We start from the raw sequence: 72,089 nt of genomic DNA on the forward strand, positions 1-72,089 counted from the left end.
TTTTTCGTTAAGCTTTATTGGGTTTCCATTCCCTGTTCTGCCTGGTGTTTCAATACAAGGATCTTTGCCTATCTTAGCCTTCCAAATTTTAAGTAAATGGGCTCCTTGGGAGTAGGTGATGGTACCATCATCGGCTTCCTGTTCGTTGGGTTGCATTGAGTCTCCTGTAGCTGCGCTGCCTAATGTTTCAATATTAGGATCTTTACCTATCCCAGTATTCCGAATCTTTAAGTCGATGATGGGTCCGTTGTCGGCCCCCTGTTTGTTGGGCGGTGTTGAGTCACCTGCCACTGCACGGCCTGGTGTCGCAGAATGAAAATTTCTGCATATCCTGGTTTTCTCAATCTTGAAAAAGACAGCTTTGCTCCCGTAGTGCGCCATGCCTTTAGTCTTAGCCAAACTTGTCACGGAGACTTTATCAACGCCAACCACAAAGAGAGTTCCGTCCTCCTTCTCCTTCCTGTGGAGGACCTCCCACTTCTCTGCGGCCAAACCTTGGTTTTGCTTGCCCAAGAATCCCAACATGCGTTCCGTCGCAAATTTACTGCCCCATCCCTTGATGAAGACCGTAGCCTTTGTGAGCTGGGGGATATCCACATTTCTCACAAGGTCGAGCTTTGCACCCTCCCAGGGAGCGTGAATACCTCTGAGGAGCTGTTTGACGGTATCAAACACCTCTAAACTCTCAGCTCATCATTTGTATGGGTGGACCCTCTACAGAGTTCCACACATGTTCCAAAATCCGATCGTTAACCAGATCCTCCACTTGGGACCGATGATCTGGTGGAATCCTACCGGATGCACAGCCGATATTGATGGCTGCATAAGTCAGCTCATCTCTGTTGTACTTTCTTGCCACTCTGGCGTAAGAGGGCGGCTCCTTACCATTCTTAGCTACCATCTTCCCCTTCCGTGATGGCAGTGGCCTCCTTTTGGAAGTCACAGTCCTCCATGAAGACTCAGGGGCCGTGCGCGCTTCCTTCGTTCCTGTTCCAATTTTGTCCACCTCCGCAGGACACAGTCTGGAGTCTCCATTGCGGGATGGATGGCTGGGGCCAAAACCCTCTTGGGCAGAAGTAGTCCAACCTAGGCAATATGGGTATCGAATGAAAGGTATTGTCGAGTATATAACGAATTTGCAAAAACAAATTATAAAAATTGGATCCGAGATAGGCCTTAGGAGTCTTGGGAGTTTTTAACCAAGGGACCAAGGCAATATGGGTATCAAATGAAAGGTACGAAGAAGTAGATTACGATAGATATGCAAAAAAACAAAATAAAGAAAAGTTAAATTTTTCGTCATCTACTTCTCCGTGCCTTTCATTTGATACCCATATTGATCTATGTTGACTAGGTGCAAAATTCTCAAGTCCCCGTAGGTCCTTCCCGGGTTTAATTTTTAGGCATGTTTTTTGCATATTCGTAATCTACTACCATATTGTTTATGTTGGACCGTTTCCCCTTAAGGGGAGTTTTCGGCCCCTAGGGGCCCAGGGGCCTTTGCCCCAAAATCGGACTTCGGATTCGTGTTCCTGGGGTCAACACACATCTACACACCAAATTTCAGCGAAATGGAAGGTGCGCCTTATAAAGTGCAGTTTTGTCAATAAATATACTTAGATGGCTTTTTTATACCGTCCACCATAAGATGGGGGGTATACTTATTTCGTCATTCTGTTTGTATCTACTCGAAATATTCGTCTGAGACCCCATAAAGTATATATATTCTTGATCGTCGCGACATTCTATGTCGATCTAGCCATGTCCGTCCGTCTGTCTGTCGAAAGCACGGTAACTTCCGAAGGAGTAAAGCTAGCAGCTTGAAATTTTGCACAAATACTTCTTATTAGTGTAGGTCGGTTGGTATTGTAAATGGGCCATATCGGTCCATGTTTTGATATAGCTGCCATATAAACCGATCTTGGGTCTTGACTTCTTGAGCCTCTAGAGTGCGCAATTCTTATCCGATTGGGATGAAATTTTGCACGACGTGTTTTGTTATGATATCCAACAACTGTGCCAAGTATGGTTCAAATCGGTTCATAACCTGATATAGCTGCCATATAAACCGATCTTGGGTCTTGACTTCTTTAGCCTCTAGAGTGCGCAATTATTATCCGATTTGTCCGAAACTTTGTGCTACGGATCCTCTCATGATCATCAACATACGTGTTTATTATGGTCTGAATCGGTTTATAGCCTGATACAGCTCCCATATAAATCGATCTCTCCATTTTACTCCTTGAGCCCCCAAAGGGCGCAATTCTTATTCGAATTGGCTGACATTTTGCACAGGTCTCCAACATATAATTTAATTGTGGTCCAAACCGGACCATATCTTGATATCGCTTTAATAGCAGAGCAAATCTTTTCTTATATCCTTTTTTTGCCTAAGAAGAGATGCCGGGAAAAGAACTCGACAAATGCGATCCATGGTGGAGGGTATATAAGATTCGGCCCGGCCGAACTTAGCACGCTTTTACTTGTTTGATTCTAATTGTTTTGTAAAACTCGGAACACGTAATTAGCAATTCGCAAAACGTTCACAAAGTATTGTAGTAACACAAGGCTTGGGATGGTGTTGGAAAAAGCTAATTTCACTCAAATAATAGCATAAATGAACTCCAAAGACACGTAGCAAAATATATTGGGTTGCTCAAAAAGTAATTGCGGATTTTTCATATAGTCGGCGTTGACATATTTTTTCAACGGCTTGTGACTCTGTAATTGCATTCTTTCTTCTGTCAGTTATCAGCTGTTACTTTTAGCTTGCTTTAGAAAAAAAGTGCGCGAAATTTTGTTTACATTTGTTTGTTTGGCGTCAATTTTAATATGGAGCCCACAAAGGAGCATTTTCGTCATATTTTACTTTATTATTTGCGTAAAGGAAAAAACGCGGAGCAGGTTGCTAAAAAGTTACGAGATGTGTATGGTGATAAAGCCTTAAAAGGAAGACAGTGTCAAAATTGGTTTCGCAAATTCCGTTCTGGAGATTTTTCACTTAAAGATGAGCCACGTTCAGGTCGGCCAAATGATGTTGATGATGACCAAATCAAAGCATTAATCGAATTGGATCGTCATGTAACTGAGCGTGAGATAGGAGAGAAGTTAAATATACCAAAATCAACCGTTCATTATCACATAAAAAGTCTTGGACTGGTGAAAAAGCTTGATATTTGGGTACCACATGTATTGAAAGAAATTCATTTAACAAACCGAATCAACGCTTGTGATATGCACCTTAAACGCAATGAATTCGATCCGTTTTTAAAACGAATCATAACTGGAGATGAAAAATGGATTGTTTACAACAACGTTAGTCGAAAACGATCATGGTCCAAGCATGGTGAACCAGCTCAAACCACTTCAAAGGCTGATATCCACCAAAAGAAGGTTATGCTGTCTGCTTGGTGGTATTGGAAGGGTGTGGTATATTTTGAGCTGCTTCCAAGGAACCAAACGATTAATTCGGATGTTTACTGTCAACAATTGGACAAATTGAATACAGCCATCAAGAAGAAGCGACCAGAATTGGTCAATCGTAAAGGTGTCATATTCCATCAGGACAACGTTAGACCGTACACATCTTTGGTCACACGCCAAAAACTGAGTGAGCTTGGCTGGGAGCTTTTGATGCATCCACCATATAGCCCTGACCTTGCACCATCATACTATCATTTATTTCGATCTTTGCAGAACTCCTTAAATGGTAAAACTTTCGGCAATGATGAGGCTATAAAATCGCACTTGGTTCAGTTTTTTGCAGATAAAGGCCAGAAGTTCTATGAGCGTGGAATACTAAATTTGCCAAAAGATGGCAAAAGGTTATCGAACAAAATGGCAATTATATATTTGATTAAAGTTCATTCTAAGTTTTATTAAAAATGCATTTACTTTCTTTTAAAAAATCCGCAATTACCTTTTGGGCAACCCAATATTATGTAGCTCTACACAAGCTTTGATTTAGAATTCGCAAACATATGTCTGATCGAATTAGAATTCGATAAAACCATGCATTTTACGTTAGTGTGAATTCGAAATATTCTATTGAATTCGTTGGGCGGAACAGGCCTCATACTGTGTTGGGTCTCATATCAATATTTCGATGAGTTGTTACAAACGGACTGACGAAGTTAGTATGCCTCCATCCTATGGTGGAGGGTGAAAAAAAAGAATGCAAAACGTACACCTTTGGAAACTGTAAATATTTCTAAAAGTTTATTAAATAATAGAAAAAACGTTGCATCATCGATAGTAACTGCTGATTCAAGAGTTTCTTTATAAATTAGGCAGTAATTAGAACATTTTCGGTATAAAACATTAATAAGTCGATCAACAATTTGGGCAGTGATAGTAGGTTATAGTGTTTACAAAGGGCAAAATGAAACGTTGACTTAAAGATTAATCTGTTCATAGTTAAGCTTAATGGTAGAGTCATGGGCAGGAGGGAAGTCTGGTGATTTGAAGGGGATTAAAAAAGAAGAGGGACTAAGACACAGACTGTTTTGCTAGGATCTAAAGTAGAAGTAGAATGGTGGAAGCTGTGAGGATGTACGAACTATTGAAATAATGAAGTCTAGCATTTGCCATTAGCGGGAGCTTTGGGACGGCAAATCTTGCTGCGCCCATTTACACCGTAGACAATGTTGCAGGAGAAGGTGAAGTAGCCGCAGGTTGAGGACTTTGTGTAGTAGGTGGACTGGAAATTTTTGTTGTCCTCTGGAGGGCTCTTGGAGTTGTCGAGACTACCCGTTACGGATTTGGTCACTGTCACATAGCTGTCAGGTTTGATGGGTGTCTTTGACTGGGTACTCTTTTCTTCAGATGTGGCGTTAACTTTGTTGTCCGTCTTGTGGGGTTCCAAGGCTTTGGTGTGGAATTTCTTCTCAACATTGACTGAGCCACGAAAGCCGCTGGGCACGGTTTCGGTTGTTGAGCGAGATGAATATGACTGCACTCGGCCATTTTGGTTTTGAACAACGTTGTACTTTCTTGAAGGATTTGGTACGGCAACTTGTTGTGATTGCGTGGGTGAGTTTTGGGTGTGAGTGGTGTAAGGTGGGGATGGATCAGCTTTCTTCATCTGCGGCTTTTCTACGGCTGGATGTTTCGACTTGGCATCCATGTTTATTGGAGCTTCACCATCGTAGTATTCTTCGTCATCGTAATCGTCGTAAGCCTCTTCGTCCTCGTCTCCCTCTGCCAAGTTGGCATCGTCATCGTCTAATTTATTTGAACTGGAAGCTTCTTCTTTAGGTGTCTTGGATGCTTTTAGTTGCAAGTCGGGCATGCTATCGGATTCAGATGTAAGGGCAGTTTGTGGATTGTACATTGTGTCAACGCGATCAGTTACTCTGTAAAGAAAATTGTACACTCCGTGTTAGATATGACCTTCCCTCAGCGAATAGAGAATCAATATTACGCTTCATTGGTTCCAAATTGGCTAATTGTGTTAAAGAGTTCTCGGTTTTGCTCGCGATAGCTAGCCACTTGTTCCTTGGTGCCAGAAGCGGACTGAGCCGCACCATGATATGAAACACCAAATCTAGAATGAGTATAGTGTGAGCATTGATTGGAGCAGCAATAAATGTGTCATTAGCCATCTTACTTGGATGTTCCTTGAATTTGTGACTGACTTTGGCCAGAATGGGAGCCAGATTGAGCAGATGCTTGACCACCTCCAGTCGATTGAACCACTTCACCATCTTGGCCAGGACGGAAACCAATTTGGGCCTGTGAAGATGTTTGTCCTGGACCACTTGATTGGGCATCAGCCAAACCTCCTTTGTCATTTGCTTGAACCTTTGGGAAATTACAATTGAATGGTCAGAGTGTTCCTAGTAGCGAACGATTTTACTTTGCATGACATTACCTCACTTTGACTTTGATGGATCAAACCTCCGCTTTGTGAAGAGGCCTTTGTTCCACCGGACTTTTCGTTGACCTGTACTTGAGCCTGAGACTGGGCAGCTCCACCTTGACCTTGAGCCTGGCTCATAGCTCCCTCCGCACCTCCAGTAACTTGTGAGCTTGCAGATCGGTCGCTATCCGAGGTCATAGCGCTTGCGCTAAATGAACCACTTGAGCTATAGGTACCTTGTACTTGAGTTTTAGCGGTACCGCCATTCTTCTTTCCCAGAGCACTTGCCGCAGCTTGTCCATTGCTAATGGATGATTCAGCCTCGGAGAAGGCATCATCAGTACCCCCAGAACCAGAAGCTAAAATTCATTAACGATAATTTAAATCAGGAGATTTATTAAACTTGTTTATCTCGTCTACTTACCCATAACGCCAGTACCACTCGATATATCGGTTCCAGGGCCGTAAGTTGCTCCCGGTTGGAGAATCTGTTGGGGTCCTTGACCATATGACGGTCCAAATCCTTGTCCCCCTCCAAGACCTGCACCTGAGGATCCAGGCTGATAACCAGCATCAGTACCTTGTTGACCGCCAACTCCAGGTTGGAAACCAGAATCCCCTCCTTGCAAACCGGGTTGGAACCCACCAGCTCCTTGTTGACCTCCCATACCAGGTTGGAATCCAGCGCCAGTTCCTTGTTGGCCGCCAGCGCCTGGTTGATAACCGGCTCCGCCAACACCTGGTTGGTAGCCAGTTCCGGTCCCTTGAGGAAATACCGATCCAGGTCCTTGCTGGCCTCCAGTCCCAGGTCCAGTCTGAACACCCAATCCTGTTTGGAAACCAGCTCCACCTCCTTGTAGACCTCCAGCGCCAGTTTGGTAACCAGATCCGGTACCATGTTGACCAGCCATTCCTGGTTGAAAACCAGCTCCTGCTCCTGGTTGGCCACCGGATGGGAATACACCTCCAGCACCTGGCTGACCACTGACACCAGGTTGATACCCTGCGGTACTACCAGGTTGACTACCTGTTCCTGGTTGATATCCAGCGCCACCACCTTGTTGACCAGGTTGGAAACCAGCTGCTGGTCTTTGTTGAGCACCGACTCCAGGTTGATAGCCAACTCCCGAACTTGGTTGACCACTTGCTCCGGGTTGGAATCCAGAGCTGGGTCCTTGTTGACTGCCGACTCCAGGTTGATATCGCGATCCTGATCCTGGTTGACCGCTTGCTCCGGGTGCATATCCAGATCCAGGTCTTTGTTGACCACCGGCACCAGGTTGGAATCCAGTTGAGGGTTCTTGTGGACCGCCGACTCCAGGTTGATATCCGCCAGCTCCAGGTTGGTAGCCACCACCAGATTGGTAGCCACCGAGTCCTTGTTGGCCACCGACACCAGGTTGGTATCCCGTCCCAACTCCAGGTTGACCAAGAGATCCAGGTTGGTAACCAGCTCCTGTTCCTTGTTGACCAGCACCAGGTTGGTATCCTGTCCCTGGGCCAGTTTGAACGCCTGCTCCTGGGTGATAGCCGGCCCCAGGTGCCTGTTGACCACTAACTCCGGGTTGGAATCCAGCTCCAGGTCTTTGTTGACTATCGATACCAGGCTGAAAGCCAGATCCAGGACCTTGATGACCTCCCATGCCAGGTTGATACCCAGCACCGGCCCCAGGTTGACCGCCAGTTCCAGGTTGAAAACCAGCACTGGGTACCTGTTGACCACCGACACCAGGTTGATATCCTGCTCCAGCACCAGGTTGGCCTCCTGCTCCAGGTTGGTAACCAGATTGAGCACCTGTTCCAGGTTGGTAACCAATTTGACCACCAGCTCCAGGTTGGAATCCACCTCCTGGTCTTTGTTGACCACCAATGCCAGGTTGGAAAGATCCTGTTCCGGTTTGCCCTCCCAATCCGGTTTGGAAAACACTACCAGCACCTTGTTGACCACCAGCTTCAGTTTGGAACGCTGATCCAGTGTGACCGCCAATACCTGGTTGGTAACCAGATCCAGTGCCTTGGGGACCGACCATTCCAGGTTGGAAACTAGCTCCTGGCCCTTGTTGACCACCAATACCAGGTTGAAAACTACCCCTTCCTGGTTGAAAACTTGCACCGGGACCTTGTTGACCGCCTGTACCTGGTTGGAAACCAGTACCTGTTCCTTGTTGACTGCCGATACCGGGTTGAAAACCTGCACCGGGTTGGAATCCTGAACCAGAACCTGGTTGACCGTCGACCCCTGGTTGATAACCTGCTCCGGGTTGGAATCCTCCGCCAGTACCTGTTTGACCACCAGGTTGGAATACTGCGCCTTGTTGACCTCCTGTTTCAGTGCCTTGTTGACCACCAACACTAGGTTGGTATCCTGTACCAATACCTTGTTGTCCGCCAGATGTGGGTTGATAACCAGCTCCTCCGACTCCAGGTTGGTAACTAGTTCCAGGTCCTTGTTGACCACCGGCTCCTGGTTGGTAACTAGTTCCAGGTCCTTGTTGACCACCGGCTCCTGGTTGGAAACCGGAGCCTGGTGCTTGTTGAGCTCCAGCCCCAGGTCCTGGTTGTCTACCCATTCCAGGTTGGAAACTTCCTGGTCCTTGTTGTCCTCCCATACCGGGTTGAAACCCAGCTCCTGGACCTAGTTGACCACCGGATCCAGGATGGAATCCGCCTGTTCCTTGTTGTCCTCCAACGCCAGGTTGAAAGCCGGCTCCTGGTCCTTGTTGACCACCATGTCCATATCCTGGTTGTGTTCCCATGTCTTGTCCGCTTGATCCTTGCTGCAATCCAAATCCTGTCTGACCTCCAACATTTCCAGATCCTGGACGTTGTTGTATGATATTCTGTGGCCCACCATCTAGATGAGGCATACCACTTCCCTGTTGACCATACGTTGGCATGAAGCCTCCGCCAGTTCCTGTTCCCGTTTGTTGTGGGGCAAATCCTTTAGCGCGAAAACAATGGATGTGACTTGTCCATAACGATAATCGAACCAATTTAAGTTATACACACCTGTTTGTTGGCCACCAAAGCTAGGCTGTCCACCAGCACCCGGTTGTCCACCAATACCAGGTTGTCTACCAACTCCAGGTTGTCCACTAACTCCAGGTTGTCCACCAACTCCAGTACCATATGTTGGTCCTTGAAATATGAAACATCCATTAGTACAATTAGCGATAGATAAGTGAGTAAAAATAAATACCTGTCTGCGATCCGTAAGAGGGCTGTCCATAACCTGGTTGTTGGCCAGCACCTTGTTGACCTGAGCCTGGACCAAATCCTGGTCTTCCCATTCCTTGTTGGCCTGCACCCGAACCGAAGCCAGGTTGACCTAAACCTGCTCCTTGTTGACTACCACCAGCTCCCGGTTGCACTGCACCTTGTTGACCTCCTGGTTGACCAAAACCTGGACGACTATATCCTGACTGTGATGTACCAGGTTGAGCTTGTCCGGCGCCCGATGGGACGAAACCTTGTTGTCTACCACCAGCTCCTTGTTGACCAATTCCTTGTTGTCCAGTACCTGCGGCACCAGCACCGGTACCACCGACGCCAGCACCGGTTCCACCGACACCAGCACCAATACCACCTGCACCAGGCCGACCACTTCCCGGTTGGCCGCCACCTTGTTGTGGAATACCAAAACCTGGTTGTCCTGCACCTGGCTGACGAACTCCAGTACCTGGCTGCCCTGGCCCAAAACCTGGCTGACCACCACCAAAACCTAGATGACCAGCTCCAGGTTGACCTACTCCTTGCTGTCCACCACCAAAGCCCGTTTGGCCAGTGCCAGTTAGACCAGCTCCGGTATGTCCTGCACCTGCTTGACCTCCTCCGGGCTGTCCAGTGCCTACTTGACCAGGACCTGGTTGACGAGATCCGGGTTGTCCTATTCCAAATCCTGGTTGCCCAGCCCCTGGTTGGCTAGCACCTGGCTGACCAACCCCAGGTTGTGCACTGCCAAATCCTGGTTCTCCCACTCCTGTCTGACCAGTGCCATGTTGCCGCGCTCCCGGTTGTCCTGCTCCGAATCCTGGTTGTCCTGCTCCGAATCCTGGTTGTCCTGCTCCGAATCCTGGTTGTCTTGCTCCGAATCCTGGTTGTCCAGCTCCCTGTAGACCAGAACCAGTTTGCATAGTGCCTGGTTGGCCTATTCCAAATCCTGGCTGTCTAGAACCAGTGGGACCAGTTCCAGAAGGTCCAGTTCCTGGTTGTCCGCCAGTGAAACTTGTTTGACCAGCTCCAGCACCTGGTCGCCCGGTACCAAAACCTTGTTGTCCTGCACCTGGTTGACCAGCTCCAAATCCAGTTTGCCCAGCACCAGGTTGGCTAGTGCCTGGGTGGCCAGTTCCAGAGCCTAGTGGTCCAGCACCTGGAAGACCAGCTCCTTGCTGACCAATGCCAGAACCTGGAGCAACGCCGACTTGCTGTCCAGCTCCTGGCTGACCTCCACCAGGCCCAAAGTGTGAACCTGTGTTACATTTTAATCAAAACACCTTGTTTGCAAAAATAAATCATTTATTCTGAAAATACCTGGTTGACCAATAGATCCTGTGCCACCCGCTCCTGGGTGACCCGCACCTAATTGACCTGCAGAGTATGGTCATCAAGTCAAAGAATCTAGAAGTATCTTAAAAGCTTTACCTTGTGTTCCAAATTGTCCAGGCCCTGGTCTACCAATTAAAGACGATGGTGTACCACCTGGATATATACCTGCACCTGCGCCAGCACCTGCTCCAGTTCCAGCTCCAACGCCTCCACCCAAAGTTAAGGGATCGGGAGAGCCACTTGGAAATTCTGAATTAGAATTATTCAAACTATGGAAAATGTATTCTCGAAACCACAAGGTTGTCTTACTTACCATACATGGAGCTACCGCCAGCGCCAGCGCCTGGGCCACATTCGCCACAATCACCCACCGAAAATTGACTTTGCGCTTGGCCCATGCCATGACTACCGGCTGGAATATGTAAAAATGCTTGCTAATATAGGTTCTCGCTATTGAGGATGATTTAATCGAAGAACTTACTGACTGTTGACCGGGAGCCACTTTCATTAGCTTCTGCTTCAGCTTTACCATCTTGCTCAGGATTGCCAAAATTTAAGTACTGTGACTGAGTTTGACCTCTCATACTGAATAATTTAATTACCATAAAAGCCCAAAGTGAAAAAAATTGCTAAAACTGAAATTTGTGAAACTTACTAGCCTCTGTTGCTTCTCTTCGCCCGCTGCGGGTCATCGATTAGTTCTACATTCTCATCATTTGGGTAACTCTGAAATTGAAGATGGTTAAAAAATACATCCAAATGAACAAATTGATTCGAAAGAAAAATTTCTTTGGAATGTATCGTAATGATTAATATTCTTATGCCCACTACCATTGAATGGGGTTGTATTCATTTTATCATTCCATTTGCAAGCCCTTCCCAAGCCTCCAAAACGGTTTAACGATGTTCGCGTGTCTACCTCCACAATTGCTATACTATATTGCTATATATATATTAGGAATAGTAAAAACGGACCCCCCAAATGTTGACGACCCACACTAATGCACCTGGAATGTCCGCACTCTTTATAGAGAAGGTGCAGTATACGCGCTGGCGGATGTATTAGAGTAAAAGTACAAGGCAGATAATGGCGTCACTACAACACCAAACGGTGACCTGGCACGGAATAGCTTTAAGCACCACGCATGCTGGAACACTGAGGTCCGATCTGTGTGGTGTTATTTGCTGTCACGAGAAGCTTAGCTACGAGCTATCGGTTGCGGATAGTCCACAGGTTGCGGATAGTGGAATGCTCCATATGGAGTAGCTGCGACGGCACTCGCGGACAATCATCGGTATTGAGCGGAGAGTCTCATTGATAGGCTGGGTGGCACTGGCTCTTGCACAAATACGGAGTGCCTATGATACTCGATATGACAAGGCGAGTTATTGGAGCCTTCAAATAACCAATGGCCACCTTTTTCACGCGGCGATCGGTCCTTTGGATCGGAACGAGCTTGCTCACACAGGAGCTTGACGAGGAAACGTCTATTCCGCAGAAAGAAAAAGGAAATGGAAAGACGTGAGTGTGAGCAAATTGAGATGTACAGGAGTCAGAATGAAGTCCGAAAATTCTACCAAAGAATTAAACATCAAACCGATGGCTCCGGTGCAGGCACATCCTCCTGCATAGCCAACATGCAGGAGGAGACAACATGCTGAGGATATGGAAAGAACATTTTACTCAAGTGTTAGTGTCCGACGTTGGCGGCGAAGAGAATACCGCAGAACCAATCCCTGATGATGGTATAGAATGTTTACCTCCTAGTCAGAATGAGGTCCAAGTAGCAGTGACCCGACTAAAGAACAACAAAGCAGCAGGAGCCGTCGGGTTACCCGCTGAACTATTTAAGACCGGAGGCGACACGCTGATAAGGCGTATGCATCAGCTTATCTGCGCAATCTGGCTAGAAGAACGCATACCCGTTGATTGGAACCTCAGCATACTATGTCCCGTACACAAGAAAGGAGACAAGACGGAATGTGCCAACTACAGAGGAATAAGTCTCCTCCCCATCGCATACAAGATACTCTCGAGCGTACTGTGTGAAAGATTAAAACCTAAAGTCAATGAGATAATTGGGCTCTAACAATGCGGCTTTACAACCTGGCAAATCCACCCTGGACCAGATATTAACACTGCACCAAATCCTGGAAAAGGTCAGAGAAGGACAAATCAACACCTACTATCTCTTTGTTGACTACAAAGCCGCTTTCGATACCCCTTTATATTCCAAGGTATTTAAAGCCATGATTGAGTTTGGTATCCCTGCAAAATTAATAAGACTCTGCAGGATGGCACTTGCTGATAAGTTTTCCTCGGTAAGAATAGGAAAGAATCTCTCCGAACCATCTAATACCAAACGAGGTTTCAGATAAGGAGACAACCCATCGTGTGATCTCTTTATTATCCTGCTGGAGAAGATTATACGAGATGCAGATGTGAATAGATATGGCAAACTATTCACAAGAGAACACATACTACTCGCCTATGCTGACGACATCGAGATCATAGGTCGTTCACCGGAAGTAGTAGCTGCTGCCTTTGAAAGCATCTAAAGAGAGTCAGTGAAAATGGGTCTGGCTGTAAATGGAGATAAGACGAAAGGTATGGTTTCAACACCCAAAAAGCCTTGTACCACCGAGCAGATGAAGAAAACGAAGAATGTTGGGAACAACAACTTTGAGATAGTCAGTAACTTTGTCTACCTCGGCACTGCCGTAACCGAAACGAATGACACCAGTTTTGAAATAAAGCGAAGAATAATACTGGCAAAGGATGCTACTTTACTACTCGTCTACTCACATCGTCTAAACGAAACAAAAAACTTTGTAATATATTAAAGTTGTTAGTTCAATTCTTCGATATTAAAATTAATTCTTGAAAGTTTATGAATAAAAAGATGCCTGTACCGTCAAAATAGATTATTCAACAAAGGTATGTATATATATTTGAAATAGTCAAAATAGTTTCAGCTAGCTACAAGAGGAATGGCGCAATATTCTTTGGTCTGATAACTACAATTTTTTTTTTAATAGCCCAAATAGGGAATTATATCCCCGGCACGCAATAGCTGTGAGCACCACACTGAGGTCCAATCTGTGTGATGGTCATTGCTGCCACGAGAAGCTACCAGGCGCGTCCGCAGGTTGCGGATAGTGGAATGCTCCATACGGAGTAGCTGGAACAGCAGTTGCGGAGAATCAGCGGTTTCGAGCGGAGAGTATCAGTGAGAGGTCGGGCGGCACCGGCTCTTGCGCAAATACTGAGTGCCTATGATGCTCGATATGACAAGGCGAGTTGTTGGCGCCTTTTATTAACTCGCGGCGATCGGTCGTTTAGACCGGAACGAGCTTGCTCACCTACAGGAGCTTGGCGAGGATCGCCACCTCCACATGAATATGTGGCTAAAACAACAACAAACTGCATGTAATGAGACCGGCTGAAGCCTTTGTACAGGTGCAAAAAAATTCTGTCCTAGAGTGGCCCCCAAAATCTCGGAATCTAAACTCGATTGAAAAGCTGTAGAATATCTTTAAGACTCAAATAAGAGGCCTACTTCCGTCCAACTCAGATGAATTTTGGTTACTCATTAAGCCTAGAAAGCGCAGATGAGTCTGGGCAGACCAATTTTGACTTAAATGGCTTTCCTACAATTCATTAAGCATTAAGTGTTCTAGGTATATTAGAAAAGAAAAATTATAAAATTTTGAATTTTGCTTTAAATAAAGTCTGTTATCATTGAGTTTAAACTTGATTCGGAAAGCACTCATTGATGTGTGAGAATTTGGCCCTTCTCGGTTCCTGGTGGTAATGTTCTCATTAGGGGAGGGATGGCACCCTCCATTTCGATTCAAATATGGATATCAAATTCGTTCTTTATTCCCAACGGAAATGAAATTCAGTTTAGGGGGTACTTTGGGACGTACCCCAAAACACTTGGCTCCGAAATTGGATATCATATTCGTTTTCTACTCTCAAATATCTTTCATTTGAGTCACAAATTGTCATAATGGGTCAAATAACCCATTTGACGTATCTTTAGGAGGAAAAGCGCCACCAAGACTTGAATGTCATTCGTAATCTACTCTCTAATACCTTTCACTTGAGTTCCAAATAACCATGGTTGGCTAATATGCCCATTTGGGGGTATTTGAGGGTGGGCGACCTCCCATTACTTGGACCTAATGTTTAATGCCATATTTGTAATCAATTCGTTTTCTGGTCTCCAATACATTTCATTTGATACCCTTATTGTGCCCATCGGACCACTTTCGGATATGGGTGGCGTTTTTGGGGTTAGGGGGAGGGTCCGCCTCCACTCGATATCTACAATTTATATAGCCTATGTTTCCTTCCAGAAAAGCGTACACACTTTATGAAAATTTTAAAAAATCGGTTCAGCCAAGTATCATATAGTCATAATGGGTCTAATGGTGTTTTTGAGGGTTTAGCGTGACGACCTATACTTCGATTCGATTTTGTATGCCAGATTTGAAATCTACTCCTGAATACCTTTCATTTGACCCCCATATTGAAATGAACGTCCAAATATGTCGGTTTTGGGGGAGTTTCGGGGTTGGGGCGGCCCGATGGGTACTTAGACTCAAATTCTAATACCATACTCGTATTCCAAACTCCAATACCTTTCATTTAATATATATATTGTCCCGATCGGTCCACTTTTGATTTTGGGTTGTGTTTTTGGCATAAGGGGGAGGGTCCGTCACCCTTCCGATACCGAAAAATTATATAGCCTGTGTTTCCTTCTCAACCAACCTACACAATAAGCGAAAATTTGGAGAACATCGGTTCTGCCGTTTTTCAGTCTATACGGAACAAACAAACAAACGCGTCCCATATATCCGTGATTGGCTAATGTGCCCATTTTGGGTGTTTTTGTGGGGGTGGGTGACCCCTATACTTCGACATGAATTTGTATGCCAGATTCGTTATCTACTCCTGCATACTTTTCATTTAAAACCCATATTGTCCTTTAAGTGGACCGACTTTAGATTTTGTGTGGTGTTTTTGTCCCATATAAAGCCTATTCTTACTTCCTGACCATATTCGTAATCTACTCCCGAATACCTTTCATTTGGGTCGCATATTGTCATGATCGTCAAATAAACCTACTTTAAGGGGTTTTGGGGCTGGGGCGACCCCCCAAGTACTTGGACCCAACTTTTATTATGAAATTCGTCCTCCACTCTTGAATACCTTTCATTTGAATCTCATATTGTCCCGATCGGTCCACTTTTATTTTTGGGTAGTACTTTTGAGGTAAGGGGGAGGGTCCGCTCCCCTCTCGATATCAAAAAATTATATAGCCTATGTTTCCTTCCAGACCAACCTACACAATCTATGAAAATTTCAAGGTAATCGGTTCTGCAAATTGAATTTTATATATGAGAAGATTTGAAAATGTAAAATTTATTCATAGAAGTAAATATTTTATTTTTATTTATTTATGTTTTTATTCCACCACCATAGAATGATGGAAATCCCTATAGCGGTTGAACAAGTGAAGACATCCGCTTGAAGTTTTGCACAGGGACTTCTTATAGATGTAGGTCGCTCGGGATTGTCTTATTGGCTCAGATTCGGGCCTTATCGGTTCATATTTGGATATATCCCCATAGAAACTGATCTCCCGACATGACTTCTTGAGCCTCTAGAAGCCGCCGTTGTTGTCCGATTTGACTGAAACTTTGAACGGAATGTTATTTTGCTACTTCTAATAACCATGTCAATCGCCCATTATCCTAATATAGCTCCCATATAAACTGATCTCCCGATTTGGCATCTTAAGTCTCTGGAAACTGCAATTTTTATCCGTTTTGGGTGAAAATTTACACGAAGTGTCTTGTTCTGAATTCCAACATCCACGATAAGTATTTTCTAAATCGGTCTATAAGGTGATATAGATTCCATATACCGATTAGACTTCCACGGCCCCTAGAAGCTTAAATTTTTGCCTCATTTGGCAGAATTTTGTTGTTGTCTTAACTATATCTCCATAGTTCCGTTTGCTTGTCTTTAATTATCGTTTTAAACAATTAAAATTAAAAAATTAGTTAATATTAAAACACTTTTTGAACCAAAAATAAGATTTAAAAAAATCCATTAACATTTTATGGCTCTTTTAAAGTTATGGTCTGGCCAGAACATGTCCGCTTAACAATGTAAAAAAATATTCGCCCATCCTAGGGTTAAGCTTCGTAGGTATTGTACTTATACCTGTTTCGGTTCCCCAGAACTTAGACGACTCTATGCTTAGGGTGGTTCAAACCATTTTTTACCTAACGCATTAAGTAACTAAGGAGCTGATAGAACACAATTACGATACATTCGCAACTCAAAACTTTCCTTCCTGTTTCTAATTTTGCAGGTTTCGCGTGTCTCTATTATTTTTCACACATTAAATGTATGGTCATTTCGATTGTGCAAAATAGGGTAGCACTTTTTAAAAAAAGTTAACCCCACCATCGGAGTGGGGTGGAAAAATTTTGCATTTCTTACACCGTGCCCATCTAATGGTGCACCAAAGATTGAGTTTATCCAGATAAAACTCCACCGCAGTGTGACAGCTACTCACGCTGTAATGGCGAAAATCAGCAAGGACAAGATTCATATTGCCTTAATTCTGGAGCCTTGGACGACCCGGAACAAAGTATCTGGACCGAACTATATCAACTACCAATTATCTGCGTTCTCTGTCATAAATATTTAGTTTATATATTCTCCCCAGAGTTGTCAACGTCGTATGCAACAGTGGTGAGACAGGGAGACGGTAGAGCATGCCCGGCATCACTTCATCTGCCTTTCGACTCTTCGACACCGCAACCGCCGTCGGAGCTGCAACGGTTAGTGAGGAAAGCAAAAAGACGGGAAATCAGGTACTAATAGGATGCGATGCACAAATACTTTTTATTAGTGTAGGTCGGTTGGTATTGTAAATGGGCCATATGGGTCCATGTTTTGATATAGCTGCCATATAAACCGATCTTAGGTCTTGACTTCTTGAGCCTCTAGAGTGCGCAATTCTCATCTGATTTGACTGAAATTTTTCACATAGTGTTTTAGTATCAATTCTAAAAACTGTGCTAAGTATGGTTCAAATCGGTCCATAACCTGGTATAGCTGTCATATAAACCGATCTTGGGTCTTGACTTCTTGAGCCCCTAGAGTACGCAATTCTTATCCGAATAGAATGAAATTTTGCACCACGTGTTTTGTTATGATATCCAACAACGGTGCCAAGTATGGTTCAAATCGGTCCATAAACTGATATAGCTGCCATATAAACCGATCTTGGGTCTTGACTTCTTGAGCCTCTAGAGAGCGCAATTCTTATCTGATTGGAATGAAATTTGCGTGTTTTGTTATGATATCCAACAACTGTGCCAAGTATGATTCAAATCGGTTCATAACCTGATATAGCTGCCATATAAACCGATCTGGGATAAATCGATCTCTCTATTTTACTTCTTGAGCCCCCAAAGGGCGCAATTCTTATTCGAATTGGCTGACATTTTACACAGGTCTCCAACATATAATTTAATTGTGGTCTAAACCGGATCATATCTTGATATCGCTCTAATAGCAGAGCAAATCTTTTCTTATATAATTTTTTTGCCTAAGAAGATATGCTGGGAAAAGAACTCGACAAATACGCTCCATGGTGGAGGGTATATAAGATTCGGCCCGGCCGAACTTAGCACGCTTTTACTTGTTGAATACTAACGACCTTATAACACGTAATATTAATAACGCCGTTACCTTTCTTAATAGGATTAGGGAGCAGGTTTTAGATGTGACAATATGTTCGGAAAATCTAATCGATGAGGTTCAGAAAACAACAAAAAAAGTCATTTGGTAATACTTTTCAAAGATTCAATCAAATTTTTATCGATTTTTTGGCAATAAAAAATTGTAATATTGATAAAAGTTGGTAAAAATGTTTGTCACTTTTTGTAAATGTTTGATCAAATGTTTCAATGAATTGTAGTAATATTTTATCAATATCAAGTTTTGATAAAAATTCTTTGTTAATGTGTAGCAATATTATAATATCTAATATAAATGTCTAGTTCTATTATAATTTTATATATGGACCGTGAGGCTTAAAATTACGAAACTGTTTGACTTTTTGAGAAACATTTTTATCAAAAATTTTTTGAAGTTTTTTTTTCGTTGGAGCATGGAGCAAAACCAGCGCCGAATCCAAAAATCTTTCGTAATAAGTTAAACCCAACTGGTTAAAAATTGGACGACTATTCAGAAGAAGACTTGAGCAAGATAATTTAGATTGTCCAAGCATAGAAGACATTGACGACAATGTCAATAGGATTGCGACTACAATAGTGGGATCCTTCGTAGATAGTTGTCCTCTTCGGGAAAGGGAATCAGCCCTAGAAAAGCCCTCCATGACCGAGGAGACTCGCAATACTGGGAAAGAGGCCCCCAGACTTTATCAGAGAGCACGTCGTAAAAAAACAGAAGTATATCGGGGTGTGTATTACACACGGCTCAAGGAATACAATAAGATTACCAGAGCGGATAAAAGTGCCTCCTGGAAGCTTTTCTGCGACCAGGTTAATCGCTTGAAATCCCATGTCATTAGTGAGAGCAGAGAAAACAGAGGACATGTTGAGGCTTTTGATGAAAAGTCATTTTCCACAGGATACGATGGGACTCATGGAGACACCGGCGTTACTACAGAAGGAGTCAGACTATCTGGCTCCCCATCTGGCCAATATTTTCACAGCGTGCATGGGACTTGCATATACTCCGAAAGCCTGGCAGGAGGCAAGGGTGGTATTTATACCCAAGCCCGGCAAGGAAATTATGTGACACCAAATGCCTACGGACCTATAGGCCTTTCGTCATTTCTACTCTAAACCATGGAAAGTATTGTGGACACCGTGATAAAGAGTAGGACATCCCGCAAACTGCTCAAATTCAAACAGCATGCCTATATCAAGGGAAGGTCGGTGGAGACTGCCCTGCACGAGGTTGTGCATAAAATAGAAGAATCCTTCGATGCCAAGATGTACACAATGGCGGTTTACATTGACGTGTCGAGGGGGCTTTTAACAATGTGTGGACCGACACATTGATCGAATTCTTAGGCAAGTACAGGGTGGACCAGGTCCTTAGAGACTTAATAAACCAGAAGGTCATACCATCGCCGTAAAATCGAGGCAAATATAGGAAACTTGGAAGGAAGGGAAGAAGTTTTCGATCGGATACTTATAACGACACTTGAGGCCGAGTGCGAGGCACTGCTGCCAGCGGCACAATCTTAGACTGACGGAACCATAGTATTGCCATCTCGATCAAAGCCAGAGGACAGAGTGGGCCTGGGGGTCTATATTGAGAACCCATGGATTGAGATCTGTTTTAGACTGTCTGCCCATAATATGGTCCTGCAAGCGGAGATCCGGGCGATCACGGAATGCGTGAAGTGGAGTGGTGCTAACGCGAGGACGTCGAGTGTGAACATCTTTACGGATAGTAAAATGTCCATAAGGGCAATAGCAACTAGGAAGGCAAGATCACGAACAGTCTTGCAGTGTAAGAAGGAGATTAACACATTCTGTGAGGATGGCACAATCCGCATCGTTTGGCTGCCGGGCCATAACGGAGTAAGTGGGAATGAAAGGGCAGACGATTTGGCAGTGAAGGCCAGAGAACTGCCGTCATTAAACTTGGTTAACCTGAAGCCTTTCGGGTCGACGCAGTACGATTTAAGGGCTGTGGCAACGATTATTACGGCATTTTTGATTGCAACTTCAAAAAAATTTATTTCAGTTTTGATCGCGAAAGTTAACGGACGTATGTACCAATGCATTTTCTACAAGTAATTAAAGTCGATAAGTATTAAACTGAAACTAAATAATTAATAAAATTTTGCATTTTGAAAATAGTGTTGACCTGGAATATTTAAATCAAATTTATTCTGTGAAAAGCGGCGAATCTATGGAACTTCTTAATATGGCGTTAACGGTTATAATCCTTGACGACTTATCTACAAATTCCAACATTTGTCTAAATCGAACGAGGACTGTATACCATTTTAAACATTGTATTATATTTGAATGTCAATATACAAATAAAGTGCAAGCTGAAAATAAGTAATTTTGTGCTTATTCTCTTTTTTTTATAACAATTAGTTTCAAATGAGTTAAAATTTTCTTACGTCATTGTTTGTCGTATGCTCGAAATAAGGAATTATTTCTTGTGCTACAGTTAAAATTGGCTAAAATAGAAAACCACATTTTGCATAATATTTGTACATTTTAATTTACTCATAGTGAAAATTTCAAACATTGCTCTTTGCCTATGTTTGTTGTTTTTGGTTTGCAGTTATGTTAGGGGTAACTACCAAACCAGTGGTTGCCCAACATATTCATAAGTTGACACCGGGGGTGATTTCATTTTATTATTAATAAAATCAACATTTGGTTTTTATACCCTCCACCATAAGATGGGGGGTATACTAATTTCGTCATTCTGTTTGTAACTACTCGAAATATTCGTCTGAGACCCCATAAAGTATATATATTCTTGATCGTCGCGACATTTTATGTCGATCTAGCCATGTCCGTCCGTCTGTCCGTCCGTCCGTCCGTCCGTCCGTCTGTCTGTCGAAAGCACGCTAACTTCCGAAGGAGTAAAGCTAGCCGCTTGAAATTTTGCACAAATACTTCTTATTAGTGTAGGTCGGTTGGTATTGTAAATGGGCCATATCGGTCCATGTTTTGATATAGCTGCCATATAAACCGATCTTGGGTCTTGACTTCTTGAGCCTCTCGAGAACGCAATTCTTATCCGATTGGAATGAAATTTTGCACGACGTGTTTTGTTATGATATCCAACAACTGTGCTATGTATAGTTCAAATCGGTCCATAACCTGATATAGCTGCCATATAAACCGATCTTGGGTCTTGACTTCTTGAGCCTCTAGAGTGCGCAATTCTTATCCGATTAGGATGAAATTTTGCACGATGTGTTTTGTTATGATATCCAATAACTGTGCCAAGTATGGTTTAAATCGGTTCATAACCTGATATAGCTGCCATATAAACCGATCTTGGGTCTTGACTTCTTGAGCCTCTAGAGTGCGCAATTCTTATCCGATTGAAAAGAAATTTTGCACGACGTGTTTTGTTGTTATATCCAATAACTGTGCCAAGTATGGTTCAAATCGGTCCATAACCTGATATAGCTGCCATATAATCCGATCTTGGGTCTTGACTCCTTGAGCCTCTAGAGGGCGCAATTCTTATCCGATTATAATGGAATTTCGCACGACGTGTTTTGTTACGATACCCAACAATTGTGCCAAATATGTTTTAAATCGGTCCATAACCTGATATAGCTGCCATATATACCGATCTTGGGTCTTGACTTCTTGAGCCTCTAGAGGTCGCAATTATTATCCGATATGCCTGAAATTTTGTACGATGGATCCTCTCATGACCATCAACAAACGTGTTTATTATGGTCTGAATCGGTCTATAGCCCGATACAGATCCCATATAAACCGATCTCTCTCTATTTTACTTCGTGAGCCCCAATGGGAGCAATTCTTATACGAATTGGCTGAAATTTTACACAGGTCTCCAACATATAATTTAATTGTGGTCCGAACCGGACCATATCTTGATATCGTTTTAATAGCAGAGCAACCTTTTTGCCTAAGAAGAGATGCCGGGAAAAGAACTCGACAAATGCGATCCATGGTGGAGGGTATATAAGATTCGGCCCGGCCGAACTTAGCACGCTTTTACTTGTTAATCATAATGTTGTTGATGAAGGGTGTGTCAGCCCAGAAACCCCATTCGACCACTTATTGGAAACATTTTGTTTTAAAACCCAACCGACCTACACTAATAAAAAGTACTGGTGCCGAATTTCAAGCGCCTTGCTTTACTCCTTCGAAGCATGCTTTCGACATACAAACGGACGGAAATGAGTAGATCGACTTAAAATGTGTCAAGAATATATAAGTATATGTAGGGTCTTAGACGAATATTTCGAAGGAACCATCTAGATCGCTTAAAAAAAGGACAACAACTTGCGAATATTCACATCGGCTAAATCAGACTAGTTTCAAAGGAATGAGACCCTAAAGCGTAACTCCTTCTGACTGTCAGTGCGCGACACACGCACATCAGATGTTCTATAGTCCCTTCTTCCACGGCGCAGATTGAGGAAACAAAAATCAAAAATTTAATGTGCGCCTGCGAAATTTTGAAAGAATCTATCCAATGTAATACATTCCAACGATTTTAAATATGCTACTCACCAAAATGTCAGATTTTTCGATTTCCGAAAACCCCATTTTTAGGTATTTTGGTCCGATTTCACGTGTTATATCTCGAAAACTAGTTAAGTGATTGTCATTTTTTATTTTTTGTATGGAAGGGTATACATAATAAGTGTAGAGTTATCAAAAAAAAAAAAAATTTAAAGGTTTCTTTGAGCTTCTCCAGGTAAATCACTATTTAAAAAGTAAAAATTTTCACTATTTTTCAACTTTGATAGATAAGGACAAAAATGTAAAAAAAACATTTTTCAAGTATTCGTATGGGATGCATTCCGGGAAAACCTTCTACTATGTTATTGTTATTTAAGGTATATGACATATATTTTTCATTCTGTAATGCTTTGGTCACAATTAAACGAGGAATATAAAGGTCAGTATAAAATGGGATTTCCATCTAAACGTATATGATCAGTAGGTATACCTAGTTTATATTTTACTTCCATTACAACCTATTGAATGAAGTAACGACTTAAATCTGTTATTCACCTGTAAACATATGCTGAAATTTGATCCCAATATCCTCCTACAGGTGGACAAAAAGCTACCTAACAAATTATCAGGTACGCACTTGTTAAAAAGTATTTAATTTACAGACCAATACAAAAATGTACCTTCACTAGTGATGAGCTAAAACTAAGTACCTACAAGGCGTAGCACCCTTTTCAAACTTTTATTTCATAGCCTGAACAGTTATCTTTCATATGCCGTTTAAATCGTTCAGTTATCTTAATTGGTGCAAAAGATATGATTTTTGTCACGAAAAACTCAAATTGCGCCAGTGTGCGACTTTCTCACAGCTTCTGCAAAGTCGTTACTGGCAACCTTTAATCTGTATCATGTTTTTCGAGCAGACAGTGACCTGTCATGACGGACGCAATGACTGAGACGTCTGTTTTAGCCAGGAGCAACAATGTTGTAGATTTCTTTAAGTTTACACAGATAAAATAAAAATAGTCTTGAATTTGAAAAAACAACAACTTTTGTTAAAAAAACAACCAGAAAATTTGTTAGTTTTCCTGCAACAATTTATTTTGAATCTCAAAGTAAAAGTTTGTTTTTGCAAGCTAACATTTAACAACAACAATAGTGTCCATGCAAAACAAGAGACCATTAAAACTAACCACACATATGCTTGCTTTACTGCACAGCTTCTGTGTGTGTGTGTGTGTGTGTGTGTGTGTGTGTGTGTGTGCGGCGTTGGTTGTTTTATTTTCTTAGTCTGGCTCGCGCTGTTTAAAGCAATTTTATTTATTTTGTGGCCCAAGATTTGAACTCATGATATCATGTTTGGCAGTCTTCCACGCATCCTCTACACTCAACCAAATTTGTTATTGAAAGCAGCAAAAATGTTTGCTAAAATAGCACTTTTTGCCTGCTGAAAATGGGAAAGCAGACATTACTGCTGTTTTAGCAAACATAGGGCTGCTGTATTACCAAACATTTCTTACTGCTATTTCAACTTACAAAATCTGCAGTTTTGAGTACACAAGTCTGCTGAAAAAAAATTGTGTGCTTCTAGCTTTGATTACTTTTGGCATGTTTTAGATTTTTTTTTATAAATTTTGTTGGAGGAGATGATTTTTATTTGTGGAATATTACTGTAAAAAAGACTCCTGATCTATCCATTGGTACATATTTCGAAATGTGGCTGTGGTATTTTTTATACCCTCCACCATAGGATGGGGTATACTAATTTCGTCATTCTGTTTGTAACACCTCGAATGCCATATAAACCGATCTTGGGCCTCTTCTTGAGCCTCTAGAGTGCGCAATTCTCTTCCGATTTGACTGAAATTTTGCACATAGTGTTTTGATATCACTTCCAACAACTGTGCGAAGAATGGTCCTAATCGGTCCATAACCTGATATAGCTGCCATATAAACCGATCTTGGGTCTTGACTTCTTGAGCCTCTAGAGAGCGCAATTCTCATCCGATTTGGCACAAATTTCAACATATGTGTGCAATACGGTATGAATCGATCAATAGCTTGATACAGCTCCCATATAAACCGATCTCCCGATTTCGCTTCTTGAGTCCCGAATCAGACTATAACTTGTTGTTATTACTCTACTAATGTGCACATCACTGACATTTTAAAGAAAAAAAAAGGTTATGGAAAGTATACATTCAGTTATGATTATAAACATCCAGTGAGACACATATTTACATATGTGTTCTATTTTTTCTTCACACATCCCCTTCATAATTAAGCAGCTATCATTTTCATCAAACAACAGACTTCTCAGCAGTAAGTCCGCTACTCTGAAATTGCAGTACTACTGCTGTAATACTGCTACAATAGCAGCAAAATTAACTACTAACATTCAGCAGACAGTGTTTGCTATTTTCAGCAAACTTTTTTCTATGAGTATATGCTCTATGAGTATATGCTTTCTATGATATATGCTTATATTGGGTTGCCCAAAAATTTTTTTATATAGTCGGCGTTGACAAATGTAATCGTGACTCTGTAATTGCATTCTTTCTTTTGTCAGTTATCAGCGGTTACTTTTAGCTTGTTTTAGAATAAAAGTGTAAAAAAAGTATATTTGATTAAAGTTCATTCTAAGTTTTATTAAAAATGCATTTACTTTCTTTTAAAAAATCCGCAATTACTTTTTGGGCAACCCAATAGTTTGCATCGTGTCCTTTTAAGTCCTAAACTTCTCCCAATTTATTGGAGATAACATAAGAAAAGGTGAAAGAACCAAAAATCAGAAATACGGAGAGATAATTTTGTGTTAACCTATTAACGACGAATGAATAGAAAAATGCCCAAGAATAGAGCTGCCTTAGAAAAATTCTAGCTGCAGTTATTTGAATTGGCGTAAAATGAACAAATGAAAATAGTTTGAAAAAAACATTTGCCTTTGTTTGAAATCATGTTTTGGGAGAAAAATGGTTCGTCGAAAGACGGCAATTTCTCATATCCAAAAAAATCAAATTTTCGACAAATACTTTGGACATACTTAACACAGTTGTTGAAAGTCAAAATAAAACACTTTGTGCAAAATTTTGGCCAAATCGGACAAGAATTGCGACCTCTAGAGGCTCGAGAAGTCTATTCGGGAGATCGGTTTATATGGCGGCTATATCAGGTTATGGACTGATATAGACTATACTTGGCACAAATGTTGAAAGTGCGCAGAACACTTCATGCAAAATTTCAGCCAAATCGGATAAGAATTGTGCCTTCTAGAAGCCCAAGGTCGGTTTATATGGCAGCTATATCAGGTTCTGAACCGATTTCGACCATACCTGGATGTACAAAACACCACGTGCAAAATTGCAGCCAAATCGGATAAGAATTGCGCCCTCTAGAAGCCCAAGGTCGGTTTATATGACAGCTATATAAACATGGGACGATTTGGCCCATTTACAATCCCAACCGACCCATGCTAATAAGAAGTATTTGTGCAAAATTTCAAGCGCCTAGCTTTACTTCTTCGAAGTTTAGCGTGGTTTCGACAGACGGACGGACATGGTTGCAAATGCCAAGTTTGCCCATGAATATTCCACTAAGGAACAGGGGCAAAATTCTCACATATCAATGAGTGCAGTCCGATTCAAGTTTAAGCTCAATGATAAGGGGCCTCCATTTTATAGCCGAGTCCGAACGGCGTGCCGCAGTGGGACACCTCTTTGGAGAGAAGTTTTACATGGCATAGTACTTCACAAATGTTGCCAGCATTAGGAGGGGAAAACCACCGCTGAAAATTTTTTCTGATGGTCTCGCCAGGATTCGAACCCAGGCGTTCAGCGTCACAGGCGGACATGCTAACCTCTGCGCTATGGTGGCCTCCATGGTTAGATCGACGGACATGGTTAGATCGACTTAAAATGCCATGACGATCAAGAATATATATATTTACTTTATGGGGTCTTAGACGCATATTTCGAGGCGGACCCTCCCCCTTCCCCAATTTTCAAAAACGCCAGATCTCGGAGATGGGTGGTGCGATTTAAGCGGAATTTTGTGTGCTCTCATATAGTACCCTAAAAATAAAAATTTGGTATCCAAATTTCGGATGGGGTACCTAGGGGGGCCGCCCCACCCTTAAACCTACCAAACATATATTTAGACCAATCACGACAATATGGGACTCAAATTTAAGGTATTTAGGATAAGAAAGCGTATCTGATAACCAATTGTCGGACCAACCCCCAAAACACTCCTAAATCGGATATATTTACCGACCATGGCAATATGGGACTCAAATGAAAGGTATTTGCGAGTAGAATACGAATCTGATATCCAAATGTGGGAACACGTTTCTGGGGGTCCACCGCTTCCCCAAACAGGACTTATTTACTGACCATGGGAATATGGGACTTAAATAAAAGGTATTTGAGTGTAGAATTTGGATCTGATATCCAAATATGGGACCAAGTGTTTGGGGGGTCGCTTCTCCCCAAAAACATCCCCCAAGGGGGAAAAATTTACGACCATAGCACGAATCTGATATCAATATTCGGGAAAAGTGTCTATGGGACCACCCCACCCCCACAACACCACTCAAATAGTAAGTATTTGCTGACTTTTGCAATATATGGCTCAAATAAGAGGGTTTTTAGAGTAGAACACGAATCCGATATATATTTTCAAGGCCATCTCACTGAGTGGCCGCCCATCCCCTAAAACACCCCCAAGCCGGTCATGTTTGCCGACTATGGAAATATGGGGCTCAAATTAAAGGTGTTTGGGAGAAGACCGCGTGTCTGATATCAAAATTAGGGACCAACTGTCTAGGGGACGTCTCTCCACCATAACAATCCCCAAATAGGACGTATTTGCTCATCAAGACAATTTGGGTCTTAAAGAGAGTGGAACTAAATATTAATAGCTTTTAGGGCCAATACCCCAAACCGGATATATTTGCTGATTTTGCAATAAGGAGTTTAAATGAGATTAGAAAACGAATTTGATATCCAATTTTGAGGCCAATGGCAATATGGGGTTCAAATAAATGATATATAGATATATGAGAATAGAGCACGTTGCTGATATTTTATCCGGGCTTAGTGTTTGGGGCCCAGCTCAATCCCCAAATCACCCCTTAATCGGGCATATTTACCGACCATGTCAATGTAGAGCTTAAATGAGAGGTATTGTGGGGTGGAGCAAGAATTGATACCCACTTTCGGGACCAATTTTCTGGGGGTCTACCCCTTTCCCAAAATACCCCACAAACAGCAATTTTTTAGTGACCATCGCAATATGGTGCTCAAATAAAGGTATTTGGAAGTAGAACACGAATTTGATGTCCAAATGTAGGTCTATGTATTTAAGGCATCACCCTTTTCCTACAACACCCCTCAAACGGTAAACATTTTCAGACCATGCCAATATGTGGCTCAAATGAATGGTATTTGAGATTAGAAACCGAATTTGATATCCAATTTCGGGGCCATGTGTTTGGGGGACGCCTCATCGTGTAAACTCCCCTAAACCAATGGCAATATGGGGTTTAAATAAATGCTATTTGAAAGAAGAGCACGATCCTGATATTTTTTCAAGGGCAAGTGTCTGGGGAACCACCTCACCCCCGAAAACACCCCTAAATCAGAGAAAACATGAGAATATCGGGCTGAAATAAAGTATTTTAAGAATCGAATACATCGTACACCCAAACTTAAATTCGTAGACCAGTAAAGATCATATGGGATTCAGGTAAAGGCACTTATATTGTTAAACTGTGAGTCAAGAGATTTTCTATTTTCGTAGCATGGTATTTCACTAAAAGCTCTTTAATTGTCGAAAATAAATATTCCAAGGAAACTTTTGTTTCATATAAAGTAAAATAAAGGGGCAGCGGAGCGGGCCAGGGTAAGCTAGTAATAAATATAAACAAATAATCACCAAATTGAAAACTTATGAATAAATCGCTAAATCCTTTTCCCCTTCTTCTTGTTTGTTTTTTTTTGTCTGTTCCGTATAGACTCAAAAAAGGCTGAACCTATTGTCATGAAATTTTTACAGATGGTAGAGATTGAGCCTCCGGTGAAAATAGGGTACTACATTTTTCGATAACCGAAGGTGTGCGGACCCTCCTCCATACCGTCATTTTCAAAAACGACAGATCTCGGAGATGAGTACACCAATTTAAGGGAAATTTTGTATGCCACCTAATGGTACCCCCAAAATACGAAATTGGTATAACATTTTGGGGTCAACTAACCTGGGGAGACGCCCCTGCTCAAAACCTACCCAAACGGACATGTCTACCGGCTGGAACAATATGGGTATCAAATAAAAGGTATTAAAGAATAGAGTATGAACTTAGCATAAAAATGTCACCCTTAGTGACGAGGGGTCCCTCACCCCCAAAAACACCACCCAACAGGACACTTTTTTTATTTCAGGGTACGCCCTCTAAATTCCCTTAAAACCGGTCATTGTTGCCTACTGTGGCAATAAATACTAGGTATTTGATAGTAGAAAACGAATTTGATATCCAATTTTGAGGCCAAATGTTTGGGGGTCGTCTCATACCATAAACTCCCCTTAACCAATGGCAAGTAGTGCGCAAATAAAATAAATTTGAGAGTAGAGCACGATACTGATATTTTATCAGGGCTAAGTGCGTGGCTAGCCGCTCCACCCCACCGCCCTAAACCACACATATATACTGACTATAGCAATACGTAGCTCCAATGTGGTTTTTGAAAATAGGATATGAATCTGATATCCACTTTTGGGGCAAAGAGTTTGGCTACTCCATTCGACCACCAAAACAAAAGCATGAGGTAGATCTAACATTCAAACTTTAATGAGTGGACCCTCCCCTTACCCTATTTTCAAAAACGCAAGATCTCAGAGATGGGTGGGGCGATTTAAGAGAAATTTTGTTTGTTTATAATGACTCAAAAACATAAATTGAGTATCCTCATTTAGTGCGGGATATCTAGGGGGCCGCTCCACCTACAAAGCCCGCCTAATGGAAATTTAAACCAATAATGACAATATCAGGCTCAAATGAAAGGTATTTGAGACCAAAGCACGAATCTGATACATGGGGATCTACCTCACCACCATAACAGACATATTGACCGACCATAGCAATATAAAGCTAAAATAAAAGGTATTTGGGAGTAGAGCACCAATATGATATCCACATTGGCGCGGAATATCTGAAAGATCGTACCAGCACCCCCAAACAGGACTTATTTCCCTTTTACTCAATTCTCGGAAACGCTAGATCTCGAAGGTGGGTGGTGTGTTTAAAGTGAAATTTTGTTTGTCATCTTATCTAATTTGGTATCCAAATTTCCAGTGAGGTGGCTAGGGGGGCCGCCCCATCCCCAAAACCCACCATGTATATATATATATATATATATATATATATATATATATATATATATATATATATATATATATATATATATATATATGTATATATATATATAATATATTATTTATATATATATATTTTTATTTTTTATTTATATATATATATACACCAATCCCTACAATATCATACTCAAATGAAAGGTATTAAAGAGTAGAAAACGTATCTGATTTCCAATTGTGAGGCCAAGCATTTGGGGGACCGCCCCTCTATCAAAACACCCTCCCAAGAGGAAAAATTTACTGACTATGGGGCACCCCACCTCGTAAAACATAAAATACTACGTACTTTCTGCCCATTGAAATATGGGGCTTAAATAAAAGGTATTGAAGAGTAGAACACGAACATAAAATATATTTTCAGGGCCAAGTAACTCATTGCCCGCCCCATTCCCCAAAGCACCCCCACCCCCAAACAGGACATATTGGCTGACTTTTGCAATAAGGGCCTCATATGAAATGTATTTGTGAATAGAAAACCTCCTTAAACCAATGATAATATCGGGTTCAAATAAAAGATATTTCAGAGAATAGCATTATGCCGATATTTTTTGAGGGCTAAGTGTTTGGGGAGCCACCCCACTCCCCAAAACATTCCAATATCACACATATTTATCGATCATGCCAATATGGGGCTCAAATGAAAGGTATTGCGTAGAAAAGCACGATATTGATACCCAGTTTCATGACCAAGTTTTTGGGGGTCCACCCCTTCCCCAAAACACACCCAAGCTAGTGTATTATATATAAATTTAAACTTTGTAAAGATGTATTAAAACATAAAGACGAACTGAATTGAAAATTTCGAGCAGCTAGTTTTTTTTCAAAAACGGACAGCCATAACAGTGCTGTTAAGTCTAAGAAAGTTTCCAATTCAATTAAATAATGATTGGAAGAACTAACTGCCTAGACCATCAACAATAGTATTTTTTTATCACTTGATTCGTTTGCCAAGTCAATGAAAACTATTGTTTTCAATAAATTGGAAAACGAATCGAGTGACAAAAAAAGTTTGTGGTTTAGGCTGTTATTGTTTAATTTAAAAAGATAATATTTTCAATCATATTAATATAAAAATTTTTTTAAGATTTTATTAAAAAATGATTGAATCAATTAATTAATTAGTTGTAATTAAAAATTTCCTAAATTTCAATCACGAACGTACTTAAACCGGATTCAACAAAAATAAATATTCAATCAATTTTTAAATTGAAAACATTTTTATTTTCAATAAATTTTTTAATCGATTTTTTCTTTTGTGTAGTTAAAAAAATTTTGACGTCATTAAAGATCATGTTTTGGGGGAAAATTGGGTTGTCGGTAAATTTGGGAGTGAGATTTCTGGAAGCCGTTTTATCTTCCCGGCGTCGGAGTCGAGTAAGAATTGCTCGACTCAACACCCATGACCATAACATTAGAAAAACCAAATGAGTGAAAATTCAAAATTAAATATACATATAGTTTTTTGTATTATGAATAATTTTTTTGTTTTTGTAAGTAAAAAAACATCATATTTAAAAAAAAAATAATAAAGGCTTGACCTTGCTAGTGTTATTAAAGTACCATTTGCATTGCCGTTAAGTTTTGCCTTCCATTTCTGTTCCGTGAAATAAAATCTCAATTTATGAGTATTAACTACTTTTATCACGATAAACTTTAATGCATTTTTGTAGGTCAAGGTCGACAAAATTACTCGAATCTCAGGCGTCCCAAAAGTAGCCAGAGCGGAGGTCGTGTGTTCGATTCCCACCAGGGGCCTTGGCCTGTCGCTACTGTAGTATCATAATGGGGTTAAAATTGTCTAAGTGAGGACGATGACGATAATATCGATATTTAATTTTTGGCTAATTATCAATTGATATCTTTCCGATGGATACTATCGCAAAAGTTAAATGCAAAAGTTAAGTTGCAAAAATAAGCAATCCGACACTGAATGCATCCTTGCGCCTATAGAGGACGCAATCTTCGTATGTTCAGGCTAACATTTTTACAAGAATTTCACTCATGACTTCCAACTGACTTTAATAGCCTTGGTTTTATTTGGTCTGTGCATTGATATTTGCTTCTATATAAATCGATATCCTGATTTTTACTTCTCATTTCCGTTTGAAATATAGGTGATGGGAATTTAACGATAGTATTGATACTATCGATATTTATCATTAAAACTATCGAAAATATCGATTGTTGCGATTATCGAGAGTTTGCCAGCTATAACTCTTACGTAACCTATCCTAACCTGTTTGTAGTAAGAACTATCTAGGAATTTAATTACTGACAAATCTATTTCCTCCAAGCGAGGGAGTTAAATCTGGCGAAAAAGCAATTCGAACTTTAATTTATGGATCATTGCCATCGCAATGGTTGATTTGTGAACTAGAATATGCGAATCTTTCTCATCATCAAATTATCCGTCAACATGCTATGTGCTTCACTTTTTGAAATGCCTGCGGCCTCAGGTAGCTCACACACTTTCAACCGACGGTCATCGAATACCATTTTATGGATTTTTAACCATTTCAGGTATGAACACCTCAACAGGTCGACCACTACATCGACATCGTCATGGCCAGGGTTACCGTTTAGCATTTTCAAAAAGGTCTCACATAAAGTCGTATTTAGTTTAAAAAGTTACACAATGATTATTGAACATTTTAAGGCCGGTACTCTTTGTGATTCACAATGGAAAACTCTAGTTTTTAGCGATTTATTTTTTGAAAGACTACAAAAATCTCACAACACTTTTATTAAAATCTTATGCTAAGTAATGGGGGAATGTTCAGAGAATGAAACCAACAATTTTCTTAGCTTCTGTCTAAGAAAAACAATCGTGATTACTATAAAAATAAATTCGATTAGATTTTATATATGGTCGATGGAAAATAATTCTATACACTGTCGGACAAAATAAAGTGCGGTTGTGTACGTTTCTTCATTAATCCTCAATATTTTTTATCTACGTGTATTATTTACTTTTTTTATATTTTACCGTTATTTGTTGGAGTGCCTCAATTATTTCCATAAACATTTGAAATTTTTAAACTCGTTCGCTCAGGTTTCCGATGTAAAAGTATTATAGTGCAAAAAAAGTCTTCGCGACATAATAAAGTGCGATTTTTTTTGGAAATCATGAAATCTATAATATATTGCTGATTTTTTTAAAAACATTTGTGGTTAGTACCTTACTTTTTCTTCCAATATTACTTAAATATTTATATAGTATTACTTTTCGAAATGATCATTACTTTTTCGAAATGAAGTCCTTAACCGAAACTCAAAAAGATATGTTGGTACAAGATCGCGAGAACGGTATGAAATTGGAAGCTATGAGTTCCAAGCATAAAATGTCAGAATATGGGGTCAGAAAAATTGTTGAAGTCAAATAAAAGTTTGCAAAAATTATGTGGCAGAAAACGTAGGACGATGAAGCTTGAGGATGATCATATTGCAATTCAAGCGAACAGAAATTCTTTTACGACAGCCAGAGATATAAAAGAGAAGTAAGAATTAAATATTTCGACTCAATCTGTCCAAGGAAGACTTAAAAAAAGGGGTTTAAAAAGTGTCTTCGCTAAGAAAAAACTTCTCCTACGAGCAGCCAATAGAAAAAAACGATTGGCTTTTGCAAAAAGTATATAAATATGCCTGAATAATTTTGGAATAAAGTTTTTTGGACAGACGAGTCAAAATATAAAATAAAAAATTGCAAAATTCGGAAAAGAGTGTGGTGTGAATCAACAAAAAGGTTAAAATCGAAAAACATTATACATACTGTAAAACATGGTGGAGGAAGCCTCATGGGGATGGTGACGTTTTTCCTCTTCAGGAGATGGATAGTTGACTCTAAAATGACTGGAGAACACTATGAAAATATTTTGGAAGAAAATCTTTATGGCAGTGTGGAGGAAATGGGCTTGAGGAAGTTCATCTTTCAACAAGACAAAGATCCCAAGCACAGGAGTAAGGTCGCTAAAAATATTTTGAAAAAAATAACGTTAAAAATTGGGATGGTCTGCTCAAAGCCCTGACCTAAACCCCATAGACCATGGACCCGATGGAATCGAGATCAAATCTTCAAACATTTTTGGAAAAAATACAAAGTGAATGGAGGGCAATTCAAACAAATACATTGAAGAACTTGGTCATAAATAACAAAGGAGGGGAACTTCGTACTAAATTTTAAAGTTATTTAATTTTTATACCCACCGAAGGATGGGGGTATATTAATTTTTTCACTTCGTTTGCAACACATCGAAATATCCATTTCCGACCCTATAAAGTATATATTAGGTTGCCCAAGAAGTAATTGCGGATTTTTCATATAGTCGGCGTTGACAAATTTTTTCACAGCTTGTGACTCTATAATTGCATTTTTTCTTCTGTCAGTTATCAGCTGTTACTTTTAGCTTGCTTTAGAAAAAAAAAATACATTTACTTTCTTTTAAAAAATCCGCAATTACTTTTTGGGTAACCCAATATATTCTTGATCAGCGTAAAAATCTAAGACGATCTAGCCATGTCCGTCCCTCTGCCCGTCTGTCTGTTGAAATCACGCTACAGTCTTTAAAAATAGAGATATTGAGCAGACATTTTGCACAGGTTCTTTTTTTTGTCCATAAGCAGGTTAAGTTCGAAGATGTGCTATATCGGACTATATCTTGATATAGCTCCCATAGAAATTTGGGACAGTGAGTTCTGTTAGGCCATTCTACATCCTTCTTTAATTTGGCCCAGATCGGCCCAGATTTGGACATAGCTGCTATATGGACCGATCTCTCGATTTAAGGTTATGGGGCCATAAAAGGCGCATTTACTGTCTGATTTCGCCCAAATTTGGGCCAGTAAGTTGTGTTAGGCTCATTTTTAGTATTAGGATCTTTGCTTATCCTAGTCTTTCCAATATTGAGAGATGACGATTGTTTCGTTGTCACGAGCTGTTTGACGGTATCAATACATTCCGCCGACCCAAAACGCAGCGTAAAGATGCTCCCTCTATACTCGCAGCTTATCATTTGTATGGGTGGACCCTCTACAGAGTTCCATACGTATTCGAAAACCCGATCGTAAACCAGATCCTTCACTTGGGACCGATAATCTGGTGGAATCCTACCTGATGCACAGCCGATATTGATGGCTGCATAAGTCAGCTCATCTCTGTTGTGCTTTCTCACCACTCTGGCGTACGAGGGCGGCTCCTTACCATTCTCAGCGACCATCTTCCCCTTCCGCGATGGCTGTGGACTCCTTTTGGAAGTCACAGTCCTCCATGAAGACTCAGGGGCGGTGCGCGCTTCCTTCGTTCCTGTTCCAACTTTGTCCACCTCCGCAGGGCACAGTCTAGAGTCTTCATTGCGGGATGGATGGCTGGCTTGGTTTCGCCAGAGTACTTGAAAGCGGGGAGCTATTTTTCTTCTTCAGCATTTTAGCAGTGTTATGCTCTTCGGGAGATCTAATTTTTTTCCAGCTTCCGAAGAAGTGCTTGGAATGTCAGTTCTATCCCACTTTCGCCCGATTGCGCTGCCGGTACATACTCCTTTGTCTCCTTCGTGCATATATTTAGACCAATCACGACAATATGGGACTCAAATTTAAGGTATTTAGCATAAGAAAACGTATCTGATATCCAAGATATCCAACCCCCAAAACACCCCTAAATCGGACATATTTACCGACCATGGCGATATGGGACTCAAATGAAAGGTATTTACGAGTAGAATACGAATCTTATATCCAAATGTAGGACCACGTTTCTGTGGGTCCACCCCTTCCCCAAAACACCCCCCAAACAGGACTTTTATAGTGACCATGGGAATATGGGTCTTTAATAAAAGGTATTTTTGTGTAGAATTCGAATGTGAAATCCAAATAGGGGACCAAGTGTTTGGGGGCCGCCTCTCCCCAAATAAATCCCCCAAGGGGGAAAAATTTATGACCATTGCAAAAAGCCCGGATCTGATATCAATATTCACCATAACAAACCCTAAATAGGACGTATTTGCCCACCAAGATAATTTGGGTCTTAAAGTGAGTGGAACTTATTATTTATAGTTTTTAGGGCCAACACCCCAAATATATATTTTCACACTTTTGCAATAAGGAGTTTAAATTAGATTAGAAAACGAATTTGATATCCAATTTTGAGACCAATGGCAATATAGGGTTCAAATAAATGATATATGGATATATAAGAATAAAGCATGTTGCTGATATATTTTGCGGGCTTTATGTTTGAGGACCACCCCAATCCCCAAATCAACCCTTAATCGGGCATATTTACCGACCATGTCAATGTGGAGCTTAAATGAAAGGTATTGGAGGGTAGAGCAAGAATTGATATCCACTTTCGGGACCAATTCTCTGGGGATCTACCCTTTTCCAAAATACCCCACAAACAGCAATTTTTTACTGACCATCGCAATATGGGGCTCAAATAAAGGTATTTGGGAGGAGAATCCGAATTTGATATCCAAGTGTAGGACCATGTATTTAGGGCATCACCCTTTCCCAAAACACCCGCCAAAGGGTAAACATTTTTCAACCACGCCAATATGTGCCTCAAATGAAAGGTATTTGAGATTAGAAAACAAATTTGATAACCAGTTTCGGGGCCATGTGTTTGGGGGACGCCTCATCGTGTAAACTCCCCTAAATCAATGGCAATATGGGGTTTAAATAAATGCTATTTGAGAGAAGAGCGCGATGCTGATATTTTTCAGGGCCAAGTGTCCGGGGGACTACCTCACCCCCGAAAATCCCTAAATTAGAGAAAACATGAGAATATCGGGCTGAAATAAAGTATTTTAAGAATCAAATACATCGTACACCCAAACTTAAATTCGTAGACCAGTAAAGATCATATGGGATTCAGGTAAAGGCACTTATATTGTTAAACTGTGAGTCAAGAGATATACTATTTTCGTAGCATGGTATTTCACTAATAGCTCTTTAATTGTCTAAACTAAATATTCCAAGGAAACTTTTGTTCCATATAAAGTAAAAGAAGGCGCAGCGGAGCGGGCCGGGTCAGCTAGTGAATTATAACAAATATTGCTTTGCACTCAAAAATTAAAAAAAAAAAACAGTATTTTCGTGACGCACGCTACAACGCATGGATCTGAGTTGCCATGTCTAATATTTATGTTTCTACAATAGTAAACTTATTTATTTTTTTACTAAAACTGGATAAAAATATTTAATTATTTTGGTCCATCTATCTGAACTTTACTGAAATATGCTAAGACTTACAAAATTTAAATTTTTTTGACTATTATTATGGGAACTAAGGTAGGGTAGAGGCCATCGTAGCGCAGAGGTTAGCATGTCCGTCTTCGACGCTGAACACCTGGGATTGAAACCAGGCGAAACCATCAGAAAAGTTTTCAGCGGTGGTTTTCCCTTCCAAATGCTGGCAACATTTCTGAGGTACTATGCCATGTGAAAACTTCTCTCCAAAAAGGTGACACTGCGGCACGCCGTTCGGACTTGGCTATAAAAAAGGAGGTTCCTTATCATTGAGCTTAAAATTGAATCGGACTGCGTTTCAAGTGCCTCGAACTTCAGCGCGGATTCTAAAATCTCTGACACCAAGTTTCGAGGTGTCTCTCACCACTTGATCTTTCCAACGGGCTTTTGGTCTTCCCGGTTTGCGTGTACCACTGGAGCTTCTTCATCCATTCGGACAACATTACCTAGCTAACGCAGCCGTTGTATTTTGATGCGTGTAACTACGCTATCTTCGTCATTCAGCTCGTGTTTCATACGTCGCCTACATTCTCCATAATCGCAAACTGGTCCATATATTTTACGAATAATCTTTCTCTCAAATACTCCAAGCACTGGCTCACCTGCTTTCACAAGTACCCATGTTTCAGAATCATATAACAGCACGGGTAGTATCAGTGTCTTGTATTGTGTAATATTCGTCTGTCGAGAGGTGGCCTTGTTACTAAATTGCTTACTTAGACCAATGTAGCATCTGTTTGCCAGTATTATTCTTCACTTAATCTCAAAACTGGTGTTCCCAACTTTCTCAATTTTCTTTATCTGCTCGGTTGTGCAAGGCTTTTTGGGAGTTGAAACCATCCATTTCGTCTTATCTCCATTTCCTGCCAGACCCATTTTCACTGACTCTCTTTTGATTCTTTTAAAGTCTGCAGTTACTATTTCCGGTGGCTAACCTATGATATCGTTGTCGTCGGCATAGGCGAGTAGCATGTGTTCTCTTGCGATTAGTGTGCCACATCTATTCACATCTGCATCTCGTATAGTCTTCTTCAACAGGATATTAAAGAGATCACACGATAGGCTGTCTCCCTGTCTGAAACCTCGTTTGATATTAAATGGTTCCGAGAGATTCATTGCTATTCTTACTGAGGAACTTCTATCAGCAAGTGTCATCCTGCAGAGTCTTATTAATCTTGCAGTGGTACAAAACTCAGACATGGCTTGAAGTACCTTTGAACGTAAAGAGTATCGATGGCGGCTTTGTAGTCAACAAAGAGATGGTAGATATTGATTTGTCCTTCTCGCATGTTATCTGTGTTAGTTGCCAGATTTCTTTCATTGTCTCTGTAGGAGGATGTGCCTGCACCAAAGCCACCGTTTTGATGTTTATTTCTTTGGTAGAATTTTCGGACTTAATTCTGATTCCTGTACATCTCAATTCGCTCACACTCACGTCTTTCCATTTCCTTTTTGTTTCTGCGGAATAGACGCTTCTTCACTCTCCTCTTCTCCCGATACCTCTCCTTCATCTGGCGCGTTGCTACTGATAGTAGGGTTGCTCTATATGCCACATTCTTGGCTTCACTGGCATCTCGATACTCTTGGTCGTACCATGGGTTTCTTGGAGGAGGCTTCCGGTACCCAAGCGCGGTATTATCCATGGAGTGGGCAATAGTTTACCACTGTGCCATTATATCATCGGAACAAGGAGTGCTTTCATCAAGCAGTTGGGTCAGTCAAGTAGAGTATGCTGCTGCCATTTGTTGTGTTTGTAGCTTTTCAATGTCCAGCTTCCGTGCAGTGTCAGATCGTACTTTCCTCGCCATGTTCAAACGCGTGCGAACCTTTGCTGCAACAAGGTAATGATCCGAATCTATATTCGCTCCACGGATCGATCGTACATCTAACACGCTGGATGAATGCCTTCCATCTATCACAGCGTGATCAATGGCTATGTGAATATTTTTATGTTGAAATCTGGTGCTACTAATTACCACGTTTTTTGCCGCGGCGAAATCAATCAACCTCAACCCAATACTAGACGTTATCTTGTGGAGCCTAAACTTTCCGACTGTTGGACCAGAAATGTCTTCCTTCCCTATCTTCGCATTAAAATCTCCCAGAACGACTTTAATATCATGGGCGGGGCAGCGGTCATATTCTCTCTCTAGGCGCTCGTAGTCGGGGCATGGGCACATATAAGGCTGATGTTGAAGAATTTGACTTTTATGCGGGCTGTGGCTGGCCTCTCATCCTCCGGAGTAAAGCTGGAGACAAGGTGTTTCAGTCTCCGACTAACCACAAATCCACAGCCAAATTCATGCCTCGTGTAGTGACGCCATTCCCAGTCCATCACACTTCTTGTAAGGCCGTTATACCTGCCTTGTACTTCTGTAATACATCCGCCAGTGCGTATGCGTATATTGCACCTTCTCTATAAAGAGTCCGGACATTCCAGGTGCAGATCCGCAAATCATGGTCCTCATTGGAAAAAAAACCGCAAAACAGAGAAGTGTCTTGGGACTCTTCCACGTTTCTTTAAAATAATTTTCTGCAAATTGAATAAAAGTCACAAGAATGTCGCCATGTCCGTCCGCCCGTCTGTCGAAAGCACGCTAACTTTCGAAGGAGCAAAGCTAGATGCTTGAAATTTTGCATAAATACTTTTTATTAGTGTAGGTCGGTTGGGATTGTAAATGGACCAAATCGGTCCATGTTTTGGACCGATAGCTGCCATATAAATCGATCAAGGATCTTGACGTTTTGAGCCTCCAGAGGATGCAATTCTTATCCGATTTGGCTGACATTTTGCAAGTAGTGTTAAGTCATGACTTCCAACAATTCAATGTATGTTGTGTGTTTCATATCAGTTCATAACCTGATATAGCTGCCATATAAATCGCTATCGGATCTTGACTTCTTGAGTCTCTAGTGGGCGCAGTTCACATCCGATTTAGCTGAAATTTTATATAAAATGTCTTGTTATAACTTCCAATAATTGTGGCAAGTTTGATCTTAATCGGTTGATAACCTGATATAGCTCCCATGTAAATCAATCTTAGATCTTGATTTCTTAAGCTTCTAGAGGGCACAATTTTTATCCGATTTGGCTGAAACTTTGCACAGTGGCTTCTTCAACGACCTTCAACATACTTGCTAAATAGTATTTGAATCGACTTATGACCTGATATAGCTCCCATATAAACCGATCTCCGGATTAGACTCCTTGAGCCCTTATAAGCCTCATTTATTGTATGATTTGGCTGAAATTTTGCACGTAGTGTTACGTTATGACTTGCAAAAACTGTGCCAAGTATGGTTCAAATCGGACTATTACCTGTTATAGCTCCCATGTAAAGCGATTTCACGATTTGACTTCTTGAGGCCCTGGAAACCAAAATGTTTGTCCGATTTGGTTAAAATTTTCCAGATAGTGTTATGCTATGACTTCAAATAACAAATCGGTCTATAAACTGATATAGCTCCCATATAAACCGATCTCCCGATTTGACTTCTTGAGCCCTTATAACCGCAATTTTTGTCCGATTTGGCTGAAATTTTGCACGTAGTGTTATGTTATGACTTGCAATAACTGTGCCAAGAATAGTTTAAATCGGACTATAACCTGTTATAGCTCCCATATAAACGGATTCCACGATTTGACTTCTTGAGCCCCTGGGAGCCTAAATTTTTGTCCGATTTGGTTTAAATTTTCCATATAGTGTTATGCTATGACTTGAAATAAATGTACCAAGTACGATCCAAATCGGTCTATAATCTTATATTGCTCCCATATAAACCGATCTCCCAATTTGACTTCTTGATCCCCTGGAAGCCGCATTTTTTCTCAGATTTAACTTCAATTTTGCACATAGTGCTCTGTTATGATTTCCAACTACTGTGCCAAGTGCGGTTTAATTCGGTCTTCAACCCGATCTCCCGATTTGACTTCTTGAGTCCTTACAAGCAGCAATTTTTGTACGATTTGGCTGAAATCTTGCATGCGGTGTTCTGTTACGTCAGTCTATAACCTGATATAGCTCCCATATAAAGCGGTCTCCCGATTATTCTTGTTTGGTTCTTAGAAGCTTTAATTGTTGCTGGTTTGAAAGAAGTCAGGAATGTATAATAAAATTATGTCCTTCAACTAAATTTAGTTTGTAAAATTTTTAGCAGAATCTTGGCGGCGGGTTTTAGCACGCTTTTACTTATGAAGTTCTGTCGGGACGAAGTTTAAATACCCACCATCTCAGATATATGTTTTATCTTTATCATGTTTTATCTAAGCCTCATTTATTGTATGATTTGGCTGAAATTTTGCACGTAGTGTTACGTTATGACTTGCAAAAACTGTGCCAAGTATGGTTCAAATCGGACTATTACCTGTTATAGCTCCCATGTAAAGCGATTTCACGATTTGACTTCTTGAGGCCCTGGAAACCAAAATGTTTGTCCGATTTGGTTAAAATTTTCCAGATAGTGTTATGCTATGACTTCAAATAACAAATCGGTCTATAAACTGATATAGCTCCCATATAAACCGATCTCCCGATTTGACTTCTTGAGCCCTTATAACCGCAATTTTTGTCCGATTTGGCTGAAATTTTGCACGTAGTGTTATGTTATGACTTGCAATAACTGTGCCAAGAACAGTTTAAATCGGACTATAACCTGTTATAGCTCCCATATAAACGGATTCCACGATTTGACTTCTTGAGCCCCTGGGAGCCTAAATTTTTGTCCGATTTGGTTTAAATTTTCCATATAGTGTTATGCTATGACTTGAAATAAATGTACCAAGTACGATCCAAATCGGTCTATAATCTTATATTGCTCCCATATAAACCGATCTCCCAATTTGACTTCTTGATCCCCTGGAAGCCGCATTTTTTCTCAGATTTAACTTCAATTTTGCACATAGTGCTCTGTTATGATTTCCAACTACTGTGCCAAGTGCGGTTTAATTCGGTCTTCAACCCGATCTCCCGATTTGACTTCTTGAGTCCTTACAAGCAGCAATTTTTGTACGATTTGGCTGAAATCTTGCATGCGGTGTTCTGTTACGTCAGTCTATAACCTGATATAGCTCCCATATAAAGCGGTCTCCCGATTATTCTTGTTTGGTTCTTAGAAGCTTTAATTGTTGCTGGTTTGAAAGAAGTCAGGAATGTATAATAAAATTATGTCCTTCAACTAAATTTAGTTTGTAAAATGTTTAGCAGAATCTTGGCGGTGGGTTTTAGCACGCTTTTACTTATGAAGTTCTGTCGGGACGAAGTTTAAATACTCACCATCTCAGATATATGTTTTATCTTCGTCGAAATCAGATAAAAATGGAAAATGCGCCTTTAAGACTTAATTTAAATTCTTGTTCAAAATTTCTTCAATTCGGATAAAATTTGCGTCTTTTATGAGTTCAAAGCCGTTTCGGCTTTCCTTTGAGAAGGAGAAGAGTGGGCAGCCCCAAGCATTCGGCCCCAAATATTACTAGCCTCCTCTCAAAGGCTCTTAATTTGGGTTCAAAATTTTCCCAATCGACCTAAAGAAAGTTTGAGAGGTTTTGGGGGGGGAACGGACCCAATAACTGTCACTTGTCGGCCCACATGTCCGTTTGGGTGTGTCAACCCACACTGCCGTAACGGCCAAGCACTTTTATGATAAATCAATTTGATCAGTCGATCATCTTCATATCTTTCGAAGGAATAAATGAAACCGCTCGAATGCATTCACGAATACTTCTCATTGAAATTAGTCGATTTGTATTATAATTAGGCCAAGTGGGACCGGTCTTTACGATCTTCCGATTGCAATTCTAAAGATATTTGACATGTGATGTTGATTCGATATATCCATTATATTAAAGTGTAGCATTTGAAATTGTTCCATTAATTGAAATAATCCAATAAGGACTAATAAGTTGCACACCCTTGTAGGATCCTAATCTTTGTTTGACACACCATCGAAAACCACGTTTAGATCAGCTAAAAATTGAGATCGGTGGGCGCAGCCAGCCAGTTTCGGGTATGCACAAAATCATCCACCTCATATAAATTTTTTTCTTCAACCTCTGTGATTTTACTTGCATTGGCAGGCATTCGTTGTCTAGAAATGAGAAATAAGCGGGAACAGAATATTTATTGATGATTGTGCTCTAATAATTTTGATAATTGCTGCGAGATGGCCGACTATTTAAATTGAGTTTGAGTTCATTTCTAATGTCAACTTTATCAACAAGACCCGTTTTGATTTTTCATGCAAAAAGTTTGATTACACGCATCAGTTGTTGTTTAATGCAGTGTTTTCTAGTTTTGGCTTAGTCTACATTTGAAAAATGACCTTGGCAAATAGCATTAACTTATCTCCAATCTGTGTAATTTCCTGCAAATTATGGATAGTCTAACGATGAACGGATGTTAATAAGATCACTGGAATCATTCGGATTCAGTATAGAATTAGTTTAATGAAAATAAAAAAAAAAACAAACAATAATCATTTTTTATTTTACATATTTTACATTGTCTAGTTCTTTTCCCGGGACTCAAATGAAAGGTATTTAGGATAAGAAAACGTATCTGATATCCAATTGTCGGACCAAGTGCTAGGGGCACCACCCCAACCCCAAAACACTCCTAAATCGTACATATTTACCGACCATGGCAATATGGGACTCAAATGAATGGTATTTGCGAGTAGAATACGAACCTGAAATCCAAATGTGGGACCACGTTTCTGGGCGTCCAAACATCCCCAAACAGGACTTAATTACTGACCATGGGAATATGGGGCTTAAATAAAAGGTATTTTGAGTGTAGAATTAGAATCTGATATCCAAATGTGGGGCCAAGTGTTTGGGGGGTCGCCTCTCCTAAAAACATACCCCAATGGGGACATATTTACGACTATAGTAATATGGGGCTCAAATGAATGGTCTTTAGGAGTAAATCACGAATCTGATACCAATATTCGGGAAAAGTGTCTATGGGGCCGACTATGGAAATATGGGGGTCAAATTAAAGGTATTTGGGAGTAGACCACGTGTCTGATATCAACATTAGGGAGCAACTGTCGAGGGGACATCCCACCACCATAACAACCCCCAAATAGGACGTATTTGCTCACCAAGACAATTTGGGTCTTAAAGAGAGTGGATCTAAATATTTATAGTTTTTAGGGCCAATACCCCAAACCTGACATATTTGCTGATTTTGCAATAAGCAGTTTAAATGAGATTAGAAAACGAATTTGATATCCAATTTTGAGGCCAATGGCAATATGGGGTTCAAATAAATGATATACGATATATGAGAATAGAGCACGTTGCTGATATATCTACAGGGCTTAGAATTTGGGGGACCACCCCAATCCCCAAAACACCCCTAAATCGGGCATATTTACCGACCATGTCAATGTGGAGCTTTAATGATAGGTATTGGGGGGTAGAGCAAGAATTGATACCCACTTTCGGGACCAATTTTCCGGGGGTCTACCCCTTTCCCAAAATACCCCACAGATAGCAATTTTTTAGTGACCATCGCAATATGGGGCTCAAATAAAAGTATATGGGAGTAGAATACGAATTTGATATCCAATATGGGACCATTTAGGGCATCACCCTTTCCCCAAACCAACCCCCAAAGGGTAAACATTTTTCGACCATGCCAATAAGTGGCTCAAATGAAAGGTATTTGAGATTAGAAAACGAATTTGATAACCTATTTTGGGGGACGCCTCATGGTGTAAACTCCCCTAAACCAATGGCAATATGGGGTTTAAATAAATGCTATTTGAAAGAAGAGCTCGATCCTGACATTTTTTCAGGGCCAAGTGTCTGGGGGACCACCTCACCCCCGAAAACACCCCTAAATCAGAGAAAACATGAGAATATCGGACTGAAATAAAGTATTTTAAGAATGGAGTACACCTTACATCCAAACTTAAATTCGTAGACCAATAAAGATCATATGGGATTTAGATAAAGGTATTTATATTGTTAAACTGTTAGTCAAGCGATATACTATTTTCGTAGCATGGTATTTCACTGTCGAAAATAAATATTCCAAGGAAACTTTTGTTCCATATAAAGCGGTCCCGGGTCAGCTAGTATATTATATATTCGAAGTTTAGCCCAGTTCCGTAATAATATAATCATGGGCAAATTACTTTTGTTCCTTGTACGCAAGCGCATTAGTTAAGATAATGGGTTGTAACATATTACGATCAAAAATAATCTAAATGGCTTTACTATATTGTCATCACCTTAATATATACATTTATGTGGTAAGACATCCAAATTTGTACCCGATCCGGAAGAAGTTTGCCTTCAAATGGCCGTACAAAATACGATTCAGATTGGTTTTGTTTATAGAAATTATGTTTAATAACTTTTAGAGATAAAATGCAATTGCGATATACATACATACTTATGTATGCCTCTTGAGCAATAGTATTGGGTTGCCCAAAAAGTAATTGCGGATTTTTCATATAGTCGGCATTGACAAATTTTTTCACAGCTTGTGACTCTGTAATTGCATTCTTTCTTCTGTCAGTTATCAGCTGTTACTTTTAGCTTGCTTTAGAAAAAAAGTGTAAAAAAGTATATTTGATTAAAGTTCATTCTAAGTTTTATTAAAAATGCATTTACTTTCTTTTAAAAATTCCGCAAATACTTTTTGGACAACCCAATATTTTTGTTTGAATCTCAAACGATTTTTGAGGGAAAGACGACTGGTCAGATTCTTAATTTATTTGCACATCAGATTTGAACCGAAATAACTTTGATTTGTATCCCATATTGCAATGTTCTATGTTTGTTCCCTACTTAAATAAAAACCGTAAAGTAGTCATCAAAAAACTTTTGGCTTCAGACAGCAGACATGTTTTGGCCACGTTTTTGAATGTGAAAGCTGCTTTGGAGAGAGCTGTTATATCTTGAGACAACGTAACACCACAATTTTTAGTTTTAAATCATAGAAACTCTGTATGGTATTTAAAGAAATCAATAAAAATACATAAAAAAATTAAATTTAAGAAAAAACCCTCTGTTAACCGTTTTTTCGCTCGGTCCCCAACGGACCGAATAATCGAGGTGCAACTGTATATGACCTAAGACCCAAAATTGGAAGATAAATATTTATGATAGTTACACCCAGAAAAATTGGTCTGCTGATATTAGCAAACATAGTCTGTTGATATTGAACTAAAATTTTTTAATTTTTTGAATGAAACCATACAAGTTTTTATACCCACCACCGCAGGATATGGGGGTATATTCATTAGGTCATTCCGTTTGCAACACATCGAAATATCAATTTCTAACCTCAAAAAAAAAATATATGTATTTCGGATCGTTACAAAATTCTAAGACTATTTAACGATGTGCGTGTGTCTGTCCGTCAGTCTGTGTTAATCACTCTACAGCCTTCAAAAATGTAGATAATGGGCTGAAATTTGGCACAGATACGTGTTTTTGATGCACCCTGGTTAAGTTCTTGCATGGACCAAATCGGACCAGATTTGGATATAGCTGCTATATTTGAAACAGTGAATTATATAAAGCCTCCCGACATCTGACCTAAATATGGTTTAGATCGGACTATATTTGGATATTGCTGTCATATAAACCGATCTCCCGAAAAAGGGCCTGCAGCCCTTAAAAGCTTTAGTTTTTAACCGATTTGGCTGAAATTTGAAATAATGCATAGGTTTAGGCCACCCAACATCGAACACAAATGTGGTTCAGATCGGACTATATTTAGATATAGCTGTCATATAGACCGTTCTGCCGATAAGGGATCTGAAGTCCATAAAAGCTTTATTTATTGCCTGATTTCGCTGAAATTGGAAGCAGTGAGTTGTTTTGGCCTCCCGATATCCGACCTTAATATGGTTCAGATCGGACTGTATTAAGATATAGCTGTCATATAGACCGATATGTCGATAAAAGCATTATTTTTTATCCGATTTCGCTGAAATTTGAAATAGTGAGTTGTTTTTAGTCTCCCGACATCAGCCCCATATATGGGTCAGATCAGACTATATAGATATAGCTGTCATATAGACCGATCTTCCATTTAGGGTCTTAATCACATAAAAAGCAGATTTATTGTCTGAAAATGTTACTTGTATATGAGTTCTCGGGACCTGAATAAAATATGATCGAGACCAGCCCCTAATAAGATATAACTACGTATAAAGTAGTCGAGTTATAATAAAATAGGATGATTATTATATCCCTGTTTAATTTGGTTCACATCGGTCCAGATTTGGTTAAGTTTGCCATATGGAAAGAATTCTCGATTTAATGCCTTGGCCCTATAAAAAGGGCCCTTATTATCCGATTTCGTTGAAATCTGACGCAGTGCCTTATGTTAGGCTTTTCGACATCCGTGTCTTTTATGGTTCCGATCGGCCCGCCCGAACTTAATGCCTTTTTACTTGTTTTATTCCTTGACATTAAATTACTAACTTGCTATAGGTTAATATAAATTTTTGCCAATTTTTGGTGTATATTTTTTATTTAAAAGCATCTATATGATTTTAGTAGTTATTTTGCCTGCGAAACAAATTACCAAATTGCAGCAAATTGCTAAAACATTTACGCTACAAATTTTAAGTATTTATGAGTATTTTTCAACACTTTACCATCTGAAAACAGCAGACATTTTCTTCTGTTTTAGCAAAAATTACTGTTGTCCCATTTTCAGCAGATTTGTTGCTGTTGCTATTTTTACAAAAAAATTTCTTAGGGTGTATATCCAACTATAAACCATTTTCGGTACGGGTTTCGTGGGATTCAATAGATCTCACCAAGTCCAATTTTAGAGAAATTTATTGTAAAAACAGCAAAAATGTTTGTTGCAACAACATAAAGTCTACTTAAAAAGTGGACAACAGTAATTTTTTGCTAAAACGCAAACATTTTTTGCAGTTTTGAGGTTAAGAATTTCAAAGTAGGTGAAAAATGTCATAAATTGTTAATAATTTTTTATGTTTCATTTAATTTATTAATTTTAAGGCCATATAGCGTACATATTGTTCCAATTTTATACAATTTGATCACTTTAAAATAACAGCAGGCAAAATAATTACTAAAATCATATTTATGCTTTTTAACAAAAAGTGTATATCAATGTGAAGCAAATTCTTCAACATTTTGTATTGTTTCATTCAAAAGATGAACATTTTTAACAAAATATCAGCAAACAGTGTTAGCTGGTATCAACTACTAAATTGTCTGGGTGTACGTCTTTTATCGATCCGAAACATTAAATTGGGAGATCAGTCTACACTCATAAAAAAAGTCTGCTGATAGCAATAGCAAACACTGTCTGCTGACTGTTAGAAGTCAATTTTGCTACTATTACAGAAGTAGTCACCTCCAACACAAGTTTTAATGGTCATTAGATCGACTTCCTTTGGAAAAAATGTATAATGTAATGACTCAAATAATAATATAAAATAAAAAGGTAAATCATTGTTGTCATTTCAGCTTTAATACGCCTTTAACATTTTAGCAGATTTCTGTACATAAAACAGCAGATTTTGTGAGTTGAAATCTGGGAACATATAAAAAACAAATAGGGGGAAGGGATGGGCGGGGTTTTACGACCCCCATATTTCCCTCATACTCGTACTCTGCTTTCAAATACATTTTATTTCAGACCAATATTGTCTCGCTTGTTTTGGTGATAATTTGGAGAGAAGCTCCCCTCACATACTAGGTACCGAATTTCTACACCACTTCCAAATGCCTTTCGATTGAATCCCAGGGTTTGGCGAAGGGCTCCACACTGACTTGTTGGATGTCCGCATTCCTTCCGATATGAAAAAGTTCCATAGCCATTTATTTCTTCCAGACCAACCAACACAATTTGTGAAAATGTCAATAAAATCGGTTTAGCCTTTTTTGTCTTTAATGGCATAATCACTAGCGCTGTAATAATCGCCTATTGAAGTTTCTCATGCGCTTTATGATGTCTCAGTAAATGTAAGAAATGTAATCAACGTCTGATCAGATTTTAGTATTACTTTCATAAATACCCATATATAATAAATGTTTTGATATAGGTCCCATATAAAGCGATCTCCCCATTATACAATACTTCTTGAGCCTCTGGAGGGCGCAATTCCCATCAGATCTGAATGAAATTTTACACAATGACCTGAATCGGTCTAAAATCTGATGTATTGGGTTGCCCAAAAAGTAATTGCGGATTTTTCATATAGTCGACGTTGACAAATTTTTTCACAGCTTGTGATTCTGGAAATGCATTCTTTCTACTGTCAGTTATCAGCTGTTACTTTTAGCTTGCTTTAGAAAAAAAGTGTAAAAAAAGTATATTTGATTAAAGCTCGTTCTAAGTTTTATTAAAAATGCATTTACTTTCTTTTAAAAAATCCGCAATTACTTGTTGGGCAACCCAATAGCTCCCATACTAATCGATCTCCCGATTGCACTTATTGAGCACCAAGGGGATGCAGTTCTTTTCTGATTTGGCTGAAATTTTGCTGTGCAGTATGGTGCGAAGTATGGTCTAAATCGGTCCAAAACCTGATATGGCTCTCATATAAACCAATCTCCAGATTGCACTTCTTAAGCCCATAGAGGGCACAGTTCTCGTCTGATTTGGCACTTCTCCTATTCCAGTCAACTAACTTAAATATGGTCTGAATCGTCCATAACCTGATATAGCTCCCATATAAAACGATATTTCGTTTTTGATTCTTGAGCGTTTATAGGACTCAATTTTTATCCGATTTGGCTGATATAGTGCACAAGCCAATTATGGCCCTAATTGTTCCATATCAACAAAATGTGGCTTCAAAGTGTAGCAATTCTTATCCATTATCCCTTATTTGCATATACAAAGATACCAGGCAAAGAACTTCACGAATTCGATCCATGGTGGAGGGTGTATATGATTCGGCCCGGCCGAACTTATCACGCTTTTACTTGTTTAATTTAATTTTTAAATATTTATTAGTTTTTATCTGTAGTTTTATGCATCGAACCGACCCAAAGCGTCATACACCAAAAACGAACAATTGTTATGGGAAAGCTTCAAGACGTCACTCACTAATACGAAGACGAATGAATTCAATGTCCTTTGATACACGGCACGATTTGAGATGCAGTTTGTTTTAAATAAAATGGCTCATATGTGAGAGTAGAGAGTAAATTCACTTACAATTGTGGCTGCATGCGAACAAGCGGCGACAAATAGCACTACTCCCAGTAGGCCCCATCGAAAGGGCAACATTGTTAGTTTGAATTTTTTTGGGTGTTGGGTTTTCTCTATTTTTCGCTTGAGAACTCACTCGACCGGCCACTTCTTTTCAAATTCTATTCAATTTATGGGGAAACGTTTAACGTCGTTGCCAAAGAACGACTTTATACGGAATGAAACACCAGCAAACTAAAATGAGATCAAAAGGTATAATCACTGACTGGGCACAATTTCGAAATAATCAACTCAAGGCAATGAATTGAAATTTAATCAACTTTTCGGCTTTCGATTCTTTCTGCGATCACATTCGACTAAAGTAGAGAATTCGCTTGTGTGTTTTTTTTTTTTTAAATTCACATGTCCGTCTGTGCGCGTAAGAATATCTCTTTGAAGAAACTTTTTTGTTGCTTTAATTTCTAGGCTTATCACTGATTTAAATTTTTATTATTTTTTTTTGTGCTGGGCATCTTGTAAGTTGGAAACTATTGTAGTTTTTGCCTCCTCTTGCGTTATCTCTGATTTGGTGCGATATGTTAAATCCTTCCAATAATCCTTTTCATTATTAAGGTATTTTCGAATGAGGTTCTTTTCGGAATGTTTTTTTTTTATTTGCAGGGTCAAAGGGTTGGTTTACTTTTCAACGCAAGAATTTCAAACGGTTTTCAATGCCTCCGATCGCGACAACTGCTGGAATTCAAATAACGCACAATATTCCAAACAGCCAAGAGCTGTACTTAAAATATTGGACGTTTTCACGATTGTACAAAAAAAAAAAAAAACTAAAAAGCACACAGATCCGAGCAGAACAGCAGAATAAAGACGATTTTACAGATACTCCTCCAATTGCACATATCTCACTATGCACCAGTGCATATACAGTCACATTTGTAAATGTTAATGGGAATGGCCATGTAAATGTTGGTGTTTATGGCAATGTATTGAATGGTTGGTCTTCCAGCGACACAATTACAGATATACGAGAGTACTTTCAATTCTCATCTTGCTACGCATTATCATCGCACATCGCATCCATTAGACGGACGGACTGGCGGACAGACAGACACATAAACGGATGAGTAGTCCCTTGGCCATTTGGCCAGCAAGGCGGCCGAGATACTATCGAAATTAAAGCTCTATGTGTTGAAAACTGAAATGGAGGGTGCGAAAATGATGAGACCACATCAAAGCATGTTGATCTTTTCAATCGATTGCAGTTTACAAGTATTGCTAATCAAGCGTTTTTTTTTCATTCCTATGCCCTAAAGCTCGACTTTAAAAGGTGTGGCTGGTAAGGGCCCGTTAATAACAAATAGACATACATATGTATATTCACAATGCTTATATTTGTTAGGCAAAAAAGCTCTTGTTTGGCTCTTTATGATGATGATTTGTGCTTTCTCCAACTAGTTCTAAAGAAAATTTATTTTTTAAATTATCGAGGGCCACGCGTGCAAAAGCCAGCATTTCGGAAAAGGCCTCCAAGGACTTTTCTTGTTTTTCAAAACTAAAAAGTAATGATGGGCTAAAATCGGTTAAAGCCTACTTTTTGATACCCTACACCACGTTGAGAATGCAAGCTATTAAAATCTACATTTCATATGTATTGCAGAAGGCTCTCAGAAGTTCGAAGCTTCCTCAAGCTGTTCGATTTTCTGTATTATTCGAATAGCTGGAAGATTTTTTTTCGCTAAAAAAATTAAATCAAGTTAAAGAAAACAAGGAAAAAGGCGTTAAGTTCGCCCGGGCCGAACCTCCACAGGTGTATATGTAAACCACCTTTCGTCATAATCTGGTGAAAAATGCATAATGTATGCCCCCATAGCAGCTATATCGAAATATGGTCGGCATGGATATTGAGAGGTCTAATAAGTACATTGACATTGTTCAATTTTGTAGACCAATTTATATGTGTCTCTTTGGTAGATATATCCAAATATAGACCGATCTCAACCACATACGACACGGATTTCGACAAGCCTGGCATAAGTCACTGTGTCAAATTTCAGCGAAATCGAATAATAAATGCGCCTTTTATAGGGTCAAGACTTTAAGATCGGTCTATATGGCAGCTATATGCAAATCTGGACCGATCTGAGTCAAATTGAAGAAGGATGTCATAGGGCCTAACACAACCAAATTTCGGCGAACTCGGACAATAAATGGGCCTTTTATGAGGCCAGGACTTTAAATCAAGAGATTGGACTACATGACAGCTATATGTAAATTTGGACAAATCTGGGCCTAATTGAGGCAGGATGTCGAGTGGCCTAACACAACTCAGTGTCCCAAATTTCAGCAAAATCGGATTATAAATGTGGCTTTTATGGGCCTAAGATCCTAAATCGGCGGATCGGTCTATATGGCAGCTATATCAACACATAGTCCGATTTAGACAATTGTCGAACTTAATCTGCTTATGGACAAAAAAGAATCTATGCAAAGTTTCAGCTTAATATCTCTATTTTTAAAGACTGTAGCGTGATTTCAACAGACAGATGGACGGACATGGCTAGATCATCTTAAAATTTTACACCGATCGAGAATATATCTACTTTGTAGGGTCGGAAAAGGATATTTCAGTGTATTGCAAACGGAATGACAAAATGAATATAACCCCATCCTTCGGTGGTGGGTATAAAAATTTATTGAAAACTCTTAATTTTTTGCAACATAAAAGCAGTAATACTTTTTTATACCCTCCACCATAGGAGGGGAGCATACCAATTTCGTCATTCTGTTTGTAACACCTCGAAATAGGCGTCTAAGACCCTATAAAGTATATATATTCTTGATCGTCATGACATTTTAATTCGATCTAGCTATGTTCACCCGTCTGTCTGTCGAAAGAACGCTAACTTTCGAAGAAGTAAAGCTAGCCGCTTGAAATTTTGCACAAATACTTTTTGTTAGTGTTGTTCGGTTGGGATTGTAAATGGTCCAAATCGGTCCATGTTTTGATAAAGTTGTCATTTAAACCGATCTTGGGTCTTGAATTCTTGAGCCTCTAAAGGGCGCAAATCTCGTCCGATTTCACTGAAATTTTGCACGTGGTGTTTTGGTATTACTTCCAACAACTGTGCTAAGTATGGTTGAAAACGGTTCATAACCTGATACAACTGTCATATAAACCGATCTCGGGTCTTGACTTCTTCAGCTGTTAGAGGGCGCAATTTTTATCCGATTTGGCTGTAATTTTGCATGTGGTGTTTTGGTATCACTTCCAACAACTGTGATAAGTATGGTTCAAATCGGTCTATAACCTGATATACATAGCTGCAATATAAACCGACTTGGATCTTGAGGTCTTTAGCTGTTAGAGGGCGCAACTTTTAATCCAAATTGGCTGAAATTTTGCATGAGATGTTTTGTTATAACTTCCAACAACTGTGCTTAGTATGGCGCAAATCGGTACATAACCTAATATAGCTGCCATATAAACCGATTTGGGATATTGACTTCTTGAGCCTCTAGAGGGTGAAATTCTAATCCGATTTGGCAAAAATTTTGTACAGTGGCTTCTCTCATGCGTGTTCAATATAGTATGAATAGATCTATAGCTTGATACAGCTCCCATATAAACTAATCTCGCGATTTTTAGCCCCTACAAGGCTCATTCTTATCCGAATGCACCGAAACATTACATAAAGACTTCTACAATGTTCAGCATTCAAATCATTGATTGTCCGAATCGGACTATAATTTGATATAGCTGGAATAGCATAATAGTTCTTATTCATTATTCTTTGTTTGCCTTAAAAGAGATACCGCGCAAAGAACTCGATAAACGCGATCCATGGTGGTGGGTATATAAGATTCGGCCCGGCCGAACTTAGCACGTTCTTACTTGTTTTGACTTCACTTCGTTCATCTTGATGCGTTCTTTCGATACAAGAAAAAATCACGCAATTTAGTCCCTATATGTAAACGATACTAAAAATTGTCTATTGTTGACATCCTGTATTGCAACCTGTGCCACTACACTATTTCATTAAAATCGGAATATTTGTTTTTGTTTCCTCAGACTACAAATAACGATATCGTTATGAAAATTTAAAAGATTGGCATATGCATGTTAGATAATAAGTCATTATGTTTGAGCGACTTCTTGAAATTATTTACATTTCCTCATTAATACCAGTATCACTGCTTTGTGAAGCCTTTTTATCACTTTCAGATCTGTCAGCAAAATTGTATTAATTCCACTTTTCGATTTCATCTGCACTCACTGTATTGTTCTCGTTAGTTTGGTTCAATGTCTATTCGTTTATTTCAAGAACTTCATTGTAATTCTTATATTGCGGACACTCTCTTGAGTTCCGATTTAATAATTTGGACCAAGCCTTTTTAACACTGCCTGTGGCACCTCATTCCAAACTAGTTTCAACAGTGTTGTTGATTTGCGAATTGAATGGTTTTTAAAAGAATAATGAAGTGCAAAACTTTGCTCAAAAGCTCAACAAAGAGTTCAAACCGGCATTATATTCGTCTCTATTATTGGCAGATGATGTTGTAAAGTTTTAAGTTTAAACAATTTTGTTGTGTAAACTAAAAAACTTCCTGTGATTAGAGTCCCATGTTCGAATTTTAAAGCTTTAAATCGTGTGAATGTGTTTTTTGAACTATTTATTTTACCACCAAAAACAAAACAAAAATCAGTGTAATAAAACAAATTCTTAAATAAAACTATTCAGAAATAGGAACCAAGAGTTCTAACTTCAGAAAGAATTTGCTATGACTATGCAAACTCCGCAAACATCGTTGTGCAAAAAATGTTGGATGATCGGTTGATAAATACGTTTGCACAGGCCCTAAAAGCGAAAATCGGAAAATACACATATATGGTAGCAATATCTAAATCAGAACCAATTCCTTAGAATAAATCAGGAGTTTCTATGAAACCTTCCTGTTAAATGTGGTGAAGTTCGGCTAACAAATCAGATTGGTTGATAAATGCGCTTGCAAACAAAGGCTCTAGAAGTGAAAATCGGTCGGTACATATTTATTATTGGAGCTATATCTAAATCTGAACCAATTTCCATAGGTAAGTTTAGGTTGAAATTAGGGTGCGGATCCGCCCCATGGCACTATGGGCATGCACCTAAACCACTAGTAGGCTTGTTATGCGCTTTAAATGCTAATAAGTAACCTTGAAAAAGAAAACCTAAGTCAGGAATTCCGAGTTACGTACAAAATTCTTAATTGTTTTCCATACCCCGCTCGTATTGTGTCCCCACCTAAGTACCGGTGTCTGTTAGCCACGAAAGCCGGGCAATGACATAGAAATGCTTCAACGTCTCATGATTTTCCCCGCATGCACTTAACATGCTATCACTTGCCTCACCGATTTTGCATTAGTGAGTTCACAGTCCTATGTCTCCCGTTATAATATTGAAAGCTATACTGACCTCCTTTTTAGTTCCTTTCAGTAATAGCCTTGTCTTCTCACGATTTGGATCTCCTCATAGGATTTTCGCTGTTTTCGCGTACGAAAAACTTCGGGTTAACGAAGTTAATTGACGGCAGTCCCCTGGCCTTCACTGCCAAATGGTATGCTCATCATTCCCCCATAGTCTGCTATGACCCATTACGCAAACAATGCGGATTGTGTCATCCTCAGAGAATGCGTTAAACTCCTTCTTACACTCCAAGACTGTTCGTGACCTTACCTTCCTAGTTGTTATTGCCCTAATGGCCAGTGTTTACTTTCTGTACACTGAAAGCATATGCTTCATCGCATCAATGAACGCTTTTCATTAATTCAATGAAAATTTTCATAAATACAAATAAATTTTTTTCATTACTACAAATTTTCTCATTTCATGGTTTCATTAAATGAATTCATTGATGGAATGAAAATATTTTTTTCCTAAAATAAAAGTAAATTATGTGAATATTGCAATAATAACATGTACTACTATGCATCCTAAAGCAGTATGGAAAAAATTAACAAAAAAAACTTTTTGAAAAGCGTTAAAAATTTAGTGTTTTTATTGGACAACAAATCAATAAAAATGATTTCATTACCTTAATGACGAATTCTATTACATAATTCGCATGCCATTAAGTACTTGCAAATCTAGGTTTGAAACCCCCGGCCAGACAAAAAAAAATTTTTGTTTCTTTGAACTTATTTTAGAAAATTCGTTATAAAAAATATGTATTTCTTATCAAAAAAAAAAATAATTGGTTTCCTTTTTTTAATTTAATTAATTGAGACTATGCAGTCACACTTATTGAGTTATTTTACCATAAGGAAGATGATGTCGGTAGGCTAGAGAATGCGTGCAAGACTACCAAACAAGAGATCAGGAGTTCAAATCACGGCAACTGCAAAATTGTTACTAAGATATTAGTAGAGAGAGTGACACAATAAAAAAAAAACGGAGAGTAATTAGTAAACGAACGCGAAGTGCGAGCCGAACAAAGAAAATAAATTATTATAAAAAAATTATTTTCTATTGATTGAATGAAGCTTGTTCCATTCATGAAATGCAGCTCTACGTTGGTTCCAAAGCAATGACAAATTTCATGGCATTAACGTAAGATTTCGTTCCGGTTACGAAACGCTTGAACATCTTTGATGTCCACACACACCACCTCACGCATTCCGTGATCTTTGTCTCGTATTATGGTCAGGCAGTCGAAAACAGATCTCAGTAGAACAGTAGAAAAGATCTCAGTAGAAAACAGTTCTCAATGTAGATGCCCAGGCCCACTATGTCCTCTAGCTTTGATCCATCTGAAATTTGTTACTAAAAACAGCAAAAATGTTTGTTTAAAATTTCTAATTTAATATCAGCAGACAGTGTTTACTGATATAAGCAGACAAATTTTTCTGGGTGCAAGATGGCAATACCAGAGTGCCGTCAATCCAAGACTGTGCCTTCGGCAGCAGTGCCTCGCACTGGACCTTAAGTGTCATCCTAGGTATCCTATCCGAAACCTTTTTTAATCCACCCGAGTTCCCTATCGTCGCCTGGATTATATTGCTATGGTATGACTTGTTCCTGTCCTCTATTCATTCTCCCATCGCCTCAAGTCTCACAGCCGCAGTGGCTGCCTCACACTTTATCTGTAAACCAATTTCCATAAAATTCACCAGAAATGTTGAGAGCCATAAGAGAAAATCTCGTGCAAATGACGATGTAATTTAATCATTAGTCCAAATCGGACGAACATATATAAGGTAGCTGTATCAAAAACCGTACCGATTTCTTTCAATTTTAATTGACTTGGTATCTATGCCAAAAACATGCCTATGATTAATTTGCTAAAGACGATCGAATGAAAATCGCAAACTGCACTTTGTATATAAACCAACACATCGTACACGAACAAATCAGTCGAATCAGAAAGTGATTCTGAATTGATCCGTATATTTATCAATGGGTCTATCTTTCTTCCTTCTGTGTGTATCAAACAAATCAAATAAACCTATACCACAGTAGTGGTGTAGGGTATTAAAAGATCCATAAAACGACGCGTTTTGAGAGGATTTTGTCCGACTTTGGACTGATATTCTGGACATGAAAATGCAATATATGTATTTACAGCAGTGATGTGCACACTCACACTTTTGCAATTATTTGCAAGCCCATTGAGGCCACGGTAGCGTAGAGGTTAGCATTTCCGCCTTTGACGCTGAATGCATGGGTTCGAATCCTGGCGAGAACATCATCCTCGCCTCCTAATGCTGGCGAAATTTGTGAGTTACTTTGCCATGTAAAAACTTCTCTGCGGCACGCCGTTCGGACTCGACTATAAAGAGGAGGCCCCTTATCATTGTGCTTAAACTTGAAACGTACAGCACTCATTGATATGCGAGAAGTTTGTCCATGTTCATTATGGAATGTTCATTCACAAATTTGCATTTGCATGGGTTCGCATGTAATTATTGTTTTGGTCATGTACACAATTATACCACCGCCAAGCTTATTCTTTTAAGAACTATACAGTCTACATCAGGCATATTCATACATATTCACACCCATAACATTGGCATGGAGTTGTTCCAACATATCGTTACTTTTATAATTTGATGTAGAATTTTTTGATAGATATTCAATTTTTTTTCTATAAAGTCACAATACGATTTTTCAATTACTTTGTATTGAAGTTTTTAACAATTTAAGATTTACTTCTACTCACAATAAAACCGATTTATATGCTCTATAGCGTATTTTATCAATATTTCGACGAGTTGTAAACGCAATGGCAATGTGTATACTCCCCATCCTATGGTGGAGGTTGTACAAATGTTAAAATTCACCAAAACAAACAAGGCCTTTTAGAATGAATAATGTCACATTATAATGTAACACATATGGGCAAAATTTTATTAACTTATGCTTTGGCGCCAAAGCAATTTGAAGCATCAAAAAGTTCAACACGCTTGCTTCATATTCCAGACAGAGTCCCCTCGTTTTGAAAAACCAAGTAGAACAATTAATTCCAGCGAAAATTTCGAAATTTGTCTTTTAAATATGCATAAATTGTGGTGCTTTGTTGCTCCAATTGTAATTCAACGGTCCAATATCAATTCATTTTGTCGTCATCCATTCATTCGTTCCTTTGGCATCTTTGTGCGACATCCACTCGTACTGCCCTGTTAGCTCATTGTCTGTCTTCTTGGGAATGAAAAGATGGTGTCTCATTCTCATTAACTTTTGACCCATTTTATGAAAATATTGACATCCATTATGCTTGACACCCTCGCAAGCACACACACGAAGCAAGCGATGCATATTTTACACAATCATTTGTTTGTTACTTCGTCTGCACAGTGATGCAATTGCTGCAGCTTGATTTCAGGTTTGAAAATTTGAACCATAGGATGGGGGTATACTAATTTCGGCATTCTGATTGTAACTCCTAGAAATACTCGTCCAGGACACCATAAATATATTGGGTTGCCCAAAAAGTAATTTCGGATTTTTTAAAAGAAAGTAAATGCATTTTTAATAAAACTTAGAATGAAGTTTAATCAAATATACTTTTTTTACACTTTTTTTCTAAAGCAAGCTAAAAGTAACAGCTGATAACTGACAGAAGAAAGAATGCAATTACAGAGTCACAAGCTGTGAAAAAATTTGTCAACGCCGACTATATGAAAAATCCGCAATTACTTTTTGGACAACCCAATATATATTATTGATCGCCATGACGTTTAATGTCGATCTAGCCGTGACCGTCCGTCCGTCTGTCTGTCGAAGGCACGCTAACTTTCGAAGGAGTAAAGCTAGCCACTTGCAAGAATACTTCTTATTAGTGTAGGCCGGTTGGGATTGTAAATGGGCCATATCGGTCCATGTCTTGATATAGCTGCCACATAAACCGATCTTGGATCTTGACTTCTTGAGCCTCTAGAGGGCGCAATTCTTATCCGATTTGGCTGAAATTTGGCATGACGTGTTTCGTTATGACTTCCAACAACTGTACTAAGTATGGTTCAAATCGGTTCATAACCTGATATAGCTGCCAGATAAACCGATCTGGGTTCTTGACTTCTTGAGCCTCTAGAGGGCGTAATTATTAGGCAATTTGGCTGAAATTTTGAACAACGTTTTCTCCCATAACCTCTAACGTACGTGTCCAATGCGGTAAAAATCGGTTTATAGCCTCATAAAGCTTCCATACAAAGGGCGCAATTCCTATTCGATTTGGCGTGACGTGTTTTGTTATGGCTTCCACCAACTGTACTAAGTATAGTTCAAATCGGTTCATAACCTGGTATAGCTGTCATAAAAACCGATCTGGTTTTCTTTTATCATATGTTTGCCTAGAAAGAGATGCCGCGAAAAGAACTAGACAAATGCGATCCATGGTGGAGGGTATATAAGATTCGGCCCGGCCGAACTTAGCACGCTTTTATTTGTTTAAAATTATTATGAGTTTTCGCGTACTCCAAAGTTTGTTAAAATTTCCACAAATTGTTACTGGAAGTCATTTGCGTACTTTATTAGCCAGCAAAAGAGAGAGGGAAAGTGCATGAGAGCGAGCAAAATCTCGAAAGTTTTGTAATTAAGAAATTTGCAGCATCAAACAGTTTTTTTCTTTTTAAATCAGCTGTTTAGTTCAAATAAATAGCCAAAGAGAGTAAAGGCTGTTCTTACACTTCTGCAAATTTGTACTGGAAAAGTATGCGAACAGCCCTGTTGACAGGGGACCATGCTGGCGTAATTTGTGATTGTCTCGGACATGTACAACTTCTCAGTAAGAAATCACGCTTGTCATTTGGACCCGACAATAAAAATTAAGCCGCTCAGCCAGTGTAATGTGATGTTCGTCTCAATGTCAATGTCTCAATTGGACTTATAATGTGGGATTTTTTCGACCTTGTTCCGAAGTTCTATATCGATCTACCGATACTAGAAAAAACAAGTAAAATACTGCTAAGTTCGGCCGGACGAATCTTATATACCCTCCACCATATATCGCATTTGTCGAATTCTTTTCCCAGGATCTCTTCTTAGACCAAACAAGTAAAAGCGTGCTAAGTTCGGCCGGGCCGAATCTTATATACCCTCCACCATGGATCGCATTTGTCGAGTTCTTTTCCCGGCATCTCTTCTTAGGCAAAAAAGGATATAAGAAAAGAGTTGCTCTGCTATTAAAACGATATCAAGATATGGTCCGGTTCGGACCACAATTAAATTATATGTTAGAGACCTGTGTAAAATTTCAGCCAATTCGTATAAGAATTGCGCACATTGCGGCTCACGAAGTAAAATAGACAGAACGATTTATATGGGATCTGTATCGGGCTATAGACCGATTCAGACCATAATAAACACGTTTGTTGATGGTCATGAGAGGATCCGTCGTACAAAATTTCAGGCATATCGGATAATAATTGCGACTTCTAGGGGTCAAGAAGTCAAGATTCCAGATCGGTTTATATGGCAGCTATATCAGGTTATGAACCGATTTGAACCTTATTTGACATAGTTGTTGAAAGTAAAAATAAAATACGTCATGCAAAATTTCAGCCAAATCGGATAGGAATTGCGCCCTCTAGAAGCTCAAGAAGTCAAATCCCCAGATCTGTTTATATGACAGCTATATCAGGTTATGGACCGATTTCAACCATACTTGGCACAGTTGTTGGATATCATAACGAAATACTTGGTGCCAAAAATTGATTCCAATCGGATTAGAATTGCGCACTCTAGAGGCTCAAGAAGTCAAGACCCAAGATCGGTTTATATGGCAGCTATATCAGGTTATAGACCGATTTAAACCATACTTGGCACAGTTGTTGGGTATCATAACAAAACACGTCGTGCGAAATTCCATTTCAATCGGATAAGAATTGCGCCCTCTAGAGGCTCAAGAAGTCAAGACCCAAGATCGGTTTATATGGCAGCTATATCAGGTTATGAACCGATTTGAACCATACTTGTCACAGTTGTTGGATATAATAACAAAACATGTCGTGCAAAATTTCATTTCAATCGGATAAGAATTGCGCACGCTACAGGCTCAAGAAGTCAAGACCCAAGATCGGTTTATATGGCAGCTATATCAGGTTATGGACCGATTTGAACCATACTTGGCACAGTTGTTGGATATCATAACAAAACACGTCGTGCAAAATTTCATTCCAATCGGATAAGGATTGCGCACTCTAGAGGCTCAAGAAGTCAAGAAGTCAAGACCCAAGATCGGTTTATATGGCAGCTATATCAGGTTATGGACCGATTTGAACCATACTTGGCACACTTGTTGGATATCATAAAAAAACACGTCGTGGTAAATTTCATCCCAATCGGATAAGAATTGCGCACTCTAGAGGCTCAAGAAGTCAAGACCCAAGATCGGTTTATATGGCAGCTATATCAAAACATGGACCGATATGGCCCATTTACAATACCAACCGACCTACACTAATAAGAAGTATTTGTGCAAAATTTCAAGCGGCTAGCTTTACTCCTTCGGAAGTTAGCGTGCTTTCGACAGACAGACGGACGGACGGACGGACGGACGGACGGACGGACGGACGGACGGACGGACAGACGGACGGACATGGCTAGATCGACATAAAATGTCGCGACGATCAAGAATATATATACTTTATGGGGTCTCAGACGAATATTTCGAGTAGTTACAAACAGAATGACGAAATTAGTATACCCCCCATCTTATGGTGGAGGGTATAAAAAGGATAAAAGAAATGATTTGCTCTGCTATTAGAGCGATATCAAGATATGGTCCGGTTCGGACCATAATTAAATTATATGTTGGAGACCTGTGTAAAATTTCAGCCAATTCGTATAAGAATTGCGCCCATTGGGGCTCACGAAGTAAAATAGAGAGAGATCGGTTTATATGGGATCTGTATCGGGCTATAGACCGATTCAGACCATAATAAACACGTTTGTTGATGGTCATGAGAGGATCCATCGTACAAAATTTCAGGCATATCGGATAATAATTGCGACCTCTAGAGGCTCAAGAAGTCAAGACCCAAGATCGGTATATATGGCAGCTATATCAGGTTATGGACCGATTTAAAACATATTTGGCACAATTGTTGGGTATCGTAACAAAACACGTCGTGCGAAATTCCATTATAATCGGATAAGAATTGCGCCCTCTAGAGGCTTAAGGAGTCAAGACCCAAGATCGGATTATATGGCAGCTATATCAGGTTATGGACCGATTTGAACCATACTTGGCACAGTTATTGGATATAACAACAAAACACGTCGTGCAAAATTTCTTTTCAATCGGATAAGAATTGCGCACTCTAGAGGCTCAAGAAGTCAAGACCCAAGATCGGTTTATATGGCAGCTATATCAGGTTATGAACCGATTTAAACCATACTTGGCACAGTTATTGGATATCATAACAAAACACATCGTGCAAAATTTCATCTTAATCGGATAAGAATTGCGCACTCTAGAGGCTCAAGAAGTCAAGACCCAAGATCGGTTTATATGGCAGCTATATCAGGTTATGGACCGATTTGAACTATACATAGCACAGTTGTTGGATATCATAACAAAACACGTCGTGCAAAATTTCATTCCAATCGGATAAGAATTGCGTTCTCGAGAGGCTCAAGAAGTCAAGACCCAAGATCGGTTTATATGGCAGCTATATCAAAACATGGACCGATATGGCCCATTTACAATACCAACCGACCTACACTAATAAGAAGTATTTGTGCAAAATTTCAAGCGGCTAGCTTTACTCCTTCGGAAGTTAGCGTGCTTTCGACAGACAGACGGACGGACGGACGGACGGACGGACAGACGGACGGACATGGCTAGATCGACATAAAATGTCGCGACGATCAAGAATATATATACTTTATGGGGTCTCAGACGAATATTTCGAGTAGTTACAAACAGAATGACGAAATTAGTATACCCCCCATCTTATGGTGGAGGGTATAAAAATGGATCCCCTACTGTTTACAAGTAAAATACAATTGGTGTACATTTTGCCGATTTACTAGAAACAAGGAGATTAAAAGGAGATTATCGGACATAAGAAATAATTTATCATAGTTCCTGAATCGTTTTGTTAAAATCGAGACAATGTTCTCTAATTATAAATGACCTGGCCATATTCTGACTTCTCCTGAAACGTAAAAAACCTGAATCTTCTTCGGAACATTCAAATTTCATTGCTTCGCGGTGCTTAATTTTATCTTTTCTGTCTCCTTTGTCTTTAGTTCTTGGTTCCCCGCCTACTCCTTATATTCTTTTCCAAGATAAACCTCGGGCGTGCGAGACTTTAAATAATCCATAGCCTCTTACGGAAACTCTTGTCAGTAATGTAGGATCTACTCAGGATGATTTGAGAATCACTCAATCAGACCTCTTCCAACCAATGGTCGCGGAGTCTATTCCATTGATTATAAAGGGTGATTTTTTTGAGGTTAGGATTTTCATGCATTAGTATTTGACAGATCACGTGGGATTTCAGACATGGTGTCAAAGAGAAAGATGCTCAGTATGCTTTGACATTTCATCATGAATAGACTTACTAACGAGCAACGCTTGCAAATCATTGAATTTTATTACCAAAATCAGTGTTCGGTTCGAAATGTGTTCAAATTTTGACAAATTTTGTTCAGCGATGAGGCTCATTTCTGGTTGAATGGCTACGTAAATAAGCAAAATTGCCGCATTTGGAGTGAAGAGCAACCAGAAGCCGTTCAAGAACTGCCCATGCATCCCGAAAAATGCACTGTTTGGTGTGGTTTGTACGCTGGTGGAATCATTGGACCGTATTTTTTCGAAGATGCTGTTGGAAGCAACGTTACGGTGAATGAACACATTTCGAACCGAAATTCAATGATTTGCAAGCGTTGCTCGTTAGTAAGTCTATTCATGATGAAATGTCAAAGCATACTGAGCATCTTTCTCTTTGACACCATGTCTGAAATCCCACGTGATCTGTCAAATACTAATGCATGAAAATCCTAACCTCAAAAAAATCACCCTTTACCTCAGACGGACTCGTCTGCTTTCAAGCAAATTCTGTCCAGTCTGTTGCTCCTGACAACTCGGTGGTTTCACAGTGCGGGCTAGTTCTTGTTTTACAGCGTAGGACTCCTAGCACATCTGTGGATAGAATTATTTCATTTAATTAGATTGATTAAACGTCCCGACTTTAATATGAACGATATTAGCTTCTTCAAGTATAACTTTAATAAACTAGGAATATTGCATCCTTCAACATTTCCGTTCCATATATATTATTCAAAATTATTCTTGCGGAAGACTTTGCCCGCTAGGGGTTTTAGTGAAGGGATTCGTTCCTAGGCCTCATGGTACAGTTGATATCGCAACGGTCTTAATGAATCCATTTCCAAAAAGCTAATTGCTTCAATGCCTATTCTGTATCAAAATGTAATGAAATTTAGGTTCAATTAAGAAATTTCTATATTTAATTGAAAATTTTGCTGAAATCGTTGCTGTAAAGTAGTTTGTTATATTGATTAATAGTTTGCAATTTCAATTTACTTTAAGTTCAAAAATCCAATTTAAATGGTTATTAACTCCATAAACCAATTATTTGAAAGTTGCAGATTTGAAATAGGTTTATTTAACCATATATCCTTCATGGAACTGTGAAATAAACCAATTTTAAGGCTTCATAAAGTTTTGTGAATAAGAAATATACAGCTTAAAAATATATACACTCTTTGTTTAATAATCATCAGATTGGACTACCCTGTGTTGCAATCTGCCAACTGACAGCTCTATCGTAAAGCTTGACACTTTCGCGGTTATACGTATTCAGAACGTTTTGAGATATGAGCGCTATTTGTGTCGTTTGCAGTAATTTAAAAGATTCATCTCGTACGATTATTTTTTACAACTTTGGACGTGAATCAATTCAACAACAGTGCATCGATGAACTTAATTCAATTTTTGACGATGAAGCTCCATCCAGCAACAGTGTTTATCGATGGTATGGTGACTTCAACCGAGGTCGTAGTTCATTCCAATACGAACTTCGTGAAGGTCGTCCAAAATCAGTTGTGGTTCCAAAAACCATTGATCCTGTGCGCCAACTGATATTACAAGGTAATCATGTGACCTTTTGTGAGATTGAGATAACCTTAGGCATTAGTGGGATCAGCATACATTCAATATTGCAAGAACATTTGACCATCAAAAAATTTGTTCGCGTTGCATTCCACACAATTTGTCAATAGCTCGAAAAAAGGCTCGTGTCGATTGGTCGAAAGAAAATACGATCCAAAAATACGATAGCGGTGCTTCAAAACACGTCTATGACATCGTAACAGATGATGAATCGTGGATTTACGCGCATGAGCCCGAAAGTAAACAGCAGTCGACTGTATGGGTGTTTAAAGATGAGCCAAATCCAACAAAAATTGCTCGAGCACGAAGCACTTCCAAGCAAATGATCGCCAAAAACCTGAATAAGTCGCAATCGTACCGCTTCGTACAGAGTGATAAAAGTGCTTCGACAATTGGTTAAAACGCATTTTCGCATGCGTTTTAACCAATTGTCGAAGCACTTTTATCACTCTGATTGAGGTATCTCCAAAACATGAATTCTGAACGCATCAACCGCTTCTTCAGGTGTCGAAAAACGTCGATTTTCGATGATTAATATTTGTTTTTGTTCTCTAATCTCGAAATATAAGAGGCAACCCCTTAATAAATACTCTCTTTGGAGAGAAGTTTTACATGTCATAGTACCTCACAAATGTTGCCAGCATTAGGAGGGGAAAACCACCGCTGAAAATGTTTTCTGATGGTCTCGCCAGGATTCGAACCCAAACGTTCAGCGTCATAGGCAGACATGCTAACCTCTGCGCTACGCTTAATATAAATAATATTTTTAAATACCACGTGTACTTTCTACAATGCCCTCCAATTTGTTGCGTTTGAAATTTATCCATTTTATTTGTTCACATCCTAATTTGTTCCGCTTTTCACTGTTTCAACATAACATTTTTCACAATATTTTTTTTACTTTACATGCATAATTTATTCTAATAAATAACAATTTAATTCGCCCAATTAAAAATGTGTTCAACGTATGCCTTGTTTACCAATCACTTGGCGTGACACCAAAGAAAATCGAAATTCTATGTAAAAAATTATTTAAGCAATTAACGCTTTGTATGAAAAGTTTTTAATGAGCCTATATTTTTTCTGTTCACATTCCTTCCGGTTCCTATCTGAATCTGTATTTCCATTATGTAACGAAGATTACTCATGTTAATGATGTTGCATCTTCTGAGAACTTGTATACTTGCCGTCTTATTTATCCTCCTTAATTGTCTATAACAGAACACTTGTCCCATTACACGAACGTAGAATAGCTTTCCAAGCGCCTCGATCTTCTGTACTCATTCTAAAATCTCTGACACCTAATTTCGAAATGTCTTCCATGGTTGTCCCGGTTTGCGTGTTCCACCGTGATTGCCCTCAAAAGACTTCTGTGCTGGAGCTTCTTCATCCATTCTGACAACATGACATAGCCAACTCAAGCATTGTATTTTGACACGTGTAACTATGCTATCGTCGTTACACAGCTCGTGATTCATACGACTCCTGTATTCTCCATTAACGCAAACTGGTCCATATATTTAACGAAGAATCTTTCTCTCAAAAACTCCAAACACTACCTAGACTGTTTTCACAAGTACCCATGCCTCGGAACCATATAACACTACTGATAGTATCAGTGTCTTGTATAGTGTTATCTTCGTCTGTCGAGAGGTGGCCTTGTTTCAAAACTGCTTACTTAGTCCCAAGTTGCATCTGTTTGCCAGTATTATTCTTCGCTATATTTCAAAACTGGGGCCTAATTCTCGCATCCGCAATCGAGTTTCGCATTTTTTGAATTATGGCATCCGTTATCGATTAATTCTATTCGAAACTTCGTATAGAAATGTGCGAGTTTTTGCCCGCAGCAATTTATTTAACGTAAATAAAAAAATTTCGTCTATTTCATGAAACTAGGCTAAAATAGGACATCGAAGCATTTATTTCACAAAATAAACCACTTATTATAATATATTCACATTTTTGGTCCCATAATTGGCAAAATTGTACGTTAAGCCAAATTCGGCAGAGCAAATGATCAAATTATCTACAAACATGACGAAACCAAAAGTTGTATAATTAAAAGTTGTATAATTTAACCACTAAATTTAAGGCAGCAGTATATTTTTTTAAGGAAAAGGTTCCGACTTTATCCAATTGTAATTTGGCTGTGTACTCCTTGTGCATTTTCGAAAAAAAACTAACATGAAGCAAGCAGCGTTGCCTGTGCTAGAGGCGACGTAATCCACATATTTTTTGTCTTCTTTCTCATAAAACAAAAATTTTTAATGCTAAATTGGAAACGTATCGTTAAAAAGAACAATTGGATATTGTTTGAAAGGTGTTGTATTTATTTTTTAGTTGTCATAACTTTTTTAACAAACACCATTTGCTTTGTTTAGCTTTGAGATGGCAAAATATGCTCGGCGCATCGAATTTTTCTTCCCGAAATCGATAACTTTTTAACAAATTACGATCGTAAGCCATGATCCAATTTGTACTTACGGAACGGTATAAATCTTCGAACAAAAACTCGCTCGACAACGGGTGCGAGAATCAGGCCCCTGGAGTCGTTTGCTTCGGTTACGACGGTACCGTGGTACATAAAGTTGCTGATTATCTCAATGTATTGGTTCCCAGCTTTCTCCATGTTCTTGGAGTTGGGAGTTGATACCATCCTTTTCGTCGTATCTCCATTTACTGCTAGTCCTGCAGGACGACAGTAAGGACTGTCGTCTTATTGATATGGTTTGATATACCTTTGAACGTATAGGGCTATGGAAAACGGCTTTGTAGTCAACAAAGCGATGGAAGGTGTTGATTTGTTTTTCTTGGGTCTTTTTCAGGATTTCGCGCAGTGTGAATATCTGGTAAATGGTGGATTTACCAGGCCTAAAGCCGCATTGATAGGCCCCGATTATCTCATTGAGGTTTTAATCTTTCACACAGTACACTCGAGAGTATCATGTATGCGATGGGGAGGAGACTTATTCCTCTGTAGTTGACACGTTCTGTCTTGTCTTCTTTCTTGTGTACGAGACATAGTATGCTGAAGTTCCAATCATTCTTCTTGTCGTCACCCAACTAATTACTGTAGACTGAGCTAAAATTTTAGAAAATCTAGGATTGATGATTTAAAGACATCCTTATTTCAAGTGATGTGGTCGTTTAGGAGTGTTGATTTAAACACTGACCCATCATTCTTTTACTCCACCCTTAACAATTGCAAAAAGATTTTTGTTCCTGTTACTGTTAAGAGATAGAATGTTGAGAAATAAAGGAAATAGGAAAATTTCAATTATGTAAATTCCTTGGTTTATAAGCATAGGTACATCTTAATAAATTGTGCCATGATAACTTTTTGGGCAACATGAGGAACAATTTGAACGCTTTTTTCTTGTATCATATAGTGATCTTTTCGAGATGCTCCTTATCCATTTACTATTCCTACTTATTCTATAGTATATCCTATTTTTTTATGTAAATCTGAGGTTTTAATGCCATTAATTCGCTATCAACGAACTATTGTTCTTGTCCTGATGGTGTTCCTTCCTTCATTCTTAAGTAGAGTGCTATTTTAATGTGCACACCTCTTACTCTCTTGTTAAACCTGTCACTTTGGCCTGGATGTTTCCCATAAATATGAAAGGAAAGTTACATTATTCCTCTTCACAAAAAATTTAGTAGATCGGATATAAAGATTTAAAGGGGTATTGCTAAATTGAGTGTAATCCCCAAACTCTTTGAATTATTGATAGCGGAAAGACTTGCGCCTGTCTCTGCCTCCCAACATAGTTTTATGAAGGGTAGATCTTCGGTAACCAACTTGTTGGAATTTGTTGGTCATGTATTTAAGTAATTTCCCAATGGGCTTCAAACTGATGTTATTTACACTGACTTCAGTTAAGCGTTTGATGTGGTGAATCACGGTCTTCTCTTGTATAAGCTTGATGCGCTGGGATATTCTCTTCTCCAACGTTGATAAGCTGGTTTAACTCCTATTGTATTTTTGAGGCAGAATTCAGAAAGTTCTCTTCAATGTAGTCTTATCTAACCAATTTCGAGTGAAGTCTGGTGTTTCTCAGGACAGTCATCTTAGTCCTGTTCGGTTAAGTTATACTTAAATGATTTTCCTTCTGTTATATCGTCTTCTAATATTTTACTTATGCTGATGATGCGAAGCTATTCTTATCTCTTGATTGTATTAATAAATCTCAACTCCTGCAGTATGACCTTATTATATTGGTTGATTGGTGTTTTATCAAGGGCCTGACCCTCAATATCGGAAAACGTAAGAAAATTACGTTCTCACGTGAGGTTTTTCATTCGTCTTTGCGTAAAGTTGGAGATTGTAAAATTTAATGGTTTAGTGGTTCTACTGGATTGTAGGTGAATTTGGTTCTCATACTGACGAATGTGTGAATAAGGCTAGAGGTTTATTGGGGTTTAAAAGAGGTGGTCTAAGGAATAAGGAACAGAAGAAGCTTTTGTCATCCAACAATTCCCAGTCGCATATCCTGCCGCTTTTTAAGGGTGAATGTTTAGCTATTATCTTTTTGGCAACACTGGTTTAGACATCTCACGTGCATTTCGTGTATTGTTTCACTGTCAAACATCTTCAGGCTGGTCTATAATTTAGCCATTAATCGTCTTACAAACGAATAACGCTTGCAAATTATTGAATTTTATTATCAAAATGCGTGCTCTGTCAAAAAAGTTCACCACGGGCTCATTTTTGATCATTTTTTGCTCAAAGGGTACGTAAATAAGCAGAATTGTCATCTTTGGAGTGAATATCAACCAGAAGCATTGCAAGAGCTACCAATGCATCCAGGAAAAGTCAGCTTGGTGCGGTTTATGGGCTGGTGGCATCATAAGACCGTACTTCTTCAAAGATGATGCGAATTGTAACGTAACTGTGAAGGGTGAGCTCTACCGCAAGATGATGTCCAACTTTTTTTTTTTGTTCAAGAGCAAGAGCTTGACTTGCATGCAATGGACTTATTGAAAGTCGAGTTCGGTGAACATTTTACTTCACGTTCGGGACCGGTCAATTGGTGCGATTTAACGCCTTTAGACTATTTTTTGTGGGGCTATGTTAAAGCTCATGTCTATACAGACAAGCACTAGAAGAAAACATTGAAGCATTTATTCGTGAGATAACGGCCGAAGTGATGGAAAGAGTATGCCAAAATTGGACTAAGCGGATGGACCATTAGAGGCGCAGTCACGGTCAACATTGGAATGGAACAATTTTCAAACATTAAATTATATGGAACGTACTATTGATTCAAATAAAGATTTCTTGCATTTTTCTGAATTTTATGTGTGTTTTTTTTTTGAAAAACTTTCCTTTACCTTTTAAAAAATCATCTTTTATCTTCCGATACATAGGTCACATCTACAACCTCATGTCTGTTCCTGGTAATAAAGGTCGGTTTATCCCCTTTACAACATATCGCCAGAATGCAAGATATAATATATTCGATAAACAGCTCACCACTTTCTTTGATATCCAAACTTCCCCATAACTGGTGATGTGCATTTGCATCACTTTCCTACAATGAGGCTCCTTTTCCCTGCAGAAGCGGTTTCAAATGCAACTTAAGGCTTGGAGGAGGCATCTCCGAATCGTCTGTCATATATAGGAAAGCCAGTCAGTAATGAGACCTATTAATTTCAAGACTGGTTACTACTTAATCTTCAGTGCTTAGCGAAGGAAGAAGAAAAACATTTAGACTACTACTTGCAGGAATACAAGCTCTGTGTCTCTTATTCCCCGTACCCTTGAGTAGTTTTAATCCCGGAATTCTTAGTCCACGAACAATTCCTCTATATGCCAATGGTTCCTGGATAAAAACCACGTGAAATCCTCCTGCCATCAGAAGGACCTTTAGTCCCGCCGAAGCGGCCTTACAATGGTGAAAATTTGTCTGCAGAAACCTGACTATAGTCAGGATTCAGAAATTCCACCACCGTTGCGTTAGCCTCGTCTTCTG

At 39.4% G+C, this 72,089-nt stretch overlaps 1 protein-coding gene across 3 annotated transcripts; it reads right to left on the reverse strand.

Annotated features, from left to right (window-relative positions):
• Positions 1-4,196: 4,196 nt before the first annotated feature.
• Positions 4,197-51,264, reverse strand: LOC106084007 (fibroin heavy chain). 3 transcript variants are annotated; one of them, XM_059362272.1, is made up of 14 exons: positions 51,179-51,264; positions 50,506-50,733; positions 11,061-11,131; positions 10,887-10,990; positions 10,719-10,817; positions 10,502-10,654; positions 10,391-10,447; positions 9,060-10,328; positions 8,870-8,998; positions 6,285-8,801; positions 5,873-6,219; positions 5,609-5,802; positions 5,423-5,545; positions 4,197-5,354 (listed from the first exon to the last, which is right to left on the reverse strand). In XM_059362272.1, exons 2-14 carry the CDS (start codon positions 50,575-50,577, stop codon positions 4,577-4,579), a joined length of 5,913 nt encoding a protein of 1,970 aa, XP_059218255.1. In that variant the 5' UTR covers positions 50,578-50,733; positions 51,179-51,264; the 3' UTR covers positions 4,197-4,576. The 3 variants fall into 3 exon arrangements, with proteins under 3 accessions (XP_059218255.1, XP_059218268.1, XP_059218261.1); XM_059362285.1 differs by lacking the exon at positions 51,179-51,264 and adding an exon at positions 50,820-51,172; XM_059362278.1 differs by lacking the exon at positions 51,179-51,264 and having other exon boundaries at positions 50,506-51,172.
• Positions 51,265-72,089: the final 20,825 nt, after the last annotated feature.

Source organism: Stomoxys calcitrans, chromosome 1 (genome assembly GCF_963082655.1).
Source record: "Stomoxys calcitrans chromosome 1, idStoCalc2.1, whole genome shotgun sequence".
Lineage (NCBI taxonomy): Eukaryota > Metazoa > Arthropoda > Insecta > Diptera > Muscidae > Stomoxys > Stomoxys calcitrans.

Coding starts and splice junctions, on each gene's coding strand:
- LOC106084007 (XM_059362272.1), bottom strand. CDS start 50,577: ATGTTGCCCTTTCGATGGGGCCTACTGGGAGTAGTGCTATTTGTCGCC. Junction 6,220..6,284: donor GAGTGGTACTGGCGTTATGG/GTAAGTAGACGA, acceptor AATGAATTTTAG/CTTCTGGTTCTGGGGGTACT. Junction 5,546..5,608: donor CAAATTCAAGGAACATCCAA/GTAAGATGGCTA, acceptor TACTCATTCTAG/ATTTGGTGTTTCATATCATG.